This window comes from Pan troglodytes, chromosome 13 (genome assembly GCF_028858775.2).
Source record: "Pan troglodytes isolate AG18354 chromosome 13, NHGRI_mPanTro3-v2.0_pri, whole genome shotgun sequence".
Lineage (NCBI taxonomy): Eukaryota > Metazoa > Chordata > Mammalia > Primates > Hominidae > Pan > Pan troglodytes.
The window spans coordinates 109,937,988-110,009,287 of NC_072411.2; the positions used below are offsets into that span (position 1 = coordinate 109,937,988).

At 43.3% G+C, this 71,300-nt stretch overlaps 2 protein-coding genes across 9 annotated transcripts; one reads left to right on the forward strand and one right to left on the reverse strand.

Annotated features, from left to right (window-relative positions):
• The first annotated feature begins 7,881 nt into the window (after positions 1-7,881).
• Positions 7,882-52,600, forward strand: CCNYL1 (cyclin Y like 1). 8 transcript variants are annotated; one of them, XM_063790698.1, is made up of 11 exons: positions 7,882-7,900; positions 8,319-8,497; positions 22,923-22,997; positions 24,965-24,999; positions 32,060-32,160; positions 35,524-35,559; positions 38,767-38,818; positions 40,336-40,455; positions 45,144-45,310; positions 49,052-49,214; positions 51,709-52,600. In XM_063790698.1, exons 2-11 carry the CDS (start codon positions 8,488-8,490, stop codon positions 51,817-51,819), a joined length of 870 nt encoding a protein of 289 aa, XP_063646768.1. In that variant the 5' UTR covers positions 7,882-7,900; positions 8,319-8,487; the 3' UTR covers positions 51,820-52,600. The 8 variants fall into 8 exon arrangements, with proteins under 8 accessions (XP_063646768.1, XP_063646767.1, XP_009442395.1 ...); XM_063790697.1 differs by having other exon boundaries at positions 7,895-8,066; XM_009444120.4 differs by having other exon boundaries at positions 7,895-8,497.
• A 12,159-nt stretch (positions 52,601-64,759) lies between these two features.
• Positions 64,760-68,052, reverse strand: FZD5 (frizzled class receptor 5). Its single transcript, XM_063790696.1, has 2 exons — positions 67,414-68,052; positions 64,760-67,143 (listed from the first exon to the last, which is right to left on the reverse strand). Exon 2 carries the CDS (start codon positions 66,886-66,888, stop codon positions 65,131-65,133), a length of 1,758 nt encoding a protein of 585 aa, XP_063646766.1. The 5' UTR covers positions 66,889-67,143; positions 67,414-68,052; the 3' UTR covers positions 64,760-65,130.
• Between the last annotated feature and the right edge of the window lie 3,248 nt (positions 68,053-71,300).

A 71,300-nucleotide genomic window follows, 5' to 3' on the forward strand; every position in this document is an offset into this window, starting at 1 on the left:
AAAAAAAAAAAAAAAAAAGTAGCCAGGCATGGTTGCAGGTGCCTGTAATCCCTGCTACTTGAGAGGCTGAGATGGAAGAATCGCTTGAACCTGGGAGATGGTGGTTGCAGTGAGCCAAGATCGTGCCACTGCACTCTAGCCTGGGCTGGTGAGTGAGACACCGTCTCGAAAAAACAAAAAAAAGAAAAATATGATGTTCTTAATATGTAAATTTTAGGAAATTTCCCCTGTTACTCTTTTTAGTTTGATTTAATGTGTGTGTGTGTGTTGTTTTCAAAAAAAGTAAGTTGAATATACATTGAAAATATAAGTTGATGCGACAAAATAGACTTACAGCAAAATAGATTTATGCAGGTGAAAGCACCTGCAGAAAGCTGCGTTCTTTGTAACTCCTAAAAAACTCAGAGGCAAGGAGAAAAATGGGCTTCTCTGGATGCCAGATAGTGCATAAGACTTAGATTTGGTTACAGTAATTTTAGCATAATCCATTGTAAACTGATGATCTGGATGAACTTCACAATAGTGAAGAAACTGGTTTTGAGATTTGGGGATTTTTTTCCCCTTCACTTAAAGGAATGTTGCTCACCACACCTCTTCTACTTGCCCCATGTTTTTAGATTAATGTTTCCTGGAGAAGTGAAACACACTGAGATTAGATAGCTGCATTCTGTAAGAAGTCTGACTATTCTGAGATTACCATGCTATAGGGAATGTGCAACCAGTCCCACATGTGCCAGCCTTCACGGGCTAGTCACTTGATTTGCAAGTCATCATAAACTTTCAGTCTTGGGGATGTGATTTGGAGAAGAGTGGAAGAACCCCACTGACAGCTAGAGCTAACAAACACTCCAGACATATGGCCCCAGGTGAGCAGTCTCAGCCAGGTCCAATCGTTACGTCCACTCCAGATGAGGCCCCAGTCATCCTGGAGCAGGCATGAACAGTCCCTATAGCGGCCTGCCTAATTTCCTGACCCGAACTCATGAGCTTTATACAATGGTTGTTGTTTTTTAAAATGCTACAGGAGAACAGAAACTAGAAGCAGAGGCATAAAAGAGAATAGGAAATACTGAACAAAATAAGGAATCATTGCACACAATTCTCAAATTGTGATTGTTAGTACTGTCAATTCAACTTTTTCATCTATTTATCCATTCATTCAGGAAAAATTTGTTGAGAGTGCTACAAGCTAGTTAGTGTGGGAGATATTGAAAAATGACTAAATTAGCTCTGATCTCAGCAAGTTCCTAGTTTAATAGGGGTGTCAGACAAGTAAACAATTAGCATACACTGTAATACAATGTTGCTCTATAGTAAGGGTTTGGAGAAGGAACTGATTGCTTTGAAGATGCAGAATCTCACAGCCTTGAGGGAATCAAAGAAATTCATAGGCACTCTGAGGCTCAAAGACTGAATAGAGGTTTATCAGATGGCTAGAGCAGGGCAGCTACTGAGTTCCCAACTCTTTAGATCTTGAAGCTAACACTATGGCTGCAAAGAACAGGACAGGTCCAGTTTGGACACTCTAGCTCCAATTGCTCCTGTGAGCTCAGAGTTTTTCTTTTTCTTTCCTGAGCAAAGTATTGATTACATAACCAGAATTTTTTTTTTTTGAGACAGAGTCTCGCTCTGTCACCCAGGCTGGAGTGCAGTGGCGCGATCTTGGCTCACTGCAAGCTCTGCCTCCCAGGTTCACGCCATTCTCCTGCCTCAGCCTCCCGAGTAGCTGGGACTACAGGTGCCCACCACTGCGCCCAGCTAATTTTTTGTACTTTTTAGTAGAGACGGGGTTTCACCGTGTTAGCCAGGATGGTCTCGATCTCCTGACCTCGTGATCCGCCCGCCTCAGCCTCCCAAAGTGCTGGGCAGAATTTTTTTTTAATAAGAGCATTCATGGCCGGGTGCGGTGGCTCATGCCTGTAATTCCAGCACTTTGGGAGGCAGAGGTGGGTGGATCAATTGAAGTCAGGAGTCGAGACGAGCCTGACCAATATGGTGAAACCCCATCTCTACTAAAAAGTACAAAAAAGTTAGCTGGGCGTGGTGGCACACACCTGTAGTCCCAGCTACTCGGGAGGCTGAGGCAAGAGAATTGCTTGAACCCAGGAGGCGGAGGTTGCAATGAGCCAAGATTGTGCCATTGTACTCCAGCCTGGGCGACAGAGTGAGACTCCATCCAAAAAAATAAAAATGTATTCTATTTCATCTGTGTGTTGAAAAGAAACAGCTCATGGAGTGTGTGGCATTATTCAATGTAGACTCATCAAACAAGCACCCTATAGAAGCAAGGTCTGCCCAGCACAGGAGACAAGGACCTATTCCCAATAAAATTCAATCTAAGTAGGTATTTTGTTTGTTCATTTGTTTTAATGTGCTTTCTATACAAACATATCGCTTAAGACTAGTTTCCTGGGCCCTATATCCATCCAGATTGCTGTCCTAATCCCTTCTGACAGAAAATTTCTAGAGGTACTTAAGGGTAGACTGCACGCTGTGAGGATAAAAAGAGAGTTGTCTTAACAATAGGGCAATAGAGCCATCATGAGAAAAAGATGACGTCCTAAAATCTATGAGCTTTGTTTCTAGGGGACAAATCTGGTTCAAAAGACTTCCTCAAACTTTTCCCTGCTGTCAAGTTTAATGCAATTCCTCCTCCTCCTCCAGTTTTGCCTTTCTAATGTCAGCTTGATTTGAGAAGGCACCTGTCAAAAAGGCTACTAGAATAACCTGGTGGGAATGTGTTAAGCCATTGCAAGAAAATGGTTCCAGCTGGCCGGGTGTAGTGGCTCACGCCTATAATCCCAGCACTTTGGGAGGCTGAGGTGGGTGGATCACCTGAGGTCAGGGGTTCGAGACCAGCCTGGCCAACATGGTGAAACCCCATCTCTACTAAAAAAATACAAAAAATTAGCCGGGTATGGTGGCACATGCCTGTAATCCCAGCTACTCAGGAGGCTGAGGCAGGAGAATCGCTTGAACCTGGGAGGCGGAGGTTGCAGTGAGCCGAGATCGTGCCATTGCACTCCAGTCTGGGCAACAAGAGCAAAACCCTGTCTCAAAAAAAAAAAATTCTTGCTCTGTCACCCAGGCTGAAGTGCAGTGGCGCTATCTTGGCTCACTTGAACGCCGCCTCCCGAGTTCAAGAGATTCTCCTGCCTCAGCTGGAATTACAGGCGTCTACCACCATGTCCAGATAATTTCTGTATTTTTAGTAGAGACGGGGTTCCTCCATGATGGCCAAGCTGGTCTCAAACTCCTGACCTCAGGTGGTCCGCCGCCTTGGCCTCTCAAAGTGCTGGGATTACAGGCATGAGCCACCAGACCTGGCTAGTTTATTTATTTATACTTGTGTTGTTCCCAGATTAATTTTGTAGTAAGTTTATTTCCTGAGCAAGTGTAGATGGCAGCTCTCTTATAAAACTAAGTAACTGCAAACAACATGTTGTTATAGTCATTGGAACTGGGAGTAGAGCAGGCATTTGCTTAGAAAACCAGGAGCCTGAACAGACACTTCCGGAAAAAAAAAAAAAAGGATCTTCCACCCCCACTAGGAGGTGATCTGAGGAAGTCTAGCAGTGGGCTGAAAAGGCTGGGTAAGATTTTAGACCTTTTGCAGCACCTAGGCAAATGAAACTGGAAGCAAATACACCAGTTTATAAGGCAGGAAGGCAAAAGGAAGCTCCTAGTCTCTCTTAAAACTGCAAGCCCTTCCTAGAATTTGTCTCATAAAATACCCTGATGTTTGGAACTGTAATCACAGTGAAAATTTGGGGCAAGAACTGACCTGTCCAATGAGCATTATCTGCCCTGGTGATATGGCAAACTAACACCCTTCTTGTTTTTTTTTTCAGAGCATCATTTCACATAAATTAGCTTTCTCATCTCAACTGACTCACTTGGCAGAAACAAATCTACATGGTGTAGAAGAGAGAAGGCAGGGGAATAGTTCAGAAGGAGTGAAAAGAGATAAGTGAAGAGATAAGTGGAAGAAGGGCAGTTTACTAAATTAGAGGTACCAGCACCATCGTATGCCGAATTTACTGAAAAATCCAGATTGGAATTTTTTGAAATCAGGAATGAGAGAAGTTGAGCTGTTCCACATCATATTAGGCATAACAGTAATTCTTAAAATTTTTGCTAAGAGCTACCTTTGAGGATATGATGAAAACTATAGACCCTCCGCTGAGAAAAAAAATGTATATATAACTTACACACAAAATCCTATTATATTAGAACAACTAGTTATGATACCTGAGATGGAACCAATTAGTCACAACACACACACAACAAACTGTATATCCCTGATCTCTTGACTGTCATAAAATTGTTCTTGCATCTAACCTAAAGTCTCATTCTATAGTTTAATCCTCTCTGTACTTTTTCTGTCTTCTTAGCTTAAGAAAAGATCATTACAAATTCCTTGTTTTTCACATACTCTTGCAAAGGGCTATGAAATTTTATTGCTATTATTCTTTCTCGCTTTTTTTTTTTTTTTTTTTGAGACGGAGTCTCTCTCTGTTGCCCAGGCTGGAGTGCAATGGTGTGATCTTGGCTTATTGCAACCTCCGCCTCCTGGGCTCAAGCAATTCTCCTGCCTCAGCCTCCCAAGTAGCTGGGACTACAGGCACGTGCCACCATGCTCAGCTAATTTTTTTGTATTTTAATAGAGACGGGATATCACCATGCTGGCCAAGCTGGTCTCAAACTCTTGACCTTGTGATCCACCCACCTTGGCCTCCCAAAGAGCTGGGATTACAGGCATGAGCCACCATGCCAGGCCTGTTGTTATTCTGGTTTTAAACAGAAACTTTCTTAATTTTTCCTTACAGAATGTGGCAGAGAGTGCTAGTTGCCTTCCAATATCCATTTCTTCCTTTTGTATTAGTCACCCTAGCTATATGACTATTTTTTTTTTTTTGAGCCTTCCCTGCAGCTAGGTATGGCTATGTGACTAAGCTTTAAGCCAATGATTTGTAAGCACTATGCTATATGGGCCTTCCAAAAATTTTTCTTTCTTTTCTCTTTTTTTTTTTTTTTGAGACAGAGTCTCACTCTGTCACCCAGGCTGGAGTACAGTGGCACCATCTTGGCTTGCTGCAACTTCCACCTCCTGGGTTCAAGTGATTCTCCTGCCTCAGCCTCCCGAGTAGCTGGGACTACAGCTGCCAACATGTCCGGCTAATTTTTTTGCATTTTTTTTGGAGACGGAGTTTTGCTATGCAGCCCAGGCTAGAGTGCAGAGGTGTGATCTTGGCTCACTGCAACCTCCGCCTCCATGGTCCTGGTTCAAGCAATTCTCCTGCCTCAGCCTCCTGAGTAGCTGGGATTATAGGCAGGCACCACCATGCCCAGCTAATTTTTGTATTTTTAGTACAGACAAGGTTTGATCATGTTTGCCAGGCTGGTCTTGAACTCCTGACCTCATGATCCGCTTGCCTCGGACCTCCCAAAGTGCTGGGATTACAGGTGTGAGCCACCGTGCCCAGCCCTTTTTTTGTGTTTTTAATGGAGACAGGGTTTTGCCACGTTGGCCAGGCTGGTCTCAATCTCCTGACCTCAGGTGATCCACCCCCCCGCTCAACCTCCCAAAGTGCTGGGATTACAGGCGTGAGCCACCATGCCCGGCCCCCAAATTTTTTCTTTCTTTTTCCTTCCTCCACCCTGCTGTCTGGAATGAAGACCCAATAGCTGGAGATCAATAGCCATCCTAGGCCATGAAGGTGGAGGTTGATGGCCAATGTTGTCTGTTGACTCCCTTACTGGAAGTTTTGCAGGAACAGGAGCCTTTTTTTATCTTGGTGAAAGCAACATCCCCAGCACTTAAAAAGTATGTGACATGTGCTAAGAGCTCAGGTATTGAATGGATAGTGAACGTATGAGTTAACTCTGGACCTATATAAAGTCTCAGCTTCTTTCACAGAATCAAACTCTTGCTTAATTCAAAGCACATTCCTCCTACTTGCTTCCCTTTGCTCTCCCAGGCTTGCCACTGTTACAGAATTTTTTTTTCTTAATTCTCTCCAATATTCCCTTCATTCAAAATGTTTTAAAATCTATTTCCGTAACAATGCTTCCCAATATCTTCCTGGTTAGCAAGTTTTAAATTCTTCAGTTTTCAAGGTCGTAGATATCTATTTTTGTGTATGTCTGTTGTTAAATGCAGGCATTATTTTGTACCTTAAAATAGGCATCGTCTCAAGTCTACAAGAATCATCCAAAATGGTATCTAATGACATTCCTAGGGTTTCAGACAATTTTTTTTTTCTTTGAGACGGAGTCTTGCTCTGTCGCCCAGGCTGGAGTGCAGTGGACTGATCTTGGCTCACTGCAATCTCTGCCTCCCAGGTTCAAGAGATTCTCCTGCCTCAGCCTCCCTAGTAGCTGGGACTATGGGTGGACGCCACCATGCCTGGCTAATTTTTGTGTTTTTAGTAGAGACGGGGTTTCTCCATGTTGGTCAGGCTGGTCTTGAACTCCTGACCTCAAGCAATTCACCCGCCTCTGCCTCTCTAAGTGCTGGGATTACAGGCGTGAGCCACCGCGCCCAACAAGAGCAAAACTCCGTCTCAAAAAAAAAAAAAAAAAAAAGCAATCCCATTTTGCAGGTTTTATAGAAGAAATTGGGACGCAGAAGTTAAGTTACTTCCGCAAGCTTACATGACTGCTCAGGGTGAGGGTCCCTGATCATGATGATCAGAAAATAAAGGTAGAAATCAAGCTTAGGGAGGAAGTGACATTGTGTGTATATATATATATTTGTTTATTTATTTTTATTTTTATGTTTTATTTTTTTGAAACGGAGCCTAGGTCGCCCAGGCTGGAGTGCAATGGCGCGATCTCGGCTTACGGCAACCTCTGCCTCCCGGGTTCAAGTGATTCTCCTGCCTCAGCCTCCCGAGTAGCTGGAAATACGGGCGCGTGCCACCATGCCCGGCTAATTTTTTGTATTTTTAGTAGAGACGGGATTTCACCGTGTTAGCCAGGATGGTCTGGATCTCCTGACCTCGTGATCCGCCCGCCTCGGCCTCCCAAAGTGTTGGGATTACAGGCATGAGCCACCGCGCCCGGCCGGGATTGTTTTTAAGGGTTAAATAAATATACCACAGTTGGAACACTGTCTGGCACATAGTGCTTGCCAAATGGTAACTATTCATCTTCATGGAATCAAGACTGTGGTGCCCCACTGCATGGTTCTCAGTTTTGCGTGAGAAAATCGTGCTTTCTGTGCTGTTTTTAGTACAAGAAGAGAAACCTGGAAGTCCCTGCCTAGAGGAGAGAAACAGGCAAGAAAAGGGAGTTGGCGAGTCCCAGCATTTCAGAGTTGGCAGGGACGAGTTAGGTCCCTATTTTATGGATGAGGAAGTGGAAGGGTGACGTGTCCTCGAGTCTCATTCAAGACCCACAGCCACAACTCTTTATGGAGAGTAGGACCAGGGCCCCAGGGTTGCTATGATCACGTTGCAGGTGAAAACTAACGCTCATTGGAAGACAGGAGCGGAGCACTGAGTTGCAAAAACAGTTAACAATTTGGGTGTAACCAAGTTTAGTGAGCAAACGAAAGCTGTCAGACTCGGAAAAAGAGTTGCTAATGGAGCGCACTCTTTACTAATAATGGCTTTCTACAGAGATCATTGACACAGCTTCCAGTTACAAATGCCCATGCGCTTCCAGTAGGACCGGAAAGCTCCCAGCAGCCAGCGATGAATGAAAACCCGAGTCTGGGATAGCGGCGTGAGGGGCTGGGCAGCTGCCAGGCGGGGGCGGGGCAGCGGGTCACGTGCCTGGCTTCGAGGCGGGCGCCGGAGGGGGAACTCTGAGCATGATTGGTTCCTCCTAACCAGGTGACCGCAGGTCGCGTTCCGGTTGGCAGGCACCGGCCAGGGCCAGCGGCCTTCAGTCGGTAGGCGGCGGCGGAAGGAGGAGGAGCTCCAGCCGCGCTCTCTCCCGGCAGTGGCTGTGCTTCACAGCGCTTGTTGGGTTCCCCACCCCTTTTAAATAAGCCGGGCTGGTCACCGCCCTCGCAGACGAGTCAGCTCAAGGGAGGCGGCGGCAGCGCGGCGGTGGGGGTGCGGCCGAGGCCCGAGCCCTGCCCGGGGCCGGGCCGCGGGGCGGGCGGGCGAACCGCGGGCGAGGCGGCGTCTGCTTGCGCGGTGCAGCCCCAGCGTAGCCCGGGGCTGCCGGTGCCGGCCGCGCCATTGTTGGGGGAGGGGGCGGCTGTTGAGGGCGGCGGAGTAGGGGGCGAGCGAAGGCGGTGGCAGAGAGGAGCGGAGGCTTCCCATGGGGAACACGCTGACCTGTTGCGTGTCCCCCAATGCCAGCCCCAAGCTGGGCCGGCGCGCGGGGTCGGCGGAGCTGTACTGCGCGTCCGACATCTACGAGGCGGTGTCCGGGGACGCGGTGGCGGTAGCGCCCGCTGTTGTGGAGCCTGCCGAGTTGGATTTCGGAGAGGGCGAGGGCCACCACCTGCAGCACATCAGCGACCGTGAGATGCCCGAAGGTAAGGAGGCGGCGGATGCCATCCGCCCTCGGGCTCACCTCTGCCCGCCTCCTCCCCCAGAGTCCCCCGGGAGGCATCCGCCGCCTCGGGCTCCTTCCTGCCGGTAGCCGGCTTTCCCGGGGCTGGGCTCCGGGACGAAGGCTGGTTCTGCCTCGCGTCCCCACCCCTTATTCTTTCCCTGCTGCGTCTGGCCAGTTTCTTTCCCTCCTCCTTACCGTAACGCCCAGTTCTTGCTCCCTCTTCCCATTCTCCCAAGCCGGCGTGGGACCCTCTAGTCCGCCGCCCTTCTTGTTTGTAGCTCTGTTCATTGTCTGGTGGGACTTTGCTAAGACTTTTGGGGTATATTGTTTTCCTTTTCTCAATGGAAACTCAAATACCTCAACTTCGGAGTACTCATCCCATTCCCTTCCTTAACCCATCCAGATGGTACCTAAGTGAAGGAACCAGGTAAGGGTCTGATTGTTCCTTCCTCCCATCCGTGAAGATAGCTGATGCCCGCGACAGTTTAGACCCAGATGTTTGAGGATTTCTTATCTAGACTCAAAATAGAGGTTGCCATAGGAGACACTATATGGTATTCCTAATAGGTTAAGTCGGCTTGAAAGAAGCTGCTTTATTCCTTCCAACTATAATTTGAACACAGAAAGAAAGAAAATGGGGGGAGGGGCGTAAAATGACTGTGAAGGGTGTGAGAGGTTATTACCAGGGGTGCAGACAAGTTGTTTTTTTGAGACGGAATCTCGTTTTGTCCCCCGCCCAGGCTGGAGCGCAGTGGCGCGATCTCGGCTCGCTGCAACCTCCGCCTCTCGGTTTCAAGCGATTCCTCTGCCTCAGCCTCCCGAGTAGCTGGGATTACAGGCGTGCGCCACCACGCCCAGCTAATTTTTGAATTTTTAGTAGAGACGGTGTTTCACCATGTTGGTCAGGCTGGTCTCTAACTCCAGAGTTCTTGATCCGCCCGCCTCGGCCTCCCAAAGTGCTGGGATTACAGGCGTGAGCCACCGCGCCCAGAGGTTGTTAACTCAAAGGAGTTTAGCCACGGAGTTCTGATTACTTTAAAATTCCCACGGTGGCAAATACATCTCCAGCCATTCTCCGGTGACTTAACAGACTTCAATACCTCCTTGTTCTAAAAGAGAGGTGGGGTGGTTCATGGTTAGAAGTTTCAAAAGAGACAAAGTATAAATTTAGACTTAATTTATAATGTAATGGTTTGGAAGTTAAAATGCTAGACCCTGCCTGCTCAAGAGTGTTTGTTTCCGTGGCTCCCCTTCCTTCCTCCCAATCCTGCCAATAGAATCCTGGTCAAAGATGAGAATGTTGGGGTTCGTCAGACTCTAAACCGTTGAGGTAGGGGTGAGGAGAGAGGAAACGTTTAGTTTTTTGCCTCTAGAATTTTGGAAAGAGATAAGTCTAGGTAAAAATAATTCTGGGTAACAGCGTGATTCTTGAATAAAAACTAATTCCTTTGAAGTAGAAAAACATTGTATCATAAAGATGTTTAAATCCAGTGGGCTCATTTGTTTCGTTTAAATGCCAGAGATTTCATTACTGTAGAAGAAATGTGTTAGAACTCTTATATTTAAACTTTGCTTGGACTCTTAATTTTTAAAATAATAATTAAGCTTCATGATGGACATGCCTTTGTAACTAGGAACTACTGTACTTACCTTTCGGAATATTCAAACATTGTGAAAGAATGAACAAATATATTATGTGAGTTAATTGATTGTACCTTTATACACAAAGCATGTAAGTACTTGTGAAAACTTAATGCTCTCTTAGTGGTGTCAGGTAAGCCTCTGAGTGATTTTACACACCAGTTAGTAGATGGGTGGGTGGTGTTGGGTGAGAGCCCCAAATAAGGCTCCCACCCAGTGTACATGAAAATACATACTTTCATGTACATGTAATTTAGCCCTTCCAAAATAAGGCCTGTTTATATTCCCCGTGTTGCTAATGAAGAAATGAAGAATTAGGTATGTAGAATGACTATGTAAGACAGCCACTGAGCAGAACTAAGGTTCTCAGTTCTCCGACTGACATGGAGGTGAGATATACCAACTTCAGTTCTTAAAAAACTTTTAAAAATCCAGAATGCATCATGTATTTTACCCATAAAATAGTCCTGTTTTTGAGAACTTACTTCGGTCTTGATTAGTTCCTTTCAAAGTTTATTTTACACGATTCAGAGGCAACACTTACATCTCTTTTTTTTTTTTTTTTTTTTTTTTTTTTTTTTTTAAGAGAAAGAGTCTCACTGTGTTGACCAGGCTGGCCTCGAAATCCTGGCCTGGGCTCAAGCAGTCCTCCCACCTCAGCCTCCTGAATAGCTGGGACCACGGGCGTGTGCCATCTTGCCTGGCTCCATCTTATGTCTATACATTCATTTCAGTGGATAAGAATAAAAGTAGAGGTAACAAAATGGCCTAAATATACCCATCAAATAAACAGGTTGATAAATTTTAAAGAGTTTTTTCTGGTAACTGTGAATTGAAGCTGAGAATGCACTGGACAGAGGAATATTAGAAGCTGGCAAGAGGGAAGGTAAGGTACCAGGCATTAAGCATGGGATGATGATAAAGTGCTAAATCAGAAAAGTTGGAAAAAGAGAATTTGTAAGCACAGAATTTACCATTGTATGTTAGTATGACAGTTACATTTTTATTTCAATTTGTCTCAAAATTTATTTTTGTGGCATTCAATAAAGTGATAATAGAAATCTCCATTTCGGCATTTGCCTATTATTCATAAGTTTCCATAGAAACATGGCCAGAACACCAAATATAAAGTATAGACACATTGAAAGTTTGCTTTTAATATCTTTATTTCAGACAATTTTATATCAGTCTCCCTGGAAACAGAAATTCTTACTGAGCTGTAAAACATTTGGCTGGGCGTGGTGGCTCACACCTGTAATCCCAGCACTTCGGGAGGCTGAGGTGGGCGGATCATGAGGTCAGGAGTTCGAGACCAGCCTGGCCAACATGGTGAAATCCCGTCTCTACTAAAAATACAAAAATTAGCTGGGTGTGGTGGCGGGCATCTGTAATCCCAGCTACTCAGGAGGCTAAGGCAGGAGAATCACTTGAACCCAGGAGGCAGAGGTTGCAGTGAGCTGAGATCGTGCCATTGCACTCTAGCCTGGACAGTGGAGCAAGACTCTGTCTCAAAACAAACAAACAAAAAATTTAGCTTTTCTACAATGAAGAATTATTTTTGTTACTTAGACAAAAATCATACATAAATGACGCTCGGCTTTGTTCTTCAAGCTATTTCTTTTTTTTTTTTTTGACAGAGCTTCACTCCTGCCTAGGCTGGAGTGCAATGGCACAAACTTGGTTCAGTGCAACCTCTTCCTCCCGTGTTCAAGTGATTCTCCTGCCTCAGCCTCCCAAGTAGCTGGGATTACAGGCATATGCCACCATGCCCAGCTAATTTTTGTATTTTTAGTAGAGACGGGGTTTCAGTATGTTGGCCAGGCTGGTCTCGAACTCCTGACCTCAAGCGATCCAGCTGCCTTGGCCTCCCAAAGTGCTGGGATCATAGGTGTGAGCCACCGCGCCTGGCCTTTTTTTTTTTTTGAGATGGAGTTTCGCTCTTGTTGCTCAGGCTGGAGTGGAATGGCGCGATCTCGGCTCACTGTAACCTCTGCGCCCAGAGTTCAAGCAATTCTCCTGCTTCAGCCTCCTGAGTAGCTGGGATTACAGGTGTGTGCCACCACGCCTGGCTAATTTTTTGTGTTTTTAGTAGAGATGGTTTCACCATGTTGGCCAGGCTGGTCTGGAACTCCTGACCTCAGGTGATCCACCTGTCTCAACCTCCCAAAGTGCTGGGATTACAGGTGTGAGCCACCACGCCTGGTCTCGTCAAGCTATTTCTAAGAGATGCTCCTAAGAACCCAGTAAACATTTCAGATAGACTCAAAGTATTTTCTACTACCTTGCCTTTATTTAACGGTATGTCTAACATAACTGACGGTAGTATCAGTAACACAAAATAATATCTTATTGTCCGATTTTATTAGTACTCTTGACTTTTCATGGAGCATTTTATGTTCTGACGTTAGGAGCTTTGCTAATTTGCTGGCTAAAGGCGCTCTCTGAAGTGACTCTTTCTATTCTTTTCCACTGATGGGTGAAGGTGGGGAAAGAATTGGCAATGTAATGTGGAAAAACCTCTGAGCAACAGATCTTTCCTCTTTCCAGTAGCTATTTTAAGCCTTTTTTTTTTTTTTGCTTTTTTGAATAATATGTTTGATGTAAAAGACGTAGAGAATACAGAAAAGTCATTGATTATGGTATGCATATGAATATAACATTTTATTTTAGAAAAATGAGATCATTCTATATGAGCTGCTTCATAACTTACAGCAGTGAAATAATGTCATAAATTCCTGAATCACTGCTTGACATCCAGAGAGTGCTCCAGGATATCTTTCCATGCCAGGACACCCTGCTCTATCGCATGCCTTCTAGTAACTGCTTAATGTACCATCAGATGGTTGGAGTATCATTTATTTACCTATCCTTTATGATTGGGCATCTTTTCTAGTAACATCATACACAGTCTCATTACATTTGATTTCAAGGGTACCGATAAAAACATATTTTGATGACTGATGCCTTGTACCTCCCTGTAGAATTCAGTTAAATCTATGGGTTGAGTCATTTTGTAGTTAATATATTTTAGTATTAAATGTTCTTATGGGCCAGGTGTGGTGGCTCACGCCTGTAATCCCAGCACTTTGGGAGGCCGAGGCGGGTGGATCACAAGGTCAGGAGATCGAGACCATCCTGGCTAACACGGTGAAACCCCGTCTCTATGAAAAATACAAAAAATTAGCCGGGCGTGGTGGCGGGCGCCTGTAGTCCCAGCTACTCGGGAGGCTGAGGCAGGAGAATGGTGTGAACCCGGGAGGCAGAGATTGCAGTGAGCCGAGATCGCGCCACTGCACTCCAGCCTGGGTGACAGAGCGAGACTCCATCTCAAAAAAAAAAAAAAAAAAAAAGTTCTTATGTCAAATTGGAGTTAGCATTGACTTTTCCCTGGACTTTAGAATTCATCATTTAATATTTTTTGTTTCTTGGTAGCCTATCTTGCATCTTTAATTCTGAATAGCTACCACTTTAAAAGATTTGATGCTTACCACTTTAAAAGATTTGATTAGATGACAAATCAAGAGAGAACGTTAGAAGAAATCTTAAAAGATGTGGGAAAACTGGGAGAAACTTGACTAGTTTTGGGTGTGCTGAAACAGATGTTTATTGAGTACCTTTAGGTGGCCAGGCTGTGTTCCAGATTTAGGGCAAACAGTGGTATACAAGACAGAACCTCATCCTAACTCTGATCCTTACATTCTGGAGGGAGCTAGGGATAGATAATACATGAATAATCAAGAATGTTAGGTGGTGAGGTGCTGGGGAGAAAAGTAAAATAGGGTCATGGATTGGGGAGGAGGACAGTTACATGGGGGTTGTGGGGATGAAAGATGGCTGCTCTCCTTACGTGACCTGTGAGCAGCCCTAAAGTGAGAAGGGAGCCTTGTGAGGATGGTTGGTGAGAGCCAGGGGTCCACGCAGACAGTTACTTTCGAGTTCCTTGAATGGGAGCAAACTTGTTTTTGGCCAAGGACAGAAAGACACAGGGTGGCTGCGGAAGAGTGAAAAGGATGCCAGGACTATGGTGGGTTAAGGCCATGTGTGTATAGTGGGCCTTGGCAAAGAATATAGACTTTAGTTGTGATAGGAAACCATTGGAGGATTATAGCCTGGGAAATATTTTTAATTCTTTTTTTTTTTTTTTTGAGATGGAGTCTTCACTGTGTTGCCCAGGTTGAAGTACAGTGGCTCAGTCTTGGCTCACTGCAACCTCCGCCTCCCGGGTTCAAGCGATTCTCCTGCCTCAGCCTCCCGAGTAGCTGGGGCTACAAGCACGTGCCACCACACCTGGCTCATTTTTTGTATTTTTAATAGAGATGGGGTTTCTCCGTGTTAGCCAGGATGGTCTTGATCTCCCAACCTCGTGATCCACCCACCCTGGCCTCCCAAGGTGCTGGGATTACAGGTGTGAGCCACCATGCCCAGCCAATATTTTTAATTGTTTAAGAAAAAGATCAGACGGTGGCTCATGCCTATAATCCCAGCAGTTTGGGAGAAGCAGAGGCAGGAGGATTGCTTGAGCCCAGGAGTGGGCTGGGACTAGCCTGGACAACGTGCTGAGACCCTGCCTCTACAAACAGTAAATTAGCCAGGTGTGGTGGCACACACCCATAGTCCCAGCTACTCAAGAAGCTGAGGCAGGAGAATCTCCTGAGCCCAGGAAGTCAAGGCTGCATTGAGCTGTGATTGCTCCACTGCCCTCCAGCCTGGGTGACAGTGAGACTGTCTCAAAAAAAAAAAAGATCAGACTAGCTGTAAAAGTAGGTAGCAAAGTGATGAATAGACAAGTCACAGAAAAATAAATGCAGATGATCCTTAAACACAGCTTCACACTTAAGAGAAATACAAACGAAAACTGTGCTGTGATTTCTCTTCTGTTGGGAGAAGATCCAAAAACTTGACAATACATTCTTTGGTGTGGCTGCGAAGAGAGTTGCATTCGTGTATTGCTGGTTAAAATGCAAGGTGGTTTGACTCCCTGAAGAGGAATTTGGCATAATCTCAAACATTGCAAATGCATTTAATCCAGAAATCCTACTTCAAGGAATTTATCCTGAAGGCATACCCCATAAATATGAAATAACATATGCATAAGGTTTTGTTGCATTATTTTCAATAGCTAAATATTGGAAATAATATGTCTAGTAAGAAATTGGTAAAATAAACTGTTATATCCACACAGAGGAGAATTATGGAGCTGTTAAAAAAAAAAAAAAACTCTCTTTACTGCTATGGAGTGATACCCAGATATCCAGGATATGTTACATGAAAAAAACAAGGAGGAGAATGTACAGTAATGTATGAAATAATATGTATTTGCTTATTTAAAACAACAACACTGAAAGGAATTCTTGGTGGTGGTGTATGACTGTTTTTCCCTTAATTTCAGAGGCAGCCAAAGTGCATATTTGCTGAAGATGTTATTTTGGTATGGGCTTTCCAATAAATGCTAACTGTTCACTTTTGCTTTTAATTTGTGAAAACTTTGTTTTATAATTTATTGTGCATTATGTGGTATATAGCAATTGCTTTTTTTTTTTTTTTTTTTTTGAGATGGAGTCTAGTTCTGTTGCCCAGGCTGGAGTACAGTGGCATGATCTCAGCTCACTGCAACCTCCACCTCCTGGGTTCCAGCAGTTCTAATGCCTCAGCCTCCTGAGTGGCTGGGACTACAGGCATGTGCCACCACGCCCAGCTAATTTTTATATTTTTAGTAGAGAAGGGGTTTCGCCATCTTTTTCCAGGCTGGTCTTGAATTCCTGACCTCAGGTGATCTGCCCACCTCAGCCTCCCAAAATGCTGGGATTACAGGTGTGAGCTACTGCGCCCGGCTTATAGCAATTGCTCTTGCATTTCATTTTATTCTCACTATATTTTGAGTTAGGTAGTATAAGAATTATACTTGTTTTACATATGAGAAGACATATGTAAATTTGAGAGGTGTAAATTGAGTTTTCCAAGGTTTTTTAATTTGTTTTTTGTTTTTGAGATGGTCTTTCTCTGTTGCTGAGGCTGGAGTGCAGTGGTGTGATCATAGCTCACTGCAGCCTCCACTTCCTGGGCTCAAGTGATCCTCTTGCCTCAGCCTCCCAAGTAGCTGGGACTAAGAGTTTTCCAAGGTTTAAAAAGATTAGACTTGGTATGGTCAGGTGTGGTGGTGGCTCATGCCTGTACTACAGCACTTTGGGAGGCTGAGGCGGGTGGATCACGAGGTCAGGAGATGGAGACCATCCTGGCCAACATGGTGAAACCCCATCTCTAATAAAAATACAAAAATTAGTTGGGTGTGGTGGCACATGCCTGTAGTCCCAGCTGCCTGGGAGGCTGAAGCAGAAAAATCGCTTGAACTCAGGAGGCAGAGGTTGCAGTGAGCCGAGATCATGCCACTGCACTCCAGCCTGGGTGGTAGAGTGAGACTCCGTCTCAAAAAAAAAAAAAAAAAAAAAAAAAAAAGACTTGGTAGATCAAGAATGTAAATTTCAGATATATGGCATATAGGATTAGAATTTATAGAATGACTCATGGGCTTCTTTGGATACTGCCTTTTTTCCACCTTTTTTTCAGTTAATTAAGCTTTAGAGTTAAAATAATAACATTGGATAATGAAAAATGAAATGGAGGTACTTGTAACCCAGACTTTTTTTTTTTTTTTTTTTTTCTCTGTATGAGACAGGGTCACAACTCTGCCTGTCGCCCAGGCTGGAGCGCAGTAGTGCCATTAGAGCTCACAGTAACCTCAAATCCCTGGGCTCAAGCTATCCTGCCACTTCAGCCTCCCAAATAGCTGGAACTACAGGCATGTGCCTCCACACCCAACTAATCTTTTAAAAAAATTTTGTAGAGATGGGGGTCTCACTATGTTATGTTGCCCAGGCTGGTCTTGAACTGTTCTGAAGTGATCCTTCTGCCTCAGCCTCCCAGAGTGCTGGGATTACAGGTGTGAGTCACTGCACTCCACCCAGAAATATTCTTAAAAGTCTAAGAAAGGAGTTAAGTGCTATTAAGAAATACACAAAGGGAGAAAGGTATACTATAGCATATGAAATGTCACAGCTCAGTCACGATCACTAAAACATAGATTGAGGCATGAAGGTAAGTTAAAGCAAGACTGAACACTGACATAGAAGGAGGTAGAGAAATGTTTTGGAAACCAGATTTAGGATTGTCGGAAGCTAGGAAAGCAAAAGCCAGGCATGAGTGAGCATGAGACTGGAGCTTGGCTGTGTACTGTGTGACCTCAGATGAGGCAGGGCAGCTCAAGACCCATGAGGTAAGACTTACCTGATGGGTGGAACGTGTGAACTTAGATAAAATCTCAGAGTTTACATCATAGTTGAGAGGTTTGAAATGTTTGTGTTATGGACCGTAAGACTAATACAGTGTGCAGTATGGTAGAGCAGGTCAGTAAATGCAGTAAGCCTTTAAATAAACAGATGCCCAGCAGTTGGCCCAGAAACTGCCAATGTCTCCTGTTTAATTGGGATATATTGAAATCAATATGTTGAACTCAATATCTTTCTCTGAAATATGCTGCTTCTGTCAGTTACTTTCTTGGTTGCTGCCCTCTCCCTTTAATATTTTGACAAGAAAAGTAATTTCTTTACAGTTTACAATTGCATAATTTTAACACTTTTAGCCTTTAGTAATAATGCATTTCATTTATTCTAAGTTCCATATTTTTACATTTTTAATTAACATCTGTGAAATTGAGATGGCTGATATATTCAAGGAAAAGCAGTGTTCAATGTCAGTGGATCTTACAGATTTCTTCCCCTGAGGGGGGTGTTTATATTAAGACCTGAGTTTAATTTTTTTTTGTCTTACTTGCCCCCCATCATACTATCATGCTTTCGAATTAAGTTGCAATTTAAATTGATAATACAAAACTGGTGGGTCTTAAAATACAATTTTATACATAACCCCTAACCATGATATCAAAAACTATTTCTTCTAGTTTCAAACATTCTTAGGAGTTTTTTGGTTTTTTTTTTGTTTTGAGACAGAGTCTTGCTCTGTTGCCAGGCTGGAGTGCAGTGGCGCCATCTCGGCTCACTGCAACCTCTGCCTCCTGAGCTCAAGCAATTCTCCTGCCTCAGCCTCCCGAGTAGCTGGGACTACAGGCGCAAGCCGCCATACCCAGCTAATTTTTCTTTTTTTTTTTTTTGTATTTTAGTAGAGACGGGGTTTCACCATGTTGGCCGGGCTGGTCTCGAACTCCTAAGCTCAGGCAATCCGCCCACCTCGGCCTCCCAAAGTGCTAGGATTACAGGCGTGAGCCACCGCGCTCAGCCCATTCTTAGGAGTTTTTAAAAAAATAATTTTTGAAGGCATTCACATATAAGATGCATGGTAATTGATGAGTTTCTGTTTTCCAGACATTTCTCTAAATTTTTTACGTGCATGTTTGTGGAGCCTAATGCCTTAATAGTTGGCAGTCTTACCTTTGTGATAGTGAGAATAGAGTAGTGTCATTTATCAGAGTCTCCCTAGGTTCTTGGGGAAAGAGTTAATGGAGAGTGCAGAAATGATACTGTGTGTGTGTGTGTGTGTGTGTGTGTGTGTTGGTGTGTGTATGCATACTTTTACCGTCTAATGGCTTAAATGTCCATTCTGTAAAATAGCAATGTGTGGTATTTATTGTTAGTGCAAGTTATATAGCAAATTGTATCAAATAAATAAATGCAAGTTACAGCCATGCTGATGTTCCTCATTCACATCAGTAGGAATTTTTTTTAAGCATCCAAAGCTGTGGTAGGAGCTAAAACTGGTATAATTGGTGGCATTATATCCTAATATACCCTAAACTCCTTTAGAAAGCAACTGAGCACTATATATTGAGCGATGAAAACAATCTGACCTTTTGATCTGATTGTCCCACTTTTTTGAAAAATCTTTCCTAAGGAGATTTTAAAAATAATTTTAAAATACCGTAAAATTGAAGGTTTTCCTCCTAGGAGCAGAGCTTTGTAAGTACCTAAGTCCCCAAGAATATGGGATTGGCTGAGTAGAGTATAGGAATAACACTTGATGGACCATCATTTATCCATTACACAGTAAATATTCTCCATTGGAGTGGAGATCATTTGTAAAATAAGACCTAAGTTGTATATGGATTAGAGCTATTTTTTTTAACATGCATAAGAAAAGCAACCTAAGGCTGGGCACAGTGGCTCACACCTGTAATCCCAGCACTTTGGGAGGCCGAGGCGGGCAGATCATGAGGTCAGGAGTTCGAGACCAGCCTGGTCAACATAGTGAAACCCCGTCTCTACTAAAAATGCAAAATGTAGCCAGGCATGTTGGCACATGCCTGGAGTCCCAGCTACTTGGGAGGCCGAGGCAGGAGAATTGAACCTGGGAGGCGGAGGTTGCAGTGAGCCAAGATCAGGCCACTACACTCCAGCCTGGGTGATAGAGCGAGACTTCATCTCAAAAAGAAAAGCAACTTAAAGTAATGGTTGTGAATTTATAATTTGTAATTTGTTTGTTTGTAATTTGCAAATGAAGCATTATTTTGACTGTTGCAAATTTCTGTTCATGATAAGATATTAAAGGAATGAGCTAGAGGCTTTTACCTATCCCCACCTTTATAAAGTGTGATCACTGCAGTATTGTTGATAAACCAGGCCTTTTACTTGCAAGTTTAAAAAATCTATCTCAAAATAGTTAAAAATTAAAAAAAAAACTGTATAAACAGGGATTCACATAGTCAGTTAGGGGCTACTTGACCCAGGAATTAAGTGATCTCAGAACTTGTGTCAGTTCTGCTCTTCTGTTGATCTCTCCTGAAAAGACACCCTTCATGATGGCAGAGGAAGCCACTGGTGGCAGCTCCTGGCTGGCTAGCAGTGCTAGAATACAGCCCTGCCTTTCTCCTTTGGTTCTTGGGAAGTCCCAAGAGAAATGTAATTGATTGGCCAGCTGTAAGTCACATGCCCACCCTAAAACCCCTGAGTTGAGGGAGTGCCAGCTTGTTACTTGGGCTGATTTGGCTTTTTTCTCTATATCTTATCATTTCTGTTATCCTAGTTGCCTTGGATTTTTTTTTTTTTTTAAGATGTAGTCTTGCTCTGTTGCCCAGGCTGGGGGGCAGTGGTGTGATCTTGGTTCACTGCAACCTCTGCCTCCTGGGTTCAAGCGATTCTTCTGCTTTAGCCTCCCGAGTAGCTGGGACTAGAGGCGCACGCCATCACGCCTGGCTGATTTTTTTGTATTTTTAGTAGAGATGGGGTTTCACTGGGTTGGTCAGGCTGGTCTCGAACTCCTGACCTCATGATCTGCCAGCCTCAGCCTCCCAAAGTATTGGGATTACAGGCATGAGCCACCATGCCCAGCCGCCTTGGATATTTCTTATATTTACACAGTAGCACATCTTGGTTTTCTTATATTTAAATACATAATAGCACATCTTGATTTGGGGCGGGGGAGGTGTGTGTGTGAAGCCTGCTCCTCTTTGATTTTGGTACTTAATTTTCCTGGACTTCCATTGAAAATTCCTAATTAAACTTTATCATGACATAGGTACTGATTCATAATATGGCTTCTTCTGTAAACATCAGTTATTTTTTAGATTCAAATGGTAGTATATTTGCTTTCTTTTTGAAAGGAAGTAGTCATGAATCCTTTTAGAAGCTTTAGGTAGAGGCTGGGTGTGGTGGCTCACGCCTGTAATCCCAGAACTTTGGGAGGCCGAGGGGGCAGATCACAAGGTCAGGAGTTTGAGACCAGCCTGGCCAGCATGGTGAAACCCAGTCCCTAGTAAAAATACAAAAATTAGCCGGGCATGGTGATGTGTGCCTGTAGTCCCAGCTAGTTGGGAGGCTGAGGCAGGAGAATCACTTGAACCCGGGAGGTGGAGGTTGCAGTGAGCCAAGATTGCACCACTGCACTCCAGCCTGGGCGAAAGAGTGAGACTCTTATCTCGGAAAAAAAAAAAAGAAGGAGCTTTAGGTAGAGGCAGCTGTGAAAGTCTCTGCCTGTCATTTTGTGCACAAATGATTTTATTTTTCCAAATAGCTTAAAATTGTCACATCATCTTTTCAAGATGTGGAAAAACTTCAAACATAATTTTTGTGTGGGTCTTTTACATAAGAATAGTTTTCTCTAAAAGCAGTTTAAAAAAGTTCAGTGAAGGAATTTCCATGGAGAACAAAGCAGTTGGTTTAGGTATGTAAGTTTTTAGTGATCTGGCAGTACTATTAAAATGGATGATTCATAATTCATTTTAACCAGGAAGTCCCAAAATTATGTTCATATAAGATTCTAACCAAATTACTTGGAAGAGAGAAAAGGATTCTAGGTAGATAAATTTGTGAAATGCTGAGTTAAACAGTAATCACTACTAGACTGATTAGTTTTTAATATATCAATGTGCGTTTTGATTTTGTAAGAGCCAGGGATAGAGTATATTGTCATTTGACCACTAAATCGCTTTTTTAAAAGTAGAGCAATTATATTAATATGTAGTTTTGGGAAATATCGCCTTAACTGTTACTCTGGATCTTGGCCCAGTTTCTTACAAGGTTGGTTAAGATAAGTGGCTTGAAATGGAACTTGCTGGGCTGGGCGCGGTGACTCACCTCTATAATCCCAGCACCTTGGGAGGCTGAGGTGGGTGGATCACCTGGGGTCAGGAGTTTGAGACGAGCCTGGCCAACATGGTAAAACCCCGTCTCTACTAAAAATACAAAAATTAGCCGGCGTGGTGGCAGGCACCTGTAATCCCAGCTATTTGGGATACTGAGGCAGGAGAATTGCTTGAACCCTGGAGGCGGAGGTTGCAGTGAGCTGAGACCGTGCCACTGCACTCCAGCCTGGGCAACAGAGTGAGACTCCATCTCAAAAAAAAAAAAAAAAAAAAGGACCTTGCTGAAGAATATCATAGATTTTTATTTTTTCCCCTCGTGACAATTTTTATTATCCCATATTATGGCAAAGTTTGTTTCATGAAAATTCAAGAGTCTGTTTTGTAGTCTTGCCTAAATATATTATCCAACTTTGGTGCAAGGTGGACTACAGACAGGTTTATCTTGGCATAGATAGGGGCAAAATTTTTTAGAAACAGCCCTAAGATCTGCTTTAAAACGTACTCTTGATGAAACACCAAATTAACCATGCTGTTAGAAGGAAGAAGTGAGAAATTGAGGGCAAACGTTAATCATTTTCTAACATGTTCCTGTATGTTAGAACACAGAACTTCCATTCAGTCCTCTTAAATCTGCCATGATGAATGGCCCCCCAAAAAACCACAGCTAACTAAATTAGTTTACTTGTTGAATGGAGTTAGAATTAGCCGTTTAATTGTCTAAAGAACATTTGCCAAAAACAACTCTTTGTTTTACCATATTTGATGTATTGAGCTGGTGCCTAACAGTAACTGGCCACAGCATCACTTGCTACTTGAGATTGTTCTTGAAATGTGCTAGTAATAGCAGCAGAGAGGAGAGTGTGGTTATATTTCTATTTGATAAGTTGAAGGAGGAGGGCATGTGTATGATTCATCTAACATTTGTACCAGATTATTTAGGCGCAGATTTTTTATTAAAAGTCTCTGACACAGCCTGGTTTTGTTCCACGTGTGTGGAGAGATTCTACAATTTTGCATTCCCCAGGAGTATTTTTGTATTGTCTTTATTTCCTTTATATTTATTACTAAAAACTTATCTGAAGACTGTTAAAAGTGATTAAAATGGATGTGTATCTATTTCAGAAATCATCTTTTCTACTCACCTAAAGTATCACATCTTTTTCCTCCTCTTCTATAGATTTAGCTTTGGAGTCAAACCCTTCTGACCATCCAAGGGCAAGCACAATTTTCCTGAGCAAATCTCAAACGGATGGTAAGACAATACTGTTTTTTCCTTCCAAGGAAAAGACTGAAAACTGTTTCTATTTTATTGGATGTATTATAGAAGGTATTTAGAAGAACTGATGTATTAGTTTAAATTTTTCTTTTCATACGTTCACTGATTTTAATATGTGATATACTTTCCTTTAGTTGTGATTGTTTAGTAATAACATGTAGACCTATTTACAGGTTTTGCCACCTTTTTATAACACAATTAATTGGCCACATGATTTAGTAACATGGATTTTTTTTTTTTTTTTTGAGAGGCTGGAGTGCCTTTATTGCCCACGCTGGAGTGCAATGATGCGGCCTCAGCTCACTGCAGCCTCCATCTCCCACGTTCAAGCAATTCTCCTGCCTCAGCCTCCCAAGTAGCTAGGACTACAGGCATGAGCCACCATGTCCGGCTAATTTTTGTATTTTTAGTAGAGATGGGTTTTCACCATGTTGGCCAGGCTGGTCTCAAACTCCTGACCTCATGATCTGCCCTCCTCAGCCTCCCAAAGTGCTGGGATTACAGGCGTGAGCCATCTGGCCAGTATCATGGATTTATGCTTATTTCTCCATACTTCTTTGACCTCTTTCCCTTGCTCCAAAACAGTACATTTTAAAGATGAATGATAGGATTTAAGCTGCAGCTTGGTTTCATTTGAACAACAACAAAAAATCAGTTCGTATACAGGGATTGAATCTGTGATTTTGGCTTCCTTTTATACAATGCTCTAACCACATGAGCCTATCACATTCAAATTTATGCTACTCAGAACTTTTAAGCTATTAACTTTTCCATCCTAATGTAGTGTAAATATAAACATGCCCCATGGTGTTTCCCAGAAGGTTAGCCTCAGCAAGTGAAACTTACGTACATTTTCCTTGTCCTGCTTGTTTTAGGATGAGAATCAGAACTGTTGTATTTTTCTGTACTCCTGTTTATCTTCCTTAAAATTATGTTAAATCCTAATTTATTTGCTAAAAAGCTATATACGGCCAGGTTTTTCATTTGATTTCAACAGCAAGAATACAAGAAGTGGGGGTTCTATAATATTTGAAGTAATGCAGCACAACACAAAGCAGGGGGGTTGTAAGCAGCATTTTCGAAGCTCGTGTGGACTTTGTCTTGAGCTGGTCATTTCTGGTTAGGATAGTTGTATTTCTCAGTTTCTTTCAGAGCCAGAGGCTTCTCACACAGACAGAGTGTGGAAGCAGTAAAAGAAGAGCTATCCCATGCTCCTCTTTCTTCAGTGGTAAGGAGTGTGTGCTTGTGATACTTGTCTAGCATCAAGGGAAGAGGCAGTATAGGAAACAAAGCGTGGTCCAAGTCCCTCTTGGAGCTTTTATTCTTCTGGCCTTTGTTAAAATGATTTTATGTGCTGAATAGACCATATTCAATTAGGTTAACATTCATTTTAACATTTAAATTTAAGGAAGTTTACTTTCCACTTGTGTAAAGACCCGTTTATTTTTTCAGTAACATACTAGTAGATGACCAGTAAGTGGTTCAGGATGTTTGCAGTGATTGTGGTGCAGCTAGAGATTGGCACCTAGCCAGAAACTGGTTCTTAGAGCTGTCAGGTGTTAGATCTTGGTAATTAAAGTAAGCTACCTGTAAATGTAGAATTAAAAAATACTGCTGGATGATGGTTCAGATATGCAAAAGGGAAACCTATTAGCTAAATTTCTCATTTAGCATAATTTGTTTTGCCCCTTTCTTTTTTATGTAGGGATTCTTTCATTTCCATGTAATAGAATATCTGTCAGTTCAAAAAGTAAAACTAAGTTTTTAGATTTTATTTTATGGGATTCATCTTGCCAGATGATTTAAATGATGAATTTTGTTGGAAATTATTTTTTAAATGGAATTTTATCTCATTTTGTATATTGTTAATCAGATGATTGGCAACTACTTTTATACTGTGGCATTTGTATCAGAATTGATCAGCTAATTTTTTTTATTCTTAGTGCGAGAAAAGAGGAAGAGCAACCATTTAAACCATGTAAGTAAACAGTTGGAAAGCTAAGAAATTAACAGTTGAATTAAAAGTATGTCTGTCATGATTCCATAAAAATATAATGGGGACCCAATACTGTTAGTATGGGCCTCTTTTTGTGGATTTTCTAAATCATTTCTATTTTGCTGAGAATCAGATATATGCAGGAAAGTCTTTGACTTAGTGTACCCAATAATTGTTAAGGGTTTCTGACATTTAAGTTAAATTTCAATAGTTTGGTTGTGGTATAAATATCTGCCTTAAATATTTTTGCCTAAAGTTTTTAATCTTTTTAAAAATCAAGTAACAAAATTATAATAGCTAAGTTCATTTTTAGCACTATATGTTGACTTCCTGTCATAACAAGTGAAAACTTAGCTTCCTCACTCCACCGTGACCTTATTTTCTTCCCTCTATTTCTCCCATATATATCACATTTTAAATTAAATCAGTAATTGATGTTTACATTGTTATGATTATACAGATATTATTCACTGCTGAGTCATATATTATTCTCACTGTCTTCTCCTTGTACATCCTTTGTTTCTCTTAAATATTTCTGAAATCTGGGCATGTCTGCACGTCTCTTCCTAGCCTCCACTAGCTCACACAGCCAAATGCAGTAGTAACCCTTGGCTGGTCTCCTTGCTTTCATGTCTTTTTTTGTGTGTGTGTGGAATTAATTTCCTGACTATATTCATTTGGCTGTTTTCTAACAGCTATTTTCCCCCCCAAATGTTGTAGCATTTGCCACATGCCCATCAAAAATGTTTTCCATCTACTAAAACACATCTGTTCCATTTTTCTCTTGGAGACAGCTTTCCTCAGCCTTTTGTCATCCTCTTCAAATATAGACGGGTTTTTCCTAAGACTGCTCTGTGCCTGTTTTCCTGGGATATCTCTCTGAAGTCATCTGGGATCTCACATAACTGTCCTTTTGTGTTGGGTCCCCTAAATCCTAGATTCTGTGTTTCCCTCTATCTTGTTAACCTTCCTAGTTGTACCAGAGTACATTTTCCTGGGAAAGGGCCCATAGACAGACATATTTAGAGATCTAGCCTGTCTGAAAACCTCCCCTATTTCTTTCTCTCTCTCTCTTTTTTTTTTTTTTTTGAGACAAAGTCTTGCTCTTGTCCCCCAGGCTGGAGTGCAGTGGTGCGATCTCAGCTCACTGCAACCTCCGCCTCCCAGGTTCAAGCGATTCTCCTGTGTCAGCCTCCCAAGTAGCCCGTATTACAGGCGCCTGCCACCATGCCCAGCTAATTTTTGTATTTTTAATAGAGACGGGGTTTCACCATGTTGGCCAGGCTGGTCTCGAACTCCTGACCTCAGGTGATCTGCCTGCCTTGGCCTCCCAAAGTGGGGATTACAGGCATGAGCCACTGCACCTGGCCTTTTTTTTTCTTTTTTTCTTTTTTTCTCTTTTTTGAGACAGGGTCTCACTCTGTTGCCCAAGCTGGAGGGCAGTGGTGTGGTCTCGGCTTACTGCATCCTTAACCTACTGGGCTCAAGTGATCCTCCCATCTCAGCCTTCCGAGTAACTGGGACTACAGGCATGTGCCACTATGTCCAGCTAATTTTTGTATTTTTCCATAGAGATGGGGTTTTGCCCTGTTGCTCAGGCTGGTCTCAAACTCCTGGGCTCAAGCCATCCACCTGCATCAGCCTTTCAAAGTGTTGGGATTACAGGTGTGAGCCACTGCACCTAGCCAAAGCTTCCTATTTCATAAGAGTATAAAATGCTAGGTTCACTCAAATTTCATAGTTCTGAAGACATTTCTCTATTGTGTTCTCATTATAGTATTCTTGAATCTGTTGCCATTGTGTGATACAGTTCGTGTAACCAGTTTTTACATGTCTCTGGAAGCTTTTTAGTGCCTTCTGTATCCCTGAGATCCTGAAATTTCATAATATGGCTTGCTATGGACCTTTTCTTTTTTCCTTTTTTTTGAGACGGAGTCTTGCTCTGTTGCCAGGCTTGAGTGCAGTGGCGTGAATTCAGCTCACTGCAATCCCCACCTCCCAAGTTCAAGCAATTCTCCTGCCTTAGCCTCCCAAGTAGCTGGGACTACAGGGGCGCGCCACCAAGCCTGACTAATTTTTTTGTATTTTTAGTAGAGAAGGAGGGATTTTACCATGTTGGCCAGGATGGTCTTGATCTCCTGACCTTGTGATCTGCCCACCTCGGCGTCCCAAAGTGTTGGGATTACAGGCATGAGCCACCGCACCCGGCCTGGACCTTTTCTTTTTATTGGGACCAATAAGTCTGTAGACTATGTCTTCTAGAGAATTTTGTTTTCTTTGTTCCTTCTTTTTCCTGATATTCTTACTATTCAGATGCTGAGCTTATTAGACCAGTGTTTCTGCATTGATCTTTACTTGTCTCCGCGCCCCCCCCGCCCCCGCCCCCGCACCCCCCGCCCGCACTCTCCCATTTTCTAGTTAGTCTTTTGTTCTACTTCTTGGGCATTCTTTTACTTTATGCTCTAACCGTTCTATTGAATCTTTCATCTTTTTGAGGGTATTTTAAGAATTTTTTAAAGTTTTCATTTGCTCCTGAATTTTCACCACTCCCATGCATTCCTTTTTCCTATTGTTTTGCTCTCTCTTGTTGGAGGCTTCCCTCACGTGTGATAGTCCCTGGCTTTCTCTAATTGGAAAGGACTTTTGTTAACTGATGATTCTTACTGCAAGGACATTGGAGGCCAAGCTAGCCTTTAATTTAGAAGACCTCAGTCTGTTATCTGGTGGGTCTTGTCTTGTCTTTTCTCTCTTCTTTTTTTTCTCCTTTCCTTTCCTTTCCTCCTTCCTTTCCCCTTTCCTTTCTCCTGTCCTGTCCTTTCCTTTGCTTTTCTTTCTGAGAGAGTCTCATTCTGTCATCCATACTGGAGTGCAGTGGCGTGATCTCAGCGCCCTCTGCCAAGATGCAACCTCTTCCTCCCGAGTTCAAGTGATTCTTGTGCCTCGGTCTCTTGAGTGGCTGAGATTACAGATGTGTGCCACCACGCCTGGCTAATTTTTTTTTTTTTAGTAGAGACAGGGTTTTGCCGTATTAGCCAAGCTGGTCTCGAACTCCTGGCCTCAAGTTCACCCACCTTAGCCTCCCAAAGTGCTGGGATTACAGGTGTGAGCCACTGTGCCCTGCTGGATGCGTCTTTTCTGAGACTGTTCAGTTTCTTCAGAGAAGAATCTCCCAATTTTCTACCTGGGGAGTACAAGCATGGCTGCTCATTTTCCAGAAGCAGAGTTGGAAAAGGGAGGTGGAGTTCCACTTCTCAGTGTGTAGTTTTTTTTCCCATTTCCCAGATTTCAGTCCTACTATTTCTGAGCCCAGAACCTTCTATATTCCTTATAAGATGGAAGGACAGGTGGACCTGGGACTCCAACTACATATTTTCAACTGACCTTGCTGGCTTTTGTTTTATGTTTCACTCTACCTTCCAAGGTGCCATGTGCCTCTGAGTTTGAAGCCTGCCTTGGGTTCTGTAAGACAAACTAATTTGATCCTGTTCCAGTCACTCTCTGTAGGCACTGAAGTTGTGCTTCCATATCAGTTACCACTCCTTTGTCTTTTTCATCTCTCAAGATTTACTAAAAGTCATCTGCTGTGGCCAGGTGCGGTGGCTCACGCCTGTAATCTCAGCACTTTGGGAGGCTGAGGCGGGAGGATCACTTGAGGCCAGGAGTTCGAGACCAGCCTTGCCAACATGTTGAAACTCCGTTTCTACTAAAAATATAAAAATTAGCCGGGTGTGGTGGTGCGCACCTGTAATCCCAGCTGCTCGGGAGGCTGAGGCAGGAGAATTGCTTGAACCTGGGAGGTGGAAGCTGCAGTGAGCCAAGATTGCACCACTGCACTCCAGCCTGGGCAACAGAGCAAGACTCTGTTTAAAAAATAAATAAATTTATAAACTCTGTCTCAAAAATAAAATAAATGGAAATATCTGCTGTCAATCCTGTTGCCTGCTCCTGTGTATAACCTTTATTTTATGTCTTTAATTCTAATGAAATTTCAGGAGGGCAAGGAAATAAATTTATGGTCAATCTGTCATGTTTAACCCAAATTTAGAACCTTTATTTAAAGTGTAAATCTAAGTTTAAATTCAACATAATGATACTAATTCAGACATTTTTTAGTTATACCTATAATAAGCATATTATACTCTTCTAGTAAGGCCTTAGGAATTGTATTCAAACTCTGCACCCTGCTATATTGCCCCATTACTGTGCAACATAGATGGAGGTGTTTCATTAATGCACAAAATGTCAGAAATTTTTAAGTTAATTAAAAGTCATTAATTCTTTTTTTCTTTTGAGACAGATTCTGTAGTAGCATTTACCTCTTATTTTAAATGGGTTAAAATTAGAGGCAGTAGGCACAATGGGAAAAGTCAGTGGATAGGCATAGGAGTTCAACAGGTACTTTACCTTTAAGGTTTCAGTTGTGACTCAGTAGATTACTAAGTATGATTATTTTCTATCTTTGCTATTCTCCCTTAAGTCTACTCAGTACCCCTTCCCTTTCTTGTTAAAGATTGTCATTTGTGCAGACTAAATGAAGATGAATGATATATTCTTTGTCCCTATTTTGTGACTACCTGAAATGACATCTGTGAACTTTCAGTAGTGTTTTGTTGTTTGGATTTTTTTAAGTATTTATATTTTATATTATTATGTTTGTCAGTAGAGTTTGTTGAGGTTGTAAGTCAGCTTTGGTAAGGCTTTAGCCTAAAATAAAGGAAATTGTTGAGTTTTCCAGCAAGATGATGGGGGAATTACCTGTTGCCAGCTGTAATTGCTTTGCTCAGAAGCTTAATTCTGCCACCCCGTAGTCTCAAGAGATATAGGGATACTCTTGATAACAAAAAATTTGGATAGTTGAAAGTTAGTGGTGTGTCTCATGCTATATATTGATTAGCAGAGAGGTTTCTTTCTTTTTTTTTTTTTTTTGAGACCAAGTCTCGCTCTGTCACCCAGGCTGGAGTGCAGTGGTGCGATCTTGGCTCACTACAACCTCCGCCTCCCGGGTTCAAGTGATTCTCTTGCCTCGGCCTCCCGAGTAGTTGGGATTATGGGAGCCCACCACCACGCTTGGCCAATTTTTGTATTTTTAGTAGAGATAGGGTTTCTCCATGTTGGCCTGGCTGGTCTCGAACTCCTGACCTCAGGTGATCCACCCGCCTTGGCCTTCCAAAGTGCTGGAATTACAGGTGTGAGCCACCGTGCCCAGCCCCACCTTCCACTTTGAATGAATGTATTTGAATAAGTCAGTTTTTATTTTTTATACTGTATGTGTTTCTTGAGACAATAAAAGTATATACATTAGCACACATACACAGTTAATGTAAACTATATACATTAAATATAATAGCTTAAGAAACATGAGTTTAGATATAGTTGAAAACATTTCTAGGTTGAAGGAGAATTTGGTCCTTCAAATAGTAATACTTTTTAAAAACAGAATATCTGGGACTTTTTGTTAGTAAGAATTAAGTGACTGCAGTAAAAACATCTGAAACAAAATGCTGTTACACTGTATGGATAGTTCTGATTATTGGCTACTGGCAATTTTTTGATGCATGCATTTTTAAAAGCAATGACTAGACCTTCTCCCTGCCCTGTCTTTCATGTATATGTGTGGGATACTGATGGGAGAGTGTGACAACGTGGTAAAAACTATCATATTAATAGGAAGAAGGAAGGCTCATCTGAATTAGTTTTCTTTTAAGTGTTAAAATTATTAGTATTCTGTGGTTTTAAAAAAAAATGCTACTGTTACTTTCAGCTATTCAATGACTGGGATTTGGTTACTGACCTTCTTAACATAGTTCAGGCTGTTTCAGTATTTGACTGTTGCACTCTTCCCAAATAAATGGATACTTCTAAAGTGTTTTAAAGATGGTTTATTTTCTAGAGGGCTCAAAAAGTTCATAGTCACCTCCTTGATACAACTGCAGATAAATTCTGCTAATTTGTGTGTGTGCATTTACCTTCCAAATTGTAACTGATTTAAATAATTTGTCAAACACTTGTTGAACTCCTTAATTTGTCCCCAGTTCTGTGCTCAGCAGCCAGAGGTATGAGGAGGAAGAGTCCTTCCTTCCCTGGAGAAGCTTACTTTCTTGTGAGGGGTTACTCCACAAGCAGTTGGTATCATGTAACAAGTGGTGAATTAGATGGATGAATGTACCAAAAGGGAAATGTTTTTTGGTGCGGCTGCGGGCAAAGGGATCCCAGAAGGCAGATGGGGTCAGGCTTATCGGGATAAGGAGGAAGAACAAGGTATTCCAGGCAGAGCAGCATGAGTGAGTCAGGCAAGTGCCATGATGCCTGTCAAATAACTTATAGAATAAAATTAATAACATTTTGAAATGGAGAGTGTTCTCTGAGGTTCTCATTTGAATAATGTAATAGCAGTTTTATTTAAATATGAAGTGCAAGTTAAATTCCTAAAGTTGTTTTTGTCATCTTTTTTGTTTGGAATATTAAAGTGATACTTTTTCTCCTCCACGTAAGAAAACAGGCCCTTTCACTGAGGGTGATGGAGCAGCCCTGGCAGACGAAGCCTCTGACTGTGAAACACTTGTTTCTCATACTGTCTCCTGAACTAATATGTTTAATATTAGTAACTTAGTAAATGTAGTATTAGGCTTTCATTTACTGCAATAAAATGCTCTTATGCAAATATGACTTAAGGCATTACATTTTACTGTAGTGAAGGAATAATAGAAAATCTCAGCTGCTTTTTATTGCTTAAGAAAAAACACTGAAATCTTATTGTAAACTTTTCCCATTAATTTATACAGGGAATGCATAACAGATGCTTGCCAAGTTTGATTATAGGTACCACAAGAGCAGCATTTCATAACCCATTCCTCAAACACTGTCTGTGGGAGAGCCTCCACTGGGTTTCCCATAGAGCTGCACATGATACTACACTCAGGCAGTTCATGGAGTGTAAGAAATATCTTAATGCTTTATCATTTGACATTTTAACCAAGGAAAAACCACACTTTTATAGGTTTAACTTACTGTGACATTTTCTTCTATTTCCCTTCCCCTTCAGGTATCTCCAGGGCAGCTTACTAAAAAATATAGCTCATGCTCAACAATATTTCTAGATGACAGCACAGTCAGCCAGCCTAATCTTAGAACCACAGTAAAATGGTGAGTACAACTAGGCTGCCAAGGGCTGAGTGACAGACCCCCTTATGCTAAAAGCATCCTAGCCATCCTCGGTAATTTCAGCCATTTGATTGTCCTTTTCAGCAATGAGTTTAAGAAATCGGTGTCAACTATATATTGATTTCAAGGATCTAAATATGAATTTTAATTTCCTGTTTTAATCTTAGGCTGCATGGTGGAAGGGAAAGCCAGTTAGTGAAGAAGCAATCCCAGAAAAGTGTAGCTATTTATTTAATGCATTTATGTTAAGACAGTGTTGAACATAATGTGAGAAGGAGAGGTGCTTTTTATTGGATGTTTCTGGAAAAACGTTAGTTTGTTATGAGTTACAGGCCTAAAACAATGTGTACTGCTTTGCAAACTACTCTTGGAAGAAGGAACAGCTTGTCCTCTACTGGCACCATAGTGTATCTGCATTTACATTTTCCCTGTCGTGCACGAGCACCTCTTGGGCACAATCTGAGATGCACTTTCAGAACACCCTAAGATGAACTTTTCAAGTTTATTTAAAAACCAACAACAACAGCAAACAACTCCATTGGGGTTGTCAGGAAACTATTAACATCTCCTTGGATTATGAGCGTTGATTTTCAGAACACAGTTTGGGAAGTGCTACACTAGAATATTAATGTCCTTATCCCTAATTTTACTTTTTAGTCTAAAAACATAACTAGCTTATAAACTTAATTTTGTTTCTAATGTACTAGCTTTTTTTTTTTTTTTTAGTTAATTCAATTGTCAGTAACTTCTACTTTAAAAGCAGCAAATTTACACTCATAATAATGTCACTTTACTCTCTCACTTAAAACAATAGTTGAAATCGAATTGTGTTTTAGCACAAACTGGACTCTGACTCTGTCTAAAGTCCTGAGCTTTGGCACCTACTGAGTAATCGTTCAATGTTTGTATTCAGCCAAGGTCCTAAATCCTTGAGTTAAAAAACCACTCCACTTTGGCTAGAGTCCCTGGCTTCTTTTGAATTCAAAAGATTCTGATGTTTCTATAAGATTCAAAGTAGTTTTGAAGATTAACCTTGCTCAAACAAGTATAATAGATTTCATGCTTTTTTCCCCCCATTTTAGTCTTAATTTTTAGATGTCTACTTTTGGATGTACAGTAAGTTTTAATTTGTTCTCAGTAAGTTTTAGAAATGATCATTTGGTATATTTCACTACTGGTTAAATAAAGGTTTCACAAGTACGGCAAATTGACTTTTAGGAAAGATTTTGAAAAATGTTTATCATGGCTTACTAGTGCGTTATTCTCATGGGATGGGTGAGCCATATCAGAATCACTTATGCAACTTTTTTCAAGATATATGTCCACAAACACATTCATCTCACCTCCACCTTCCCTTGATCTCTAGGCAGTCACAAGCCTTTTAGGAAAATGGAGAAGGCATGTGAGGCATAATTACACAGACAAGCACATCCCAGATGATTCTGATCTTAACCCTAACTCAGTCATTCCCAAAATTTGCAGCACATTGGAATCATCACCAGGGGATCTTTAAAAACAACCCTCAGGCTGGGCGTGGTGGCTCACACCTGTAATCCTAGCACTTTGGGAGACCAAGGCGGGTAGATTGCCTGAGCTCAGGAGTTTGAGACCAGCCTGGGCAACACGGTGAAACCCCATTTCTAGTAAAATACAAAAAAATTAGCCAAGTGTAGTGGCCTGCACCTGTAATCCCAGCTACTTGGGAGGCTGAGACAGAATAGCTTGAATCCGGGAAGCGGAGGTTGCAGTGAGCCGAGATTGTGCCATTTACTCCAGCCTGGGCGACAGAGCAAGACTCTGTCTCAAAAAAAACAAAACAAAACACACAAAAAGACAACAAAAAACACTCCTCATACCCCAAGTCATACCCGATGCCAATTAAATCAGAATGTCTCAAGTTGGAAGTTAGGCAGTTTTTAAAGCTCCTCAGGTGATTGCAGTGTGCAGAAAGTTTGAGAACCACTGCTTAATTGAATGTAGGGGGATGAACTGCTTCTATTTGGTGGGACCTTGGGCAAGTCAGTTTTAAGCCTTGGTCCCCATATCTGTAAACTGGGTGTTGGATTAAATGTCATGTAAGGTTCTATGGTCCTTTTCAGCATATAACTTCAAATTCTGTAATGTTAAAATCAATTTGGACATGAAAATGTTTGAAGCACTATAGAAGTATCCATCTTAGATGCTAATGTTACAGACTTTTTAAAAAAGTGCTAACATTGTATGGACTTAAAATTCAGATTTGCCTTCCCTCAATTATTTTGAGCCTCAGTTTAGAGACTGAGGGCAAATGGAAGCATATAACTTACCTAAGACAACTCCTTGTTTCCTGATACACAACATCTGTGGGTAATTTAGGAATACAGTAACATATATCTGAAAAGTCATGTCTGTTCACTAATATTTTACTTAAACCAATGTGGAAATACTTGCCATTAATATTACACTTTGTAGTTTTATGCTGCATTGTTAGCACTGCTTATTTCAGGATAGCTACACCTATCATTGGTTTTGTGTGCACTTATTTACTAATAAGTTTTCTACTAATGATGCAAAATTGATCATAAATGATTTTATTTGGTATAAAACACTTTTATTTACTTTAAGGGGAAATAATGAAAGATGGGTGGGTAGGTGATAGTTAATTAAATCAACTGAAATGCAGAGCCTAACAGCTTAAAAAGCAAAAAATAAAAATAACCAAAAAACCAAATAGTTTAAATTTAAGCATGTATACAAATAGGTAGAACTTGTATAAAATGAAAGGTTCTATGGGCAGAAGAGCAAATGGGGATATATGTAATTATTTATATAATAGTCAACAGAAACATGTATTTTAACAGCATATTACTGGGTTTTTTTTTTTTTTTTGAGACGGAGTCTCGCTCTGTTGCCCAGGCTGGAGTGCAGTGGCACGATCTCGGCTCACTGCAAGCTCTGCCTCCCGGGTTCACGCCATTCTCTTGCCTCAGCCTCCTGAGTAGCTGGGAATACAGGCGCCTGCTACCACGCCCGGCTAATTTTTTGTATTTTTAGTAGAGACGGGGTTTCACCGTGTTAGCCAGGATGGTCTTGATCTCCTGACCTCCTGATCCACCTGCCTCGGCCTCCTAAAGTGCTGGGATTACAGGCGTGAGCCACTGCGCCCGGCCTTACTTAGCATTTTGGTTCGTGTATTTTTGCTGAAAGGAACTAAAACAAGGGGAAAGTACCCATATGGTACTGTTCTGAACTAGAGGATTTCAGGGCCGCTAGGAGGGTTCCTCCCTTCCCTCATTTAAAAAATGTCTTCAGGCCTAACAAATGTTTAAATCAGTTGTTAAAAATAATTTGTTTTTCCCTTCACAGTGTGACCTTAGCAATATATTACCACATAAAGAACAGGTGAGCTCCTTTAAAACCTGTCTTGTTATTCCAGCTAATTACTTTGCATGATATCAAGTTCAGTATTAGGTCATAACTATAGACATCATAAGCTATAGATTGCTATTACAGTATTGAACTGAATCATTTGTGGCTTTTCTGGTCCCCAAGATGGTTTCAATTATTAAATTACTGAGGATCCCAAAGAGTATTTGTTTATGTTGGTTATACTGATATTTATTGCATTAGAAATTGAAGTTGAGAATTAAAAAAAAAAACCCTATATTTAGTTTCAGTTTCTCAACGTTGGCACTGTTGATATTTTGAGCTAGATAAGTCTTTGTTGTGGGGACTGTCCTGTGTATTGTAGGATATTTAACAGCTGTCCCAGGTTGTGACAACAAAAATATAACCCCTGACTGAGAATCATATTGTTAACATAAATAATATTTTTTCATGAAAAATAACTCTCTTTTACAACAACGAAGTTGAGTAAAATGTGTCATGTATTTATATTTTTGCAACTCTCTAGTGTCCAGCTTAACAGAAAACAGCTGGATTCTCATCTCTGTCTTTGCAATTAGTTTTTTTTTTTTAATTTCAACTTTTATTTTAGATACAGTGAGTACATGTGTAGGTGTATTACGTGGCTAATAGTGCACCCTGGTAGTGAGCTGTAATTTGTTTTGAAGAAGTCATAAGAAGATGACCTAGCCTCACGCAAATATATAGTTGGTAAAAGGTATATTTTTAAAGCTTTCAGATGGTTGTGGGTATTCTTTATTTTTTAGTTTATTTTTATTTGTTTTTTTTGAGACGGAGTCTTGTCTGTTGCCCAGGCTGGAGTGCAGTGGCACGATCTCGGCTCACTGCAACCTCCACTTCCCAAGTTCAAGCGATTCTCCTGCCTCGGGCTCCCGAGTAGGTGGGGTTACAGGCGCATGCCACGACGCCTGGCTAATTTTTGTATTTTTAGTAGAGATGGAGTTTTGCCATGTTGACCAGGCTGGTCTTGAACTCCTGACCTCAGGTGATCCACCCGCCTCAGCCTCCCAAAGTGCTGGGATTACAGGCATGAGCCACCATACCCGGCCAGTATTCTTTAATACTACCCAACACTCCACAAGTGCTAGTTTCTTAAAATGGTTACAGTGGAATTTTGTGTTATCAATGAATTTTTTATTAGTACTCACCCATCTGTCTTGTACAATAAATGTATCATTTCCCCTTACTTGGTTTTCTAATATTATGCATTGGTTATATGGAAAATATTGGTTCACATCTCTTTTTTCTTTTTTTTTCTTTTTTTTTGAGACAGAGTCTCATTCTATCACCCAGGCTGGAGTGCAGTGGTGCAGTCTCAGCTCACTGCAACCTCCGCCTCCCAGGTTCAAGCGATTCTCCTGTCTCAACCTCCCAAGTAGCTGAGATTACAAATACATACCACCATACCCAGCTAATTTTTTGTATTTTTAGTAGAGACAGGGTTTCACCATGTTGCCCAGGCTGGTCTTGAATTCCTGAGCTCAAGCAATCCGCACACCTCAGCCTCCCAAAGTGCTAGGATTACAGGTGTGAGCCACCACACCCAGCCTGGTTCACATTTCTTGACAGTGGCAAAGCTCACTTTTGTTAGTATCACCACCAATTGTATTAAAAAATCTTTAAGTATTGAGAAGCTGTTAAACTCACATAATAAGGTACAAGTTTCTCCAAATCCTGATTTTTAGTTTGAAAGCTTGAATTTTATCATTGCAACAAATAGTGTTATTTTCTTGAAGTGACAAGCTTCATTTTTTAAAAACTTTTTATTTATTTATCTTTTGAGACTGAGTCTCACTCTGTTGCCCAGGCTGGAGTGCACTGGTGCCATCTTCGCTCACTGTAACCTCTGCCTTCCGGGTTCAAGTGATTCTCCTGCCTCAGCCTCCTGAGTAGCCAGGACTGCGGGCGCCTGTCACCATGCTTGGCTAATTTTTGTATTAGTAGAGATGGGGTTTCACCCTGTTGGCCAGGCTGGTCTCGAACTCCTGACCTCAAGTGATCCACCCGCCTCAGCCTCCCAAGGTGCTAGGATTATAGGCATGAGCCACCACACCTGGCCACTTTTTTCATTTTTGAGAATGACAGTTGTACTTTCAAGTAAAAATGATATTCTGTGAAAAAAAAATGGCTTGTTTAGCTCACAATTAAATCACAAGTGCTTTTCCTTAACACAACTCTACCTCGGTATGCAGAATTACTTTATGTGAACTTTCTGCTTACTCCAGAATAGTGAAAAGAAAGGTCAAGATTTAATAATACCATTAATTTTTACTGCTTCAGCAAGGATATTCATGAGTGAAGCAGGTGTTTTTCTTAAACTGCAAGAGGCAGTAAAGAGTAGTGTAACTACTAGTATAATTTGGTAGCACTGCCTTGATTCATGCTGACAAGCCAGCAGTTTACCCACTTTTGCTGTTATACACTCATTACAAATGTCATACAGTCAAAAAGCAAGCAATATCTTAGTATTCTTTTTTTAAAATTATTTTTATTTCTAAATTTTCAATCAGCTTTCTCAGGTTGAATAAGTATTCTTAAAAGAACAGTTTTGACCTCAAGGACCTCTTGGAAAAGGATCTAGAGGGTCTCCAGAAGTCCACAGACCACACTTGGAGAACCACTGGTTTTATTAAATGAGCACAATGTATTAGTTTTATAAACTTGTAAAGATTATCAAAGACTTGTCTCTTTTAAAATAAAAAGACAATAAGGTTTTTAACTCATCAAACTACTTAAACAAATACATGTCAAGAATGTAATACAGAGAACTAGAGAGGAAAAGCCTGGGAAATCTGAATTTCATTCACAGTCATTAAAGTTCTAAAGAGTTTATTGCCCACCACTACTGCTGTGTAAAATGTTCTCGAGTTCCAATGAGGGGTTAGAAGAGTGAAAATATACTTTATTACCATTGCCTGTTAGGGAGGTCCAATACTTAAAGGCAATTCTGAATCGTCATTGTAGAAAAGACCTCACAGTACAGAACCTCATATGCTGAGTAAAAAGAGGTCAGGAAATCCTCTGAAGGCTGGCATCCAGGAGAAGAATTTGTACAACTCTTTGCTTTGGTGAAGCAAACACCAAAGCAAACAGGAGGCATCTCCCGCCACCCCCAGCAGACATTTTACTCAGATATTAACAATTCCTGAATTAACTTCTTCAATGCATATTCTTATTTTATAGAGATGCAAATAGATCCCTGGATATTTTTGATGAGAGATCACATCCACTTACAGTAAGTGTCACTTTTTTTGAGGTAGTATTTTTCTCTCATAGAGTTGTGTTTATTTCATGCTGATATTTATAAATAGTCCTAACAAATATACATGATCTCTATGAAGATAATTAGAGAACAATTTCAATTTAAATCAATTAAAATGGTGTAAACATTTAAAAATTCACTTCCTCAGGTATATGATAGCCGCTCATGGCTAATGACTATTGTCTTGGACAGTGAAGCCTTTGAGCCTTATGGTTACAGGAAACTAAAGATATTTTTTCAGGCCGGGCACGGTGGCTCACGCCTGTAATCTCAGCACTTTGGGAGGCCAAGGCAGGCGGATCACGAGGTCAGGAGATCAAGACCATCCTGGCTAACACAGTGAAACCCCGTCTCTACTAAAAATACAAAAAATTAGCCGGGCACGGTGGCAGGCGCCTGTAGTCCCAGCTACTCGGGAGGCTGAGGCAGGAGAATGGCGTGAACCTGGAAGGCGGAGCTTGCAGTGAGCCAAGATCGCTCCACTGCACTCCAGCCTGGGCGACAGTGAGACTCCATCTCAAAAAAAAAAATTTTTCAAAGTGTATTTGAGAGAATCCTGACATATGATTAGTAAGACTTTCGAGCCTACAAGTAGTTTACATTTTGATAGAATTCTGTGGATAGAAAGTGGAAAGGAACATAAAAATTTTCTGAGTTGTGCCTGTATTTTTCCTTAATGATAAATGGTGATGAGTATTGAATCATTATATTTTAAGATCCAATTGTTTATATTTTAAAAACTAAAAGTCATATCACTCAACCAGAATTATTTTAAGGGGTACATGGGCTCAAACGTCAACACTGCTGGTCTTAGGAGTACGTAGGCCAGCTGGGCATGGTGGCTCACACCTGTAATCCCAGCTCTTTGGGAGGCCGAGGTGGGCAGATCATGAGGTCAGGAGTTTGAGACCAGCCTGGCCAGCATGGTGAAACCCTGCCTCTGTTAAAAATACAAAAAATTAGCCGGACATGGTGGTGCACGCCTGTAATCCCAGCTACTCAGGAGGCTGAGGCAGGAGAATCACTTGAACCTGGGAGGCGGAGGTTGCAGTGAGCCGAGATTGTGCCACTGCATTCCAGCCTGGGCGACAGAGCAAGACTGGGTCTCAAAAAAAAAAAAAAAAAGTACTTAGGCCGGGCGTGGTGTCTCACGCATGTAATCCCAGCACTTTGGGAGGCCAAGGCAGGTGGATTGCCTGAGGTCAGGAGTTTGAGACCAGCCTGACCAACATGTTGAAACCCTGTCTCTACTAAAAATACAAAAACTAGCCAGGCTTGGTGGCGGGTGCCTGTAATCCTAGCTACTCAGGAGGCTGAGGCAGGAGAATCGCTTAAACCCGGGGGGTAGAGGTTGCAGTGAGCCAAGATCATGCCATTGCACTCCAGCCTGGGCAGTAAGAGTGAAACTCAGTCTCAAAAAAAAAAAAAAAAAAAAAACTTAAAATTTTTTTCTTCAGTGGATACTAACATTGCATCTTTTCTTCTTTCAGCGAGAAAAAGTTCCAGAGGAATACTTTAAGCATGATCCTGAGCACAAATTTATTTACAGATTTGTTCGTACTCTTTTTAGTGCTGCACAGCTAACAGCTGAATGTGCAATAGTAACTTTGGTAAGATATTTCTCATTTATAAAGTGTCTTTAGAAATTAGTCTTGTACACAGGGTATGGTCCTATTTTTCAAATAAAAATAGGTTCCTGAAATTATCATCAGAACTTTAAGAGAAACCTATGAAAGGAACATAAATACGTACATTCGCGTTTAATCATCATTATGGTTGAACATGTTTCCATTGCTTTTCTCATCACAGAACAGTTGCTACAAAAGGCAGCCAGGGAGATTTCTGGTTTCTCCCCCTACCCATCAATGCACATGTACACATTCAGTGTGTACACATACAAGGCATGGTGGCAGGGCTGGGGGTGATGGGGAGCGGTAACAAAACCATGTGGTTCAGAGCCAGATACTGATTCCAGTGTAGGTCTAAGCCAAGTCCCAGGCTCTATTCCCCAGGTATTTCCGATGTGTATTGTGATTGAGAACTATTGCCCTAAATTCTTTGTTCCTTGGATGATGGGTTTTAATCATCTCTGCCTACCTCTTGTGCCTGCTCGTGATGTTGCCCAGCAATGTGGTACCAGTAATACTTGGACAAAGGCTTTGCTGATTAGCTTACTAAGCTATAGCTGTGTCCTTAACTTTCTGTCCTCCATACAGAATTCCTATGGTAAGATTTTATCATTGAATAATAAATCCCATTCAAGTGGTTAGGATTGTTTTACTCCTCCCCACAGCAAACCTATAGAGGAAGGTCAACTGCATGGCCTGGAGGGAAAGAATACTTAGGTCAGTACCTACTCCTTTAGCATCCAATTGGAATTTAGGAGAGAAGGCTTCTGTGCACTTGAATAGAAGCCCCTCAGTGGGTACTGGATCAGACTTAGGCCTTTTCATGGAGCTGTAAGCCATTTGGAACACTTAGCACATACTGTAGAGAAGCAGGAGTGGTGCTTCCAGATGTAGAGAGACAGGTGATACAAGAGAGAAAGCTGTATAGGAAGAGGGGAGTTCATTTTAGATGGTTTAAGCTCTATGTGCCTGTGAGGTAGCAGTGACAGTGTCCAATAATCATTTGAATGTACTGGACTGGAGCATGAATCTGAGCTTAGAGGTAAGGAATGAAGAGTTACAGTAGCTGTTCAAATACAGAGAAAGGTTGCAGAATGAAAGTGGAGAAGCTAGGCATGGTAGTGCACACCTGTAGTCCCTGTTGCTGGGGAGGCTGAGGTGGGAGGATCACTTGAGTGCAGTAGTTTGAGTCCAGCTTGGGCAACATAGCAAGGCCCCCATCTCTAAAAAAAGAAAAGAAAGTGGATAGAAGATAGATCTCTAAAGACTGTTAGCATTTTTGAGGGACAAGCTCCCAGATGGAGTGGAAGGAGGAAACCCAGGAGAAGGTAATAAAAGAACAGAGATCAAGATAAGAGAGGCTATGGTCCCAGTGTTAAATGCTGCCAAGAAGTTTCTGATTCTGTAAATATTCACTGGGTGCCTACTCTATGCCACTATTCTTGTTTTTTGTTTTTGTTTTTGTTTTGTTTTGTTTTAATTTTTTAGTAGAACTAGAGTCTAGCTGTGTTGCCCAGGCTGGTCTCAGAACTGACCTCAGGCGATCCTGCCAGAGTGTTGGGATTACAGACGTGAGCTACCAAGTGCTAGAGTAGAGGAGAGGCAGATTGAACAAAGTTCTCGCCTTTATGAGCTTATGTTCTAGTGAGGAAGACATTTTTTCAGGTAGTGGTAAGTAGCAAGAAGATGAAGCAGCATAAAGGGATACAGAGTGACAGGAGGGGCTCACTATTTTAGATAGAATGATCAGGAAGAACCTCTCTAGAGGTGACATTTGAGCAGTGACCTGATCAAAGCAGGAAGGTAAAGAGTGCTGGCATTACAGGCAGCCAGACAAGTGCCAAGACTAGACAGGAACATTTTGTGTGTGTGTGTGTTCAAGGAACAAACAGCATGGTGTCCCGTGTGGTTGGAGTGAGTTGGAAAGAGTGGAGGAGGTGAGGTCACATAGGGCCTTTTGGCTTGCAGGCCACAGGAAGGTTTTTTTTGTTTTGTTTTGTTTTGTTTTTGAGACGCGGAGTCTTGCTATGTCACCCAGGCTGTAGTGCAGTGGCTCAATCTTGGCTCACTGCAACCTCCACCTCCCAGGTTCAAGCAATTCTCCCTGCCTCAGCCTCCCGAGTACCTGGGCTTACCAGTGCCCGTCACCACGCCTAATTTTTTTTTTTTTTTTTTAAGTAGAGACCGGGCTTCGCCATGTTGGTCAGGCTGGTCTTGAACTCCTGACCTCAGGTGATCCGCCTACTTCGGCGTCCCGAAGTACTGGGATTACAAGTGTGAGCCACTGCGCCTGGCCAGGAAGAAGTTTTTATTCCAGTTTGATGGGTACTTTAGGTAGATTTTGAGCAGGGGAGTGAAGTGCTCTTAAGAAGTTATGCTGATGGCTTGAAGAGAGTAGGCCTTAATTGGCAGAATAGAGGCAGAGAAGAGAGTTAAGAAGCAACGAGGGTGATACAGGTGAGCAGTGACAAATGGCAGCTCAGAATCAAAAGCGAGCAGCCTACCAGTGAAGGTGGACATAGCAGGAATTGTGCACAGTCTGGTGTGGGATAACTTGAATGTAGGTATTTGGCCTCAGCAACTAGGTGAATGGAAATGCCCTGTACAATATTAGGGAAGACTTGGGGAGTGGAGCAGTGGGATGAAGAGCTCTGGCTTGTAAGTGTGAAGACTCTGGGGACCTTGGCAAGAGGAGTCTCAGGAGAGTGACAGCAGCAAGGGACAAACAGGAGTGGGTTAAGGAGAGATGGGAGATGAGAAGCTGACACCAGGACGTGATGCTTTGAGCAAATGAGAGGACACATCCGGGGAGTTGTGGGAGGGGGATGGGAACAAAGGAAACACATTGGGGAAAATCTCTGGCAGAGAAGGAGAAAGCCTTCAAAAAGACGCAGTTGTGGGGACAGTGTTCTGCACAAGTGGGATGGGATCAACTGCACTGATGGAGTTGGCTTTAGTGGGAAGAAAAGAACTCTCACACTGACACAGGAGGGCAAGTGGTATCAGTGAGCATCAGCACATCACCAGCTTACCCGTAAAGGCAACAGGAAGTTGAGGGATTGTCTATGTTGTTTCCCTGTGGTCTAATTATTCCCATTGAGATTTGAACCCTGTTAGGATACTGAGAGTGCAGAATTTGGGGGAAAGGGAACAGAATCTCTCTTAAGAACATGTCATGTTCAATACCCATTTTTGAAAACACAGTCGAGTTTGGAGAACACTGCCAGATCTGATCTGCCTATCTGATAACCTTCAGACAGTAAATAAGCTCTGTTAAAATGAACTTTTTTCAGGCTTGGCACAGTGGCTCACGCCCGTAATCCCAGCACTTTGGGAGGCTGAGGTGGGCAGATCACTTGAGGCCAGGAGTTAGAGACCAGCCTGGCCAATGTGGTGAAACCCCGTCTCTACTAAAAATACAAAAATTAGCCAGGTGTGCTGGCAGGTCCTCAGCTACTTGGGAGGCTGAGGCAGGAGAATCGCTTGAACTCAGGGGGCAGAGGTTGCAATGAGCCAAGATTGCATCACTGCACTTCAGCCTAAAAAGATTTCTTTTTGTCTTGATACAGAGTTCAAACAGCATATAGACATACTCTTCCACAGAGAACCCTTTGAGGTAACAGCAAATTACAGCTTACCTCTGAAATCTTTACTCAGCTGTTCACTTTGCTCAGTTCTTTGAAGGATGTTTGGTAGATGTAAAATAATTCATGAAATTGTCTCATAAACTGCTTGGCAGGTTTAGAGGAATACCAGGGGTCCAGAGACATCCTTTTGTCCATCTGTGTTCCTTGTGGAGGCACTGAATACGGGGAATATTTTACAGCCTAAAGATCTGTCATGCTGCTCTGCACAGCAGCCACTGGGTGGCTCTCTTGACCAGCAGTTCTTCAAGCTAGTGCCACAAAAGGGTTAGTTACTGTGAAAAGGAGAAGGTAAAAATGTGCTCAGTATTACTTGGGTTTTACATATTTGAGCATAATATAATTACGTGTAAAATTACTATCTACCATGCAGGTATGATACATTGTACCTGGTAGGCACTCATTATTTATTGAACAACTCTATTATGAGTGTGGAGGTGATAAGAGTGCCTCTCTTGATGATGCTCTTTGCTGAGATGTCCAGTCATTCCTGTGACTGGGCGGGAAATGTATATGGGCAGAATAGGCAGCAGAGATATCTGACCTACAACTGTGATTTAGTGTCTTGCTTTGGCTGAGTAAGCAAAGTCTCTGTAGAACATAAGAATAAAAGGCACTTATTTTCTGGTCAAAAACAAAAGAAATTTGTCAGTCATGAATTCTTATCAAAGCATTTCGAGGCCGGGCGCGGTGGCTTACGCCTGTAATCTCAACACTTTGGGAGGATCGGGTGGATCACCTGAGATCAGGAGTTAGAGACCAACCTGACCAAAATGGAGAAACCCCGTCTCTACTAAAAATACAAAAATTAGCTGGGCATGGCGGCGCATGCCTATAATCCCACCTAGTCGGGAGGCCGAGGCAGGAGAATCACTTGAACCTGGGAGGCGGAGGTTCTGTGAGCCGAGATCGCACCATTGCACTACAGCCTGGGCAACAAGAGTGAAACTCCGTCTCAAAAAAAAAAAAAGCTTATCAAAGCATTTAAACTGAACTAAAATCAAAGACCAGTGCTCTATTTTACAGGTTTACTTAGAAAGGCTTTTAACTTATGCTGAAATCGACATTTGTCCCACCAACTGGAAAAGGATTGTTCTGGGAGCCATTCTTCTTGCCTCCAAGGTTTGGGACGATCAGGCTGTATGGAATGTGGACTACTGCCAGATCCTCAAGGACATTACAGTTGAGGACATGTGAGTTTGTAAGGTTTTGGTGAACTTTCTAACCATTTTCCAGTATCTTATTCCTATAAAGTTAACAATTTAAGGAATATTTTTAGAGGTTACATTATGCAGATAATGGAAATAGGCATAAGACTATATCTGTCTATCTTTAGTATAACAGTTCACAATAGAGCAAGACTGTCTCAAAAAAAAAAAAACTAACTTCATATTTTCCATCATTACTTGATAGGTTTTGATGTGTAATAATCTGCTTGATAAATTGAAAAATATTTTTTGGGTGGTTTTTGGCAAAAATCTTACAAGTATACTACCAGAACAACATAGCACAGTAAATATCTTTATTTTATTTTATTTTATTTTTTGTTTTGAGACGGAGTCTTGCTCTGTTGCCTAGGCTGGAGTGCAGTGACGCAGTCTCGGCTCACTGCAAGCTCCACCTCCCAGGTTCAAGCGATTCTCCTGCCTCAGCTTCCTGAGTAGCTGGGATTACAGTGGGATTACAGGCATGCGCCACCATGCCTGGCTAATTTTTGTATTTTTAGTAGAGACGAGGTTTCACTGTGTTGGTCAGGCTGGTCTTGAACTCCTGACCTTGTGATTCGCCCGCCTCCGTCTCCCAAAGAGCTGGGATTACAGGCATGAACCACTACGCCTGGCCTCTTTATGGCTTTTAAAAAGTTATCTGCCAGTTCAAGCTCCTTTCTCTTTTTCATTCATTCATTCATTCATTTATATTTTTTCATGTGACCAGTAGGGTATAAACAGCCCTTAAAGGGCATATGTCTGGCCTTTGAAATAATTGTTTGGCCACTATTAGGTCTTAGGGCCTCTGGACTATTGAGAAGTTACGTAGCTTCAACCTGAGTCACACATTGTATATTTGCTCTTGCTAGTCTTTCCACATTTTATCTGAAGGTCTGTTTTTACAGAAGCCTTGAGATATGAAGATCCCTGTGCCCCTGACCCCTCCCCATTAGGAGTGTTTTTTGTATTTAGAAATTGGTCTCATGAGTTAGGAAGCTCCAGCGTTCCCCTCAGGCGGTCTGAGAAGCACTGCTGGGGCATCATCCAATGCTCACCACACTCGAGAGGCTCCCTGGGCACTCGGACAACCACAGCACCACTTTGGGGGCCTTGAGTTACCTATGAGAGTGTAAGGATCCTTGCTGAGTCATGGAGTTCCTCACAGATGGCACCAATATGACCCTGAAACAGCAGCTTCATCAGGGTTCCTTCCAGGCTGGCCTCATGACGGCCGTGAAGGGAAGGGCCTTGGAGCTTGGTAGGCAGGCTGAGCCAGGGAGGCATTTCCAGCAAAGGCTCTCAGGGTGCCCACCAGACAGTGAGAATGGCTTTGTGGGTGGCATTTAGAAAAATATGAAGGAGCACCTCTTGATGATGTTGAGCAGCAGAGGAAGATCAAGGTCATGACAGGCAGTGGCAAGAGTTTGTTTTTATTGCCTTTGCCCATTACTCTGTATGACTGTCATTCAGAATTACCATACCATATATTCACAACTGAAGTGAGGATACTTGTGACTAAAAAGGAACCAGTAATTGTGGTAGCTGTTGAAGTGGCTTCTGGTGAAGTTGACCACTTTACTGTTTACCGAACAGCCCTAGTGATATTGCTGGTAGCCGTTTTAGCAAAGGGTGTGACAGCAAATGAATTTGAAACAAATGGAAGTACTTTTGGAAATTGCAGAAACTAAAATGACTTTGATCACTGCTGTCATCCGTCTGCAAACTGGTTTCTTGAAGGAAGCAAAATTTATTATTATGAACTCTTAGCCCTACCATGATGGCAGCTAAAATGTTCTCAAAACCTGCAACTGAACTGACTGGTGCTCTAGTTCAAGATACAGTATCAGAGAACCTGCAGGGAAATGTGCAGGTTTCTACAGATGTAAGCTTCAGGAGCGGTGGCAGGGGCCAGCTCCAAGAAGACCAGTTCTAAATAGTGCTGTTTGTGTATGCCCAGGGAAGCACCAGGAGCTATGCTACAAACAGGCTGCTTTTGTTTATGATCTTTGGAAAGCATTTCAACAAACTGTTTAATATACATTTGTCTCATCCCCCTGCTGTTGACTATTTGTAGTGGTCTCATTTTGAGTCTAAATTGAAACAATTTTAAATTGGTGTCTATCAGGTTTTTCTTAAAAATTTTCAACAGCTACATGTCCTGTTAGAATATATTTCCCTTTAAAAGAATAAGTTAAACTGAGCAGCTGCTATTCAGACGGTTTGCTGTGCCTGTAAAGGGTATGCTATTCAGCTACCTAGCCATTTAAAAAACAACAAAAAACCTAGAAGATGCATATTCTGTAAGCATAATGCTTTTCTTCAGTGATTAAACCTCTATTAATATGTGTGTTAATCCTATGAAGTACTATATTTCTACACAGTTAAAATGTATTAGTGGAAAAAATATAAAAGGGATTGTGAAGTGCATTTATTGCTGTAGTAAATTAAGTCCTGGTTAGCTGATTATCAAAACATTATCTGATTTACATTTCTATAGGCTTATGGACATATGAACAGGAAATTAATTTTGGAAGTAGGTTCAGTTGGGTTTTTAAGCTCAGCAAATGAGAAAACCACATCTCTGCTCATATTAACTGCTCTCCATACAGGAGATCATCAAGCATTTGTTGACTTACCCAGTGGATAAAATATTAAAACTTTGAAACCAAGAAACCAAATATGTTGTTTAGGTATTTATCATTTTTATACAGTTAACTCCTTATAGGGATTACTGTGAAAGTGGTTAAGATTTTCTCTAGTTTTATGTTTATTTGCTTAAGCATTTGGCAAGGGCAGCCGTGTGGTCATGTAGCCGACTACTACTCCCAGCCCTTTCCTCTCCCACTGCATTCAGCTCACTCCTACATTCTGTTCTGACCAGGACGGTAGATACTGAGCACCTCAGGGTTTCATTCCCAACTCAGAAGAAACACTGAGTTTTTAAGTCCAGTGACCTACCATAAGTCATATCATAAAATGGGTTTAGTCTAGCCAAGACATCCATCTTTGATCTTTCTGCCTTCCAAAGTTTAAAGAGTATCCTCACCCTGTCATAGTGACAATTTCTCACCTTCATAATATTAAAGTGAGCAGAAACTTGCATTATGCCCTTTGACATAGCCTCATGCGCTGGGACAGGGGGAGGGGATTCCCTTCCCCTGTAATGTAGCTTGCTTATTTATTTATTTGAGATGAATCGTTGTTGCCTCAAGAGTTTTTCCCCCTCAGAGATAATAGCAGTGGCTCTTGATGGATCCATTTGTTGCCGTGGTGATATGCCTACTCCTTTTGTTGGTGCTTCTCTACTTCAATAAGCCCCTTCCTGTTATCAGCCTGGTGAAAATGTCTGCAAGTTCTTCAGAGCTAATAAACAGCATACATCATTCCTTTCATCTGATCACTATAGTGGGGCCTTGTGAGTGAGCGTGAAGTATGAATTGTACAGCTGCACTAATGGAACTCTGAAGAATGAGGCCCGAGTCAGCAGCACAAGTGCATCAGAGGCCGTAACCTTCAACCTTCATCCCAGTTCCAGAGTGCTGGGATGCAGAAGGGACCACAAGTAACTGTACCTTGTGTGAACATTAGTATGTTAATACAACTGGGTAGCCTATATTTTAAAATAGAGTTTAGAGCCATTCTAGTCTCTTAGAATGATATTTTTGAAGATAGCCCAGTTGACTGACATTGTCCTGTGCTGGTGCTGTTGTGTTCTTCCTCCTCCAGGAATGAAATGGAAAGGCATTTTCTGGAGCTTCTTCAGTTTAATATTAATGTTCCTGCCAGTGTTTATGCCAAATACTACTTTGACCTTCGCTCCTTAGCAGATGACAACAACCTGAATTTTCTATTTGCTCCTCTTAGCAAAGAAAGAGCACAGAACCTAGAGGTAAGGCTATGAAGTCACTAAGTGAGGTTTTCCATCAGCCACCAAAGCCAACATCTGTGACTAAATCATATTAAGTAGTGATTAGGAAAATGGAAAGCTTTAAAATTAACTAACACTGAAGAGCTTATTAGCCCTTTGGCATCAGATTTCCTGTGTCTTTTATGGTTTATACAAGGATGAACATTATTTAAAAATTATACATATTAACTCTTCTGTGACCATAATTCAGAATATTTTAAATCAAATTTAATCTGTTGTTAATGAGGTTTCCTTTTGAACTTCTACCCTTTCACATAACCATACATGAATAATTTTTTTAGCTGGGCACTGTGGCTCATGTCTGTAATCCCAGCACTTTGGGAGGCTGAGGTGGGCAGATCACTTGAGGTCAGGAGTTCAAGACCAGCCTGGCGAACATGGTGAAACCCTGTCCCTACTAAAAATACACACACAGGCCGGGCGTGGTGGCTTACGCCTGTAAGCCCAGCACTTTGGGAGGCCGAGGAGGGCAGATCACCTGAGGTTGGGAGTTCAAGACCAGCCTGACCAACATGGAGAAACCCCGTCTCTACTAAAAATACAAAATTAGCCGGCCGTGGTGGCGCATGTCTGTAATCCCAGCTACTCGGGAGGCTGAGGCAGGAGAATCGCTTGAACCCGGGAGGCAGAGGTTGTGGTGAGCTGAAATCGTGCCATTGTACTCCAGCTGCATCCTATATAGTGAAGGGTATAGGTCTCTTGGTTTTGAGAGCGAAACTCCGTCTCAAAAAAAAAAAAAAGTACACACACACAAAAATACAGGCATGGGGGTGCATGCCTGTAATCCCAGCTACTTGGGAGGCTGAGGCATGAGCATCGCTTGAACCTGGGAGGCGGAGGTTGCAGTGAGCCAAGATTGCACCGCTGCACTCTAGCCTAGGTGACGGAGTGAGATTGTGTCTCCAAAAAAAAAAATTTTTTCTTTGTGACTGTATTCCTAATTTTATCTACATACATAATTCACTTGCCACTCTTGACTGTCTTACTTATTCTGTTTGCAAATTCATGTCATGGTTTATGTATGACAGTGCCGTCCCATGAGTTTTTTAGACAAAGGATTAGTGGATAAGCCAAGAGACCTATACCCTTCACTATATAGGATGCAGGTGTTTCAAATGCTGGATGTAAGTGCTAGGCATGGTGGCTCACACCTGTAATTCCAGCATTTTGGGAGGCCGAGGCAGGTGGATCACTTGAGATCAGGAGTTCAAGACCAGCCTGACCAACACAGAGAAACTCAGTCTCTACTAAAAATTCAAAAATTAGCCGGGCGTGGTGGCAGACGCCCAGTTACTCAGGAGGCTGAGGCATGAGAATTGCTTGAACCCAGGAGGCGGAGGCTGCAGTGAGCCGAGATCATGCCACTGCACTCCAGCCTGGGCGATAGAGCAAGACCCTGTCTCAAAAAAAAATAATAATAATAATGTAGGAAGTACATGGGTTTTTAATAGAAATGGTAACTTTATGGGGCAAAGTAATATTTATGGCTTATGACTCTTGGTGAGTATACAGCAGAATTACAACTGAAATGGACACATATTTTAAACACTTTGTGGTACCTTGGTGGTACTTTAGAATAATATGTATTTCTAGGCTGGGCTCAGTGGCTCATGCCTGAGAGTGGCTCATGCCTCAGAGGCTCATTCCTCCCAGCACTTTGGGAGGCCGAGGCAGGCGGATCACCTGAGGTCAGGAGTTTGAGACCAGCCTGGCCAACATGGTGAAACCCTGTCTCTACTAAAAATACAAAAAATTAGCTGGGTATGGTGGCACATGCCTGTAATCCTAGCTACTTGGGAGGCTGAGGCAGGAGAATCGCTTGAACCTGGGAGATAGAGGTTGCAGTGAGCTGAGATCACTCCAGCCTGGGCAACAAGAGCGAAACTCTGCCTCAAAAAAAAAAAAAAGAAAAAAATAATAATATGTGTTTCTACCATAATTAACATGCATGTGAAGTAACACCTTTTGGCGTGTCAGTCATCAGACCGCTCATATGTTCCAGTATAGTCCAGCACACACCTGCCTCATTAAAATGTGCTTTGAGTATATAATAGCTAATAAGGATTGGGTAGAATTTGAATAGCTGAATAAACATTTTTTTGCACAAGTGTGCGTTTGTTATATTTAAGGAATAAGTTAACAGATAACAGATGCTATTGCTGTTAGGAGCCTATCACAATACCTGTGATATCTTTGGGAATCCAGCTTTTTAATAATATAATAGATTCCCCTTTGTTCTCTGGGAATCTAACCATAGTCCTTAAAGGATATTACCTTGGTGAACTGTCAGGAAGTAGTGTCCCCAGAACCTGGCAGTGTAAAACTCAGCCAAAGTAGCTGTAACTGTGAACTATCTAAAGGAGTCCACATGTGTGGCTTTCATCAATGGTGCTTTTTCAAAGGTGGGAACCCTTTTTAAAATTGTACCTGTTTTCTATTTGATTGACTTTCCTAGGCTATTTCTAGATTGTGTGAAGACAAAGACTTGTGTAGAGCCGCTATGAGAAGGTCTTTCAGCGCTGATAACTTCATTGGTATTCAGCGCTCTAAAGCCATCCTCTCTTAAAAGGAGAAATGAGGGGTTATAACGTCATGGGACCTTCATCTACAAAGACTGGAGAAATACCACCTTTCCTGCTCAAAAACCAGCAAAATTAGTGTTTTCATCAAAAGGAAAGATCTCAAATTCAAGAGACTCATGGACAACAAGGATTATACTCCACAGGAAAGAATGGGACCTTGTCAATGCAACAAAACACTCTTCTGTCCTTTTTAATGTAAACAGAGTTACAAAAACCACTCCAAAGTGAAGGCTCCCATCCTACACACAGATATTTGCTTACTGTGTGGGCCGATAGCTGTGAACTATGTAAGGTTTTTTAAACAATAGTTTAAATTTTTAGACTTTAAAGACACTAACCATATAACTTTTGTTTCTTCCAGTTTTTCTCCCTCGCCCCGCATTTTGCTGCATATGCCTTTAAAATCAATGCAGTATTACCATTAAAACATGGGACTCTAACTAAAGCCACTTAGGAGCAGACTGCAGCATTGTTAGGTACTGAAGGGTTCTTCCTCCCTACTGTTACCATTGAAGCTGCTAGTCATTGGCAATCATTTTAAACCAAAAAGCTGCTGGATAACATTTGTCATTCATATTCTTTGCAAGCATTACTTTAGCATTTTAGCATGTTTGGGGTCATAAACAGAGGAAGTATCAGTTATTGATATCTACTTCTTTTGGAGTCCATGTTGCATTTCTTGTGAACTATAAATGGTGCTTCTCATTTTCTGATAATTTTTCTCTTGCTAAATAAATGTATTAAAAGATATTTTCATAATGCCAACCAACATGGTGGTTCAGTGACGATGAAAAAAGTGAAGCAGTTTTAAGCTTTAATATAGTTTGGGCCCTCCAAGGCACTGCAGCATGAGTATAAATGCTATAAACCTTTAAAAAACATGATTTGAAAGTTTTTTGTTTTGTTTTGTTTGTTTTTAAAGAGATGGGGGGGTCTTACTGCGTTGTCCAGGCTGGAGTGCAGTGGCTTTTCACAGGTGCAATCATTGTGCACTCACTGCAGCCTAGAACTTCCTGGTCTCAAGCCATCCTCTAGCCTCAGCCACACAAGTAGCTGGGACTACAAGTGCAACTGGCACCTGTCTCCTGAATATTAAGCTTTTAATTTTTTGTTCCGGTCACTCTTGATAGCAGACATTGACTGAAACAAAAAATTAAAAGCTTTATGTTCAAAATTTGCGAAATGAAGCTGGGTGTGGTGGTGCACGCCTATAGTCCCAGCTACTTGGGAGGCTGAGGCTGGAGGATTGCTTGAGGTCAAGTATTGGAGGCTGCAGTGTACCATGATGGTGCCTATAGGAATAGCTACTACACTCCAACCTGGACAACGCTATCAAGACCCCATCTCTTAGAAAAATGCAAAATTAAATGCAAAAGAAATGGGCTGGGCATAGTGATTCATGCCTGTAATCTCAGTACCCTGGGAGGCTGAGGTGGAAGGACTGCTTGAGTGCAGGAGTTCAAGACCAGTCTAGGCAACATAGTGAGACCCTGTCTGTAAAAAAATAATAAAAATAGTTGGATATGGTGGCATGTGTCTGTAGTCCCAGCCACTCTGGAGGCTAAGGTGTGAGGATCAGTAGAGCCCAGGAGGTCAAGGCTGCAGTGGGCCATGATCATGTCACTGCTCTCCAACCTGGGCGACATCCAGACCCTGTCTCAAAGAAAAAAGCAGAAGAAAAATGTTCAGACAAGGTTTTGTAAAGGTTTGTAGCATTTATATTTCTACAGGTATCATAGCTTAAAATTACACTGAACTTTTGGAATACCTTGTATCTATCTCCATAAAATGCCCTCTTTTTAAAAGTAGTTACCTGCAGAGCTGTGCTCTATATGCTTTGATTACCGAAGTTTCTTTAAAGGAAGATTTTGAAGAGCAGTGTTAATTAACATGTAATAAAAGGAATTGGACCCTAATTATAGAAGGTGATAGGAACAGCTGTTTTATCATCCTACATGCTACCAAGCTGTAGGTGTCCCATTAAGTCCTGCTATTTAAGAAATACTTACATAACCCTTAGGAACTCTTCAGGCTTTAAAAGGCAAGGAGCAAATAATTTTAGGAGACCGATAATGTCACCTAAATTTGAAATACTAAGAGGTTAGTGTTCTCAACTATGTGAAATCTGTTTCTCCTATTTTCTCAAATCTAATCCTAGGAATCTTGCTTATAAACAAAGCATTTCTGGGACAGGAGTACTTCCTCTATTATAGCAATGCTTCACATCATATTGTGCTGCAGTTTCCATCATTTTTAAAGGACAGACATAAATGATAAATAATGGTATACAAATATTACAATCTACCACCTCAAAAAAACAAATATTGTTTATGGAATTCAGAGTTTGGAGATTCAAGTATTGATTGCAGTTTTATTTTGAAAAGAATGCTACAATTTATGTGGTTTTTATTTCTCATGTTTATATTAAAAGCTAATAAACTCTATTTTAATTAAAATATGGCTAGTGTGTTTGTAACACTTCTATCCACATAGTGTTACATCTCTGCCCAGCCTAGTTTTAAGTCAACCCTGATATGTCTTAAAGCATTTTCAAACCAACCATAAGTTGATTTCATCCATGCCTCTAGTTAAGATGTAGTGATCCATTTCTTTTGCATATGCTCTTTTCAACCTGAAGATAATTTATTACACTTAAAATCACTGACCACAATACTTAATGGCATAGTGCATTAGATGGCATCTTGAATAGTTGGTTATCGTGTCTGAGAGGGAAAAGCACATTAGAATATAAAATTAAGCAAAATGTATCAAAGAGAAAGGAATTAAAGGAATAGCGTAGAATTAGAACAAGAGGTATTTGAGGTTTTCAGACAAACAGGAAAGAATGGAAAGACAGGAACTAGAATTAGTGTTGCTGTTGAGAGGATGTCTTAAGCCACATAATTTGACTCTAACGTGCTATTTTCAAGCTTACATTTCAGTTAAAAATATGCCAAGTCACTATTAGGTTTCTTTAGAACTAAGAGTCTAGCCACTGAGCTTTAGCAATTCTCAATAAATCCTGATAGCATTGCAATATTTTCATCCACTTTAATTCTTCTTCATTACCTAAAGTCAAATATTTAAGTAAATGATCACAGGCACGGTGGCTTACGCCTGTAATCCCAGCACTTTGGGAGCCCAAGGTGGGTGGATCACTTGAGGCCAAGAGTTTGAGACCATCCTGGCCAACATGGTGAAACCTCGTCTTTATTGAAATTACAAAAAAGACGGTGCAGTGGCTGACGCCTGTAATCACAACACATGAGGTCGGGAGTCTGGCCAATATGGTAAACCTCGTCTCTATTAAAAAAAAAAAAAAAAAAAAAAAAGCCAGGTGTGGTGATGCACGCCTGTAATCCCAGCTACTCGGGAGGCTGAGGCAGGAGAATCCCTTAACTCTGGAGGCGGAAGTTGCAGTGAGCCAAGATGGCGTCACTGCACTCCAGCCTGGGCGACACTGCAACTCCGGCTCAAAAGAAAGAAAATTAGAAAAACGTTAGCGGGACGTGGTGGCACACGCCTGTAATCCTAGCTACTCAGGAGGCTGAGGCACAAGAATCGCTTGAACCCAGGAGGCAGAGTACAGTGAGCCGCGATTGCACCACTGTACTCCAGCCTGAGCGACAGCATGAGACTGTGTCTCAAAAAAACAAAAACTAACTGATCACTGTGTCTTGATAAGTTGCCGACTAGGATAAAAGATCTGATTTAACTTAGGAAAAAAATCTATCATACATCACTTTATAAGATGGTTTGCACCCTGTGATATGCCAGTTATAAGCAGAAATGCTGACATATTTGGCCAAAGGTTTAAAAGAAAGTTTGGGAGAGGGACATTGGACATGAATCTGTGACTTGAAGAACAAGTTGGTAAAATAAGTATCACTAAGCTGCTCTCTTCCTTTGACTTTTAATTCTAGAAGGCAATACAGCGACTTTGATAAATGGGAAATTGGGTCAGTTGAGGAAAAGAGTATAAATGTCACTGAAAAGCAGGTAGGTTCTCTGACAAATGGGGCATGGAAACTAAGTTGCTAGTGGGGTGGTAACTATGGCATTTTTCTCAAGAGTTCTATACCTACGGAAGATTTGTTCCCTAACATGAGACTTTAAAAAAGGGCTGATTACCTGGACTCAAATTTATTTTCATTTGTAGGTTTTTTTTAACTACTATAATACAGACCCCAATAGAATATTAACTTTGGTATATTGTGAACTTTCACATCTTCATTACAAGACAGAATACCTGAAACATATTTGATAGGAGTCTGGGGGTGAAGAGTTAAGAAAATGAAAGATATATTTGAACCAAATTGCCATTTTTATAGGCCTTTTGGTTGCCTTTTGGCAATTTCATATGTTTCATCCTAAGATGACCACTTAGGGCTCAGTGTTTCTGGTTAAAGAGAAATTTTATCCTGGCCCTTTATTTTACATTTCCTCTTTATGTAATCCATATGTCTATACATTATTGAAATCCAACAGCCCTAAATCCTGGCTTTATAACAGCTCAAGGTTCATTTCTTGGTCTAGTTTTCCTGCATTTCTAAGTATACCTTGATTTTTTTTAAGCCAAAGCCAATTTTAACCAGAAAACAAAATCAGTCTTGATTCTGTGTTCAGGCTCTGCAGTATTTCTGGGAACTAGTTTAGCTACAGTATGCAGGTTAACTAGAATCTTTCATCACCCAGCCTTTCTCCCTAACTACATTTAAGATAGCTATGAAGGACTCTCAAGCAGGCTTTTTTCTTTTTTCTTTTCTTTCTTTTCTTTTTCTTTTTTCTTTTTTTTTTTTTTTTGAGACGGAGTCTTGCTCTGTCACCCAGGCTGGAAAGCAGTGGCATGATCTCGGCTGACTACAACCTCCACCTCCCGGGTTCAAACGATTCTCCTGCCTCAGCCTCCTGAGTAGCTGGGATTACAGGCATGTGCCACCCTGCCCGGCTAATTTTTGGAGTTTTTTGGGGCTTTTTTTAAGATGGAGTCTCACTCTGTCACCAGGCTGGAGTGCAGTGGCACGATCTTGGCTCACTGCAACCTCAGTCTCCCAGGTTCAAGCGATTCTCCTGCCTCAGCCTCCCAAGTAGCTGGGATTACAGTCTTGTGCCACCACACCCAGCTAATTTTTGTATTTTTAGTAGAGACGGGGTTTCACCATGTTGGCCAGGATGGTCTCAATCTCTTGACCTGGTGATCTGCCTGCCTCAGCCTCCCAAAGTGCTGGGATTACAGACATGAGCCACCACACCAGCCTCAAGCAGGCTTACTGAGTATAGTACTACTTGGAAAAGCACTTGACAGCTGGCAGAGAAATCTCCCAGATAAGTGCTAGTTTCTATGCAGAATCTGTAGATTACACCCAGCACCTCTCAACAGATTAAGGATTGTATTACCTTAAAGTCTAATTTCTGCCTACTTACCCATCTGGTGGACCTGGCTGGGGCTGACTGACATTGTGCCAGCAAGCAATACCTAGCAGCCCTTCTTCAGTGAAGCCTGCTCCCCTAGTATACAGGAGCAATCTGTTTGGTTTCTAAGGCAATTTCCATCTAAACTATTTGGCAAGTGGGAGAACGTGCACTTAAATGTGAAATTTTAAGAGTGTTAGTTTGTGGTTTAGGATATCTAGGGTGCAGGAAGAACAACTAACTATGAAAGTGAAATGGTATAGAAATTAAGAGGAATCCTGAGTCCAATGAAAAAAGGTTAACAGTCTTTAAAAACGGACAGGTTAGCCAGGCGCCATGGCTCACACCTGTAATCCTAGCACTTTGGGAGGCTGAGGCGGGTGGATCACCTAAGGTCAAGAGTTCGGGACCAGCCTGGCCAACATGGTGAAACCCCGTCTCTACTAAAAATACAAAAATTAGCCTGGCATGGTGGCACGTGCCTGTAATCTCAGCTACGCAAGAGGCTGAGGCAAGAGCGAAACTCCATCTCAAAAAAAAAAAAAAAGGGGGACAGGTTTGGTGATAATTATAACTGCTGTAAGGGAGCAAAGCAATTGGAATGTCATTAGGAAAATTCAGTAATGGTCCCAGAACCTAAGGTCTTCAATGAGCTATCAGTAGTATCTACTTCAAAAGACCTCAAAAGATTCCCAAATTAGGCTGTTAGCTTTACGGAAAAAAAGAAAATCTGTTGCTTTGTCTTCTTAACCTCAATTCTACAAATGTTTACCTGCCACCCCCTAGCTGGTGGCTCCTGTGTCTCCTCGGCGTGAGAACTGCCTCTGACAAAGGAGGAGCTTCAAGTGTTTTACACACCTCGTCTTCCACCCGCTCCTTCACTCTTAGGTGAAGATCCTTAGGACCCTCCCTCAACAAAATCATCCCAGCCTCACCCTGACCCAATGTGGCAATGCTTAATGTTGGTCACTGTGACCCACTGCCAAAGCATTAGCATCAGGTTCCAGGACATGCAGGTGTCACGAGGCTCACAGGCTAACAGGCCTCTTGTAATTCCCCTTCATCACCTATTTGAGCCCAGCTGTGTTCCCCAAAGCAGCTGTTCCCAACTTACTGCACTTACCCCCATCTCCTGACCTGCTCACAACCCTAGTCATGTATCCTCAATCTAGGCTGTGGACTAAGTGGCATCTGCACCTTCCAAAATCTACTATTTCCTCTGGCATTAGATGCCTTCTTTAAAGTAACCCTCCTCATCTAGTGGAGAGGATTCTATCTCTAACTCTAAAATCAACCTTCTATATCCACCCTCTCCACTACTTTATTCCCTTCTGCTTTAAAATTGCATTCATCTCCCCAGTTTGGGGATGCAGCAATTTTTGTCCAGTTCTTTAAATGTCCCAGTGGTTCTCACAATGTGGTCCCCAACCCACCTGCCTCTCATCAGCTGAAAGTGCCTGTGAAAAACAAAGCTTCTCTAAAGGCAGTGTGGTGTCCTGCACTGGATCCTGGAATAGATAAAGAACATTAGTGGAAAATCTGATGAAGTCTGCAGTTGATAGTAATGTGCCAACATTGACTGCTTAGTTTTAACAAATGTTAACGTTGGGAAATGAGTAAGGGGCATACAGACACTGATTTTGGCAACTTTTGGTAAATCTAAAATTATTCCAAAATTAAAAGCTTATTTTAAAAAAAAAAAATAGCTTACTGCGCCCCAGAGCTACTGAATCTCAATTCCTGGGGCTGAGATCTGGGAATTGACATTTTTAACATGAACCTCAAATGATTCTTACGCAAATACAAATTTGAAAACCTAATCTCTCCATCTCCTTTCATTCCATGTCTGAACAGCGGCTTCCCCCATTATTTTACTTACCTTAACTTTGCCTTAATCTGAGTCAATCCTTTAAATCTTTTTAACCCTAAATATAAGTCTCCCTTTTCACAAATGAGAAAACTGAAATACCCAGAGGTTGTGTCCAGGATCACATGGCACATAAGTGGTGGAGCTGGGATTTTAATTCCTAATAAGTCTGGCTCCCAAATCCATGCTCATAACCACTCTGCCTCTCAACCCTGTTACCATCCATAGACAAGCTAACGAGCTGTGTAACGAAATCACTAAAAGAACCATTGTTACCAGTATTACCCTGGGCCCACCTATTTCTGCAACCTTTTTTTTTTTTTTTTTTTTTTGAGACGGAGTTTCACTCTTATTGACCAGGTTGGAGTGCAATGGTGTGATCTTGGCTCACCACAACCTGACTCCCAGGTTCAAGTGATTCTCCTGCCTCAGCCTCCCGAGTACCTGGGATTACAGGCATGTGCCACCAGCCCTGGCTAATTTTAGTAGAGACAGGGTTTCTCCATGTTGGTCAGGTTGGTCTCAAACTCCCAACTTCAGGTGATCTGCCCGCCTTGGCCTCCCAGAGTGCTAGGATTACAGGCGTGAGCCACCGCACCCAGCCTATTTCTGCAACCTTCTAAGCCCAACAGTCCCTCTCTCTGTTCCAGCTTGTGACTTTGCCCTTTGCCCCCTTTTCCAATGGGGAAAAATGAGTGACAAGAAAGCACGGGGAAGATGTACTAACTACTGTGTCCCGGACATGTAAGGTACAGTTGCTCTTCTCTTAGGATTCAACTCAACTATATTTTCTAGTCTGCCTCTCCTAACTACCTTATGCATCAATGTAATAAACTTCCTAGTGTTCACCTTGACATTGAATTACACACTCTCATAATGCTAACTTCTTACTGGATTTATGTTGTCTCCTACAAATATTTTAAGCTAATTACCCATGTTCTCCCACATACTTATGTCTCAGAGCATTGGTGGAGAACACTGACATCCCAGGCATTAAAATGAGGTGGTGTTTGGTAGATGGTGGCTAATCTGCATTTTGCCAAAGCAGCATCAGTAGGTGGTCCGACAATAGTATCTCAGGCTTACTAAGCATCTGTCCAGATAACAGGGAAGAGCCAGCTCAGTCAGTGTTACTGTCTCTTCTGGGCTCCCTGACTTGTATTTAGAGCGCAATACCAAGTTGCAGATCCAACTGCTGGATGACAAAGTTTTGGGAGTTCCTGCCCTCCAACCGGACGCACAAAACAGCATCATCTCTAATCAAATTGGTTCAGTGTAAACAGAGGGTTTATAAAATAGAACGCAATCTCAGGCAAAGTCTCTGTTCTTCCACGTATCTGCCTTCATCAAGTGACTCATGAGACAATCACAGGATCGGCAGGAGTGAGACCTAGGAAATATATTCAAGTAAAACATGTTTCTTAACTAGTTCTGTTTCTGGTGATTGGAATTTGCTTGATTTTACTTACTAATAAAATTTTTGCTGCTTATATTTTAAGTACATCTGAAAAACCTGATTATGAAGTTAGAATCCGTATTATCTCCTCGAATACTCTTAGAAAGCAGTGTCTCTCTATAAAAACATGAGGAGAAAAAGACTTCTACAGCATCTTTTTATTGTCTTTACCATTACTTTAATGCATTTTAAAATTTATCTACATTAATTGGGAACAAAGAAAAATAGACATTTCTTTGTTTTTCATAAATAACTAATCTTCATATTTGATAAAAATCTCAAATGATTATTTTACCTTCCCACAAATATAATACATACAAAATTTTTCTGAAGTAAGGTCAACAAATTAAGTATCTTGAGACTAACATAACCACATACAACTGCTGTTTCTACTGACTCCCAGGAACGAAGCAGAAACAAAAACTCATCAAGCTGCTCTGGGTTTCCTTTTGTAAGTGTTACAGATTCAGAACTGTAATCATGTATCATCTGCCAGTAATAACATATGGATTCAAATTGATTGTCTACAAATAAAGTATCGCTGGCTCTAGTGTAACTTCTGGATTTAACATAACAGTGACTACAGCATGGGATAGGCACTATACATATATGGAAATCATAAACAGTATCGAATGCCCTGGACTTCAACTACTGACTCGGTATGTGCCTCATTTGGCTCAGTAATAAATTCACCTGCACCAAACCCGTATCAAAAGTCACCAAATCTCTCATATATATATATATAATATATATTATGTATATACACAACCCACAAAACATACATACTATACATAGTTTGTAACAACATGAAGTCATACTGTCTTAAAATGATGCACTCACAGACAGACACTATCCTGGCTGAAATAAATCCTATTGTCATCAGGCTGCTAGCTTTTGAGAGTCTTGACTCAGGTTAGCTACTTATATTCTGCCTACTCTTCACCCTTCTTTAACGTCTTGGCAGTTCTTTCAGAACCACCCTCCCCAATCCAGACAGATTTGTTTCCCAGGATCACTTGATTGGACTTTGGAAACAAGAAAGAGCATGCAGAGGGAGCAGGCAATTCTTAGCCACTGTCCCTCACACCTGCCTATATGTGTGATGTGCTCTGTCCTGTTGGCCACATTTAGTGTTAGAAAGCAGTTATTCAAAGCTTTGTCCCTCCTACCCCCCTTGGGCTTTCTGTAGAGCACAAAAGTGAAAGAAGCTTCTTTGGCTGGGGTAGCAGTTCATTAAAATATACAACTACATTTCCTAGCTCTGGGGTTCCCATTCTGTACTGGAGAGTGCAGGTCACGGATGCTGTTATTAAGGTTTGGTGTGTGATCCATGAGGTTTTCTCCTGGCAGCCAGTGTCAGGATTAGTGCAGCTCCAGCCCAGGAGGCAACAGCCTAATGAATACCAACTTTGAAACAGTGCTGTCGGCACGTTATTTAAGCTTGTACATGTGCACAATTACACACAACACACACATGGGCCTTGGTCACTGGCAATGGTCATAAGAAAATATGACAAAGGTTTGCAAGGAAAACCAATAAGGCACCAAGAAAAATTATTTCCAGTCAATTTTACCATTTCAAAATGTGAGAAGGGAAATCATAGAAATTAAAAAGATTTCCTAAAATCTGGTCAGCTAATTCACTCAGAGGTCCCATTAGTTCCTTTAGACAACCTACCTGAATGGAATCCTTACCCCCTAAGCTATAAAGTGAGGCATTGCTTAAAATCAAACTGAAAGGGACAGCCCTGAAGCTGTACACATAAGAAACTCCAATGGGCCCTAAGTCCTCCCCAACTCCACAAAGCTGGCTGTGAAGAAGTTGCTGAACTACTCCATAACCTTTTATTTTACAGTTGCTTTCATGAGCATGACTTGTTTCCATAATCACATGCAAATTGGGGGAAGTAAGTATATGGATGGAAACAGGGGGTGGCTGTAAGTAGATCCAGTTTCTCTCCCCTGGGGTGGCTGATCTCAGTAAGACTTAGGGATGCAGGTGGGCTTTTATCTTTGTCTCTCTTAGGGGATGAGGGAAGAGAGGGACAGCAGAGGTGAGAACAGAGACAAAGAAGTGCCTCTGAAAGTTGGTCTGGAATTAGACCCCAAAGATCCTGACTAATATTGCCCCCCACTTGGGCTTAGCGTCCTTTGTTTTAACTGGCTTATTTTTAAAGTAAATTAGTTGTTCAGCATGTTGCTAAAACAAACAAACAAAAAATTCTAAAAATGAATTAAATCACTTTCATCCACTTCATCCCACAACTTTTGGATACACTGTGCATCATTTCCAGATTTCTCCACAAAGAAGGAGGGACAACCCAAATGAGGCACAATGACTGAAGGCAGCAGAGCAGTCTGTCTACTTTCTGGGAAGACATATGAAATGAGGGAAAAGGTCAAGGTGATCAGAAAAGGTTCTCTCATTTGAAAAACAGGAGAGGAATTGGCATTCAGTCAAGGGATCTATTTCAAGATTCTAGGAAGAGGCTTCTTCCTAGAAGAATAAATAGAGGAATAAAATAGGCACAAAGTTCTGTAGCTATTTGTACGAGGTTTTGTAGAATCCACTGAAATTTTAATTCAGAGGATAAATTGGGTTAAGAGCAGTGCATTTTAATAAATGTGAAGTTTTTGAGAGTCCTTAAAACTTTAATACTAGGTTTCTTCCCACCAGTAAAGTGTTTAAATTCCCCCTGGGAACTATGCATTTGTCTATTTAACATCCATGAAGTAAAAATTGACCTAGGCTTAAATTTTACTTTTCCAACTTTGGTATAAGTGAATTACAAATGCCTACACTCAAGTTGTTTTCCTAGACAGGATTTTCTCAAATGTTAATTGCTCTGGCCATTTTAGCTTCCTAAATTTAGTCCCCAATCCTGGTCATTGGTATTTTGCTGGCTGAGGCTGAGGCACTGTCACCCCCCTTCCCCAGTAATGGCCCCACACTCTTCATGAATGAATGCTTAAACAGATTAGGAAAGCAAACAGAATTTTCTAATAGCAAAGAAACCTCTGTGTGTATGTTCATCAATATAAGCGTTCATAATGAATGAAGGAATAGTTAAACAGATTAGTAAAGCAAACCAAATTCTCTAATTGCAAAGTGTGTGTGTGTGTGTGTGTGTGTGTGTGTGTGTGTGTGTGATCATCAATATACAGGCTTTCTCAGAAGAGGAAGAAAACTATAGAGGTAGCACTATACTGATCTATATTTTAAAAGGTTGTGCAAGCATGTTATGCATCTGTTTTGTTTTCAGAGACGGCAGAGAGCAACGTCTTGCTGCTCTTGGAATATCTGGCTACAAACGAGTCCAAAGTCCAGGGACACTTATTTTCCCTTATTTGGGCCAATGTTTGTTCACAGGTAGCCAGCCTCCCTCCCCCAGTTCAAGCACTTCATTCAAGGGTGGGTGTGGTTTCTAATCACAGCTCTCCAGGAGAGGAGGAATAAGAAAAGCAAAAAGGCTGTTTAACATGATAAAGGGGGAGGGGTGAGGGGGTGGAGCAAATAAGTGTTGGAAATTTACTTATTAGAAGTATATCCATTTCAGTCCTTACATTTAAAAAGGAGCCCCCTTTAGCAACTGTCGCTAAGTACTGTCCAGAGGGAGTGGGTTTATACTTTTACCAAAATTATAACACAAGTTCCTTAAAAAAAAAAAAAAAAAAAAGGGATCACTGAAGCCTAAGAACCACCCACTACCTCTCAGGCACAAAGCTGCCATCTCACCAGCCTAAAATTCAAGCTCCACCAATCACCATCGCTTAGGCTCTCACTACTGCAAATATTTATGCCAGATCCTCTATAATGCTACCTCTAACTTATTCAAGACACAACGATGGTGCTGTTAGGAGTGAGAATTATTACAAGCACTACAGAAAAGAAACTGAACCTCTCTCTATAAACAAAGCTAAGGCTGAACACAAAATCGCTAAGCACTCCCTAACCTTGTCACTTTGGGGAGGCCCTGAGCACATTATGCTCCCCTCCTAGGTATGACCTGGGGCTATAAACTGCAGCTCACCTTAAAGAATCATGGACACTTTAAGCAGTGGAAGGAGAAGCTGGCTGAAAAAGCACACCCAACAACTTCCCAGTCACAGCAACCGAAACGTTCACTGTTCACATTTTTTTAAAAGACACACGTATAGGAAATATATTTTCCCAACTGAGACCACACAGTTCAAAGAAACCTGAACCAAGTGGAACTTCATTACAACGCCAACCTTAGGATTGTAAAGCCCCCAAAGCAAAGGTAAATTGTTGCCAAAATGCAACAAAGTTACAAATTAAGAAAAATACATATAAATTAAAAAGAGGGTTCCCATAAAGAAGGCAGTAAGAAACGCAAAATAGAATACACGTGAGCTGGGCCCCTTGGAGAAGACCTGGGACAGGTTCTTCCTCGAAAACGCCCCTCTTCCCTCTCTCCAAGTCGCCGCGGGAGGGGGCAACAGCACCATAAAGGTAAACGGAAGTGACCTTGGCAAAACTACCAAACAAAACGCCCCCCTCCCCTCAGCTCTCCGGCCGAGTCCCTCGGCGCCAGCCTCCTACACGTGCGACAGGGACACCTGCTTGTGGTAGGTGGCGGCGGGGCCCGGCGGCCCGGTCCTGCCTGTGAGCGCGGCGCTCGCCTCGGGGTAGTCCCCGGCGGCCATGGCGCCCCCGCTCTTGTGGCCGCGCCGCGGGCGGCAGCAGCAGCGGCTGGTGAAACGCCGCCACGACTCCACCGTCTTGCCCGACCAGATCCAGACGCCCGACGTGATGCCCACCACCAGGCACATGAAGTACTTGAGCATGAGCACCCAGTACTCGGGCTTGGCGCGCGGCTGGCCGGCGTCGTGGCCCGGGCAGGCGCAGGTGAGCGCCGCCTCCCAGCTCTCGCGGTAGTGCTGCTCGTACAGGTAGCAGGCCACCACAATGCTGGCGGGGACCGTGTAGAGCAGCGTGAAGATGCCGATGCGGATCATGAGCTTCTCCAGCTTGTCCGTCTTGGTGCCGCCCTGCTTGATGACGCTGCGGATGCGGAAGAGCGACACGAAGCCCGCCAGCAGGAAGAGCGTGCCCACCAGCAGGTAGAGCACCAGCGGGCCCAGCACGAAGCCGCGCAGCGAGTTCAGGTTCTGGTTGCCCACGTAGCAGATGCCGGCCACTGGGTCCCCGTCCACGGAGCTCAGCGCCAGTGCCGTAATGGACTTGACGCTGGGGATGAGCCACGCAGCCAGGTGGAAGTACTGCGCGTAGCCCGCGATGGCCTCGTTGCCCCACTTCATGCCGGCGGCCAGGAACCAGGTGAGCGACAGGATGACCCACCAGATGGAGCTGGCCATGCCGAAGAAGTAGACCAGGAGGAAGACGATGGTGCACAGTGCAGGGCCCGTGGTCTCGTAGTGGATGTGGTTGTGCTCGCGGCTGCAGGCCACGCTGGCATGGCCCACGACCAGACGCACCAGGAAGCCCAGCGACACGCACAGGTAGCAGGCTGACAGGAAGATGATGGGGCGCTCAGGATAGCGGAAGCGTTCCATGTCGATGAGGAAGGTGGCCACTGTGGTGGACGTGGAGATGAAGCACAGCACCGACCACAGGCCTATCCAGAAGGTGGCGAACGTGCGCTCGTCGGCACTGAAGGACGGCTGGTAGCAGGGTACCGCGCAGTTGGGCACCTGGCCCGTCCGCACCTTGTTGTAGAGCGGGTGTGACTCCTTCAGAATGGGCACGAAGGGCTCGCGACACTTGCACACGAACGGGCCCCCAGCGGGGCATTCGCCCCCCGAGGCCGGCGCCCCTGGCGGGCCTGGAAGGGTGGGCTTGGCTGGGAAAGGCCTGGGGGGCGCCGTGGTGGCCTCGCTGCGGTTGTAATCCATGCAGAGGACCTCGGCGTCGCGGCCCAGCACCGGGAGGCGGTCGCAGCTCATGCGCTCGGGCCAGGCGAAGCCGTACTGGCGCATCAGCGGCGAGCAGCCGGCCTTGGCGCGCTCGCACACCGAGCGGCAGGGCGGCAGCGGCTTGTGGTAGTCGGGCAGACAGATGGGCGTGTACATAGAGCATAGGAAGAAGCGCAGGTCCGGCGAGCATTGGATCTCCACCAGCGGCCAGAACTGGTGCACCTCCAGGCCCGCCTCGTCCTGCGTGTCGTGGTTGAACTGGTTGGGCATGTGCGTCAGGTTGTAGCCGATGCCGCGGCACATGGGCACCGTGATTTCCTGGCACACCGGGGCCTTGGACGCGGCGGCCGCCCGGCCCACCAGCTGCGCCAGGAGCAGCAGCAACAGCGAGGGCGGCGCGGATGGGTCAGGCCGAGCCATCGCCCCCTCCCTCCCCTCGCCTCCAGCAGCCCGCGAGGGACGCACACAGGCAGAGGAATCCGGGCCGGGGCTTCTCCCTCCGGCGTCTCGTGTGTGGCGCCGGGGCTGGCAACCTGTTGGTTGCTTTTTCCTTTAAAGAAAACCGTCCAAAGATAAACTGCTTCGGGAAGGCGCTGCCTCCGCTGGCAGCGCTCCGCTCCTCGCCGGATAGGGCTGGGGAGAGACGGTTAGGGCTCGGATTCCAGGGAAAGGACTCTTTAAAAAAGAAGGGGGAGAAGAAAGATTGCAACCACTCCCTGTTGGAGAGGCGTCAACAGTTCGGTCCCCGCGAGCTGTCTCCAAATCTCTTAAGTTAACCCCTTTCCTTTCCTCCCCGCTCCGCCTCCTGTAACCAAACTACTGATTCCCCCACCCTCTCTTTCCAAGCTGGGCCTTTCAGGCAGTGCCCGGAGACCAGAACCCTCAGCTTCCCGGAAAAGGGCACAGGAACCGGGAGAAGAACAGGGAGAAAGGGAAGGTTCTCACCTCCACGGATCCCGCCGAGAAGAGCAGACAGTCCCCAACCAGCCTGGGTCCTCCGTCCCTGGGTCACTCCGCTGAGAAGCGCGACTCAGAGCCGGGCTGGCGCCCGGAAAGTTTAGCGACAGGCTGGGTACCCGTGGCAGCGGCACATGGCAGCAGGTGGGGGCGACTCAGAGTGGGGGGCGCCCCCAGAACAGGGGCGGCGCAGGCCGGTCACTCGCCCTCTCCTCCTCGGGAGCCCCCCGCATGATCCAGACGGAGCCGGGCAGGGGCAGGCCGTGCGTTCTCCCCGGGGCCGGGAGCCGGACGGAGGGCGAGCGCGCCTGGCAGCACCTGGGCGGGAGGAACGCGGGAGGCGGGGGCCGTGGGACCCCGCCGCCTCACAGCACCGCGAGCAGCCGGCGCTGGCCGGGCCGGGACTGCATGGTGAGCGCCGGCCGCCGCGTCCCGCCCGCCGCTCGCTTCCTCCCCTGCAGGGGGCTCCGCGCTCCAGTGGACTCCTGGGGGCGGTGGCGACGCTCTCGGGACGTGCCCTGCTCGGCTCCTCCCCCGCGCTCTCGCACCCTTTCGCCCACCTCTGGCGAGCACGGAACCGCGCGCGGCGGCGACCACAGCGGACTCACGGCCGCAGGCTGGCTGCCCTCTCCCGCCCCGCCCGGGTCACCTGCTTCTAATGCCCGCCGGGAAGCCCCGCCCCGGCCCCGCCCCCTCAGGCCCGGGCGCGGTTGGTGGGCCGCCTCGCCACGCTCTCCGCGCGTCCCCGCCCACTGCCCCGCGGGCTCGGCCTTTCCCCCGGCGCCTTCTGGCCCCTCCAGGAGCGGGCGGCCAAGGAGCGCTGACAAATCGCGGGCCGGGAGGAGATGGGGGCGGGGCGAATGCTAATCATGCCGCTCTGGGCACCCGGGCGGGAAGCCCTTGCCAGAAGTCCCTCCGGAGTTCTCTGCCCGCGCCCTGGGTGCAGGACTCGCTCCTGTAACTTCCTGGCTTATGCACCTTTGCTCCCAGGGCCCCTGCCCTTTCTGCCTGCAGCTAAGCGTCCTTACAGAGTTCAGTGCTTCTTTGAAAGAACTGCTCAAGGAATCATTCTTAGGCGTGGCTGTCTCCCTTCTGCGCTGTCTTGGATCTGTGTGAAAGAAGAGAGGATACTTACTGAGCCCTTTACTGTGTGCCCAACAAAGTGTTAATCGGTTACATCCTTTTTTTTTTTTTTTTGAGACGAGTTGTTCTGTCTCCCAGGCTGGAGTGCAGTGGCGCGATCTCGGCTCACTGCAACCTCCGCCTCCCGGGTTCAAGCGATTCTCCTGCCTCAGCCTCCTGAGTAGCTGGGATTACTGGCGCCCGCCACCACGCCTAGCTAATTTTTGTATTTTTTGGTAGAGACGGGCTTTCACCATGTAAGGCTGTTCTCGAACTCCTGACACCGTGATCTGCCCGCCTCGGCCTCCCAAAGTGCTGGGATTACAGGTGTGAGCCACCGCGCCCGGCCCGTTTACATCTTAAGACAAGATCTCACTCCTTACAACAATTCTGAGGCAGGTACTTCCTACAGGTGAAGAAACCGAGACTGAGACTTGGCCAAGGCAACCGAGCTAATCACAGTTCCCCCAAGAAAGGGCGACCTCGGCAAGCAAGTTCACCTCCGTTTTCCGATCACCTGGCACATAGTAGCCGCCCAAATGGCAACCCTGGGATTCGAACCCAGGTAGTTGGTCAGCGGCACTCACCATCGTAGCCGCCCCTCCCCCCATACCATCGCAGCCTCCCTGGCTTCGACCTTTACTTTTGCATCTCTTAACAAAATCTTGTTGTGACAAGAAAATGGATTTCTTTCTGCCTTTAGAAGACCCAGAAAGATGTGAGTCCTTTATTGGTCGAGGTTTATAATCCCAGGCAGTTCCGAAGTCGCCCGCAGAGAGAAGCGATACCGACCCAGGGTTCTGTGCTGGGCAGGGCGCCGGCCTCCCCGTCCCCTTCCGTCCCCGGCTGCCTGCTGCTAAGCCGCGCACTTGCGCGCCGCGGGGGGTCGGAGGGCGCACCGATGGCGGGGACACGGCGGCGCTCTTCTGTTGCGCAATTATGCTACAAGTTTTAAATGTCCTAAAAATGCCTCTTTTCTATGTGTTGTAATTAGATTGGAAGACTGAGGTATTTAGCATACTTGAAATACATTCACACGCCTAGGAAGAGGGTTTAAATTTTTTCCTTCTCCCCAAACTTTTCCTTCCACTGGGCAAAGGGCGAAAATAGGCAAGAGGGCCTGGGGACACTTGAAGGGATAGGGACTGGACTAACTGGACTAGATCCAGATCAACCGCGGGTTACTGTCCATCTCCTGTCCGGGATCCCATTGCCACAGGTTGGAAGAATAAATTGCGGAAGTGCCACTCCCCTCCTGCGTATCAACAACGCTTTGTGGGCAATAATGAAGAACACGTGTGTTAATCCCAGCCTCCAAGTTAAAAAGGAACAAATATCAATCACTTCGCAGATATCAAAACTATTAATAAACGTTTAAAAGGCCGGGCGCCATAGCTCACGCCTGTAATCCTAACACTTTGGGAGGCTGAGGTGGGAGGATGGCTTGAACCCAGGAGTTTGCAGACCAGCCTGAGCAACATAGCAAGACCCCCCACTCTAAAATGCATAATTAAATAAATGAATAAATATACCTTACATCTTTCTTTCTCTGGAATTCTACAGGTGTTCATATTTTATCTCTTGTGTTTTGGAATTACTTGCCACTCTGGGTCAGGAAGCATCCCGGGGTTGAAAATAGTGGGAGTTGAAAAGCTGTGGGCATAGCAGTGAGCAAGAAAGGGAAGCCCTCAGTGGAAAGTATGTGCAGACTATGAACATGCCAAGGGAGGCCCATCTCATTCTGTGCTCTTTATGCAACGTGTGTATTACTGGGGATGGACAAGTGTTGGCTAATAATAAAAATTATGTGAAGTTGGAGAATGTTAATCACTCACACTGGAATTTAGCCAGAATATTTGTGTTATTTCACACGGTTCTGTCAGAGGCATTTGAACCAGAGTGACTCCATCTTGGATAGGGACTGGGTAAAATAAGGCTGAGACCTATTGGGCTGCATTCCCAGGAGGTGAAGACATTCTAAGTCAACAGGGTGAGATAGGAGGTCAGCACAAGATACAGGCCATAAAGACCTTGCTGATAAAACAGGGCGCAGTAAAGAAGCCGGCAAAAACCCAGCAAAACCAAGATGGCCAGGAGAGTGACCTCTGGTCGTCCTCACTGCTTATTGTAACTTAATTATAATACATTAGCATGCTAAAAGACACTCCCACCAATGCCAAAGCAGTTTACATTTTACAGATGCCATGGCAACCGTCAGGAAGTTACCCTGTATGGTCTAAGAGGGGGAGGAACCCTCAGTTCCGGGAATTGCCCGCCCCTTTCCCGGAAACTCATGAATAATCCACCCTTTGTTTAGTATATGATCAAGAAATAACCATAAAAATGGGCAACCGGCGGCCCATGCCGCTGCTCTGTCTATGGAGTAGCCACTCTTTATTCCTTTCCTTCTTTTTTTTTTTTTTGACAGTCTTGCTCTGACGCCCAGGCTGGAGTGCAGTGGTGCAAGCTCGTCTCACTGCAACCTCTGCCTCCTGGGTTCAAGCAATTCTTGTGCCTCAGCCTCCCAGGAAGCTGGGATTACAGGCCTACGCCACAACACCCTGCTAGTTTTTGCATTTTTAGTAGAGTCGGGGTTTCGCCATATTCACCAGGCTGGTCTGGAACTCCTGGCCTCAAGTGATCCGCCCACCTCGGACTCTCAAGGTGCTGGATTACAAGCATGAGTCACCTCGCTCGGCCCTTTCTTACCAAACTTGCTTTCACTTTACTCTATGGATTCGCCCGGAATTCTT

What these genes read in the sequence shown, in the direction of transcription:
- CCNYL1 (XM_009444120.4), top strand. Translation starts at nt 8,278, where the DNA reads ATGGGGAACACGCTGACCTGTTGCGTGTCCCCCAATGCCAGCCCCAAG. An exon ending in GACATTACAGTTGAGGACAT is followed by an intron (nt 45,311 to 49,051) that starts GTGAGTTTGTAA and finishes TTCCTCCTCCAG; the next exon opens with GAATGAAATGGAAAGGCATT. An exon ending in AAAGAGCACAGAACCTAGAG is followed by an intron (nt 49,215 to 51,708) that starts GTAAGGCTATGA and finishes TGACTTTCCTAG; the next exon opens with GCTATTTCTAGATTGTGTGA.
- FZD5 (XM_063790696.1), bottom strand. Translation starts at nt 66,888, where the DNA reads ATGGCTCGGCCTGACCCATCCGCGCCGCCCTCGCTGTTGCTGCTGCTC.